The sequence below is a fragment of the Jatropha curcas genome, chromosome 8 (assembly GCF_041381405.1).
Source record: "Jatropha curcas cultivar XTBG-Jc1 chromosome 8, XTBG_Jcur_1.0, whole genome shotgun sequence".
NCBI classification, from domain to species: Eukaryota; Viridiplantae; Streptophyta; class Magnoliopsida; order Malpighiales; family Euphorbiaceae; genus Jatropha; species Jatropha curcas.
This window is the reverse complement of record NC_143158.1, coordinates 9,776,261-9,847,712: the sequence shown is the minus strand read 5'-3', so window position 1 is coordinate 9,847,712 and position 71,452 is coordinate 9,776,261. Positions and strand designations below refer to the sequence as shown.

The following is a 71,452-nucleotide window of genomic DNA, read 5'->3' as shown; positions in this document are numbered from 1 at the left end:
TTCATAATCTTACCTGATGTTCTTTATGTTGTATGAACTCTGCAACTTTGATTAAACTCAGTGAATATCACAATGAATGAAGAAACATATAAGCACATACATATGTAGAACTAAACATTTACTCACATATGGAATGTAAGCACACATATCATGATACTTTCATTTTCCCTTAATGATCTTTCTTGCTGTTTAGTATACTGTATGATTATGCAATTTGTAGTCGATATAACTGTATAGCTCCATAAGGTTATAGTGAAACCTCTGTGATAAGATAAACTGTATGAAACTGGATGAAATTGTATGCTATAGGCCCCGAACCGGATTCGCCTATGCCAATATTGTCCGTTTTGGTGCCCCTAACCGGATTTGCACCGCACGGTTCCAAACTGTATGGGGCGCAGATCTGCTATTCTATGTCGCGACATAGCCTTATCTACATGGTTTCTACCTAACCTCAATGGAGCTTAAGATTAGCATGTCAACAATGTAACACAATAGCACATAAATGGTTTCACAACGTCATAGTTCATCATATTGATTTGATTTCACACCATATAAATGCTTACATGTTGTTTTAATCCATGTTCTTATGTTGTATTTTTGCTTTACAATGATTGGATGCATGCATGATGAGCAAAGGAAGTTAATTGCATAGGAAATGAAGACAAAAAGAATGTCAAAGCATCAGTCGCGAGCGCGACATGCCAAGTCGCGAGCGCGAGTTACACTGAAGAGGTAAGTCGCGAGCGCGCTTTTGAAAGTCGCGAGCGCGAGAATGTCAAATGAGAGTCAGAGAGTTTCTGGCTCAAAGTCGCGACCGCGCAACCTTAGTCGCGAGCGCGAGACCAAGTCGCGAGCGCGCTTATGGAGTTCGCGAGCGCGAAATGCGCAAACTGAGAGTCAGAGAGCTTCTGGCCAAAGTCGCGACCGCGCATGTGGAATTCGCGAGCGCGACACGCTGCCCAGCCTGCGCGGCGCGCGCGACGTGATTCTAGACTGTACAGTCTGTATTCTTTTGGCCATAACTCTCAATATACAACTCCAAATTGAATGATTCAAAAGCCCACGTAAAGATAACACATAGAGGAACAAATAACTCTTTTATGACAATTCCTAGTTCCATCATTAAATGGGGTCAAAATCAAGATGAAGTTGCTGGTAAAATTTCCAGCAAACTCTGGTTCAGCATAAACTCATTCCATCCCCTGTTTTCTCACCATTACCAGTCCTCCCACTCAACATGAAGCAATATTATCTCATTAACAACACACCACACAATTTCTCATGCAAAGATATTGATTAAACTAAAAGAGATAGCACACCTTTACGCCAATAAGCTTAAGCTCTTCTTTTAGCTTCCTTCTACCTTTGGCTCACCTCTCCTATACAAGAGAATTCTTATGAATCATCTAAAAATATCACCAAATGATTCAAGTATGAAATTCAAGAAGGTTTACTTACTTGGATAGAATAGAAGTTGAATTAATGTTTAACTCCCATGAAAATCTTCACCACCATTAAACGTGATGGAGAAAGGAAAGTTTAAGAGGAAAGTAGAGGAAGAAGATGAAGATAAGGATGAAGAAATGAAAATGAAATGGAATCCACGGGTAGTCTCTAGAATGTCATTGATTTTTATATGAAAATTACCAAATGGTACCTCAAATGTCAAAATGGTACAACTTAATACCTCAACTTTATACTTTAGTGAAATCAAGTCCTAATCCTTATACTTTGATCTTTTTGTTTCCTTCAAGTAAGTCCACTTCTTTTCCTTATTTCAATTACATCCCATTCTAGCCCACTCTAGAATCTAATGGATCAAACCGGGTTTTGGATCAGCCCGACTCAACTCTAAGCAACGACCCGATTCAATAGAAAAATGGGACGTTACATGCAAAGCACATGGATTTAAAGTATATATCTGTAAAAGAAGAAGTGCAAAAACATAAGGTGTAACGCCCCAAAATTTTTGAATCTTAAAATGATATTATTTTATCGGGTCATGAATGGTGCTACAGAGAGGGGGATAACTTGCTAAATCCACCAAATTCACCTCATCCAACTTGAGTTAAGTAATTAATCTTTGAGAGTGAAGCTAGAGAAGTGATTTTTGGTGACTAATTTCAAGAAATTTGGAGATTTTCCTACTTGGGTCAAAGGGTGGAGAATCTTCTACCAAAGAGAAGGGCAAGCTAAGGCTTAAAGAGTTTTAGTTAAGCTTGTTAGAGCTTGTTTTTAAGGTTAGTATTCATAAACACACTTACCTTGAATTTTTGATTTTGTGCATATATGCTATCATGTGTATATTTTGGGATTTTGTATGAAATGATTGATTTGTTGAGCTTTGGTTGCAATAACATGCTCTTGGGTGATGTTTGATGAGTATTTAATATGTGGTAGAAACCTCTACCTTGTATCTATGTCTTTCATGTTCTTTTCATGGTTAAAGTAAGCTGAATTTGGGAAAATGTGTTATTAGGTGAGATTTAAGACAATTTTTCGATCCTTTCTATTCTTTATTTGTGTCTAAGTCCTTCATGAAAGTTGTAGGTCTACTTCTTAGCTTTCCAACCCATCCTCTTATGTCCAAGTTGGATATATATAGCTCAACTTATGGCACCAGAGGAATTGTCCGCTTTGGATCAAGCCAAATCCCCCATACAAGATTGGCAAGACCCGCATGGTTTTGTCCCGCAGGTGAAATGGGAAACTTCCCAGGAGGTCACCCATCCTAGGATTTCGGTTAAGCGAGCACGCTTAACCCTGGAGTTCTTCCAACTCTCCAGCCATTCCACCAAAAGACGCCTCTAATGATTAGTTTCCCCCCTTTTCGATATATGATTCGATTCATTCCTGTGTCCCGCATTCCACTACCCTAGCTAGCTTGCCATCCTAGAAGCTAGCCAGGAGCTTCGCTCTACCCTCCCTCTTAGGATTGCTTTGCCGGGTCGGGATGTCACATAAGGTGTCAACTGAGCATATCGGTACTGATCTGATGATAGTGGATCCACTAACTAAAGGCTTACCACCTAGAATCTTCACTGGCCTTGTTGATAGGATGGCAATTATATATAAGTCCTTGTTAGCATGAAGTTCAAACTTATATATATATATATATATATATATATATATACACACACATATGGTTATTTTGCTCATATTATTGTGACACTTGGGAATTCAATTAAAGATGTTTTTTTGCTTATTTATGTGTTATCCATATTATAGATGTATACAATAATGGTTTGAGTGAGATAACAATAAGGTTGATTGTAATAATGTATTGTTTGTTAAATCATTTCTCAATTAAAGTTCTTATGAATTGAGATGGTCTGTGATGTATGGAAGAAATCATGTCGATTAATGACTTGTGACTGCCATAATCTGATCACTTTAATTCTAATTAAGTTGACATGATAAATTCAAGAAATGCACATGGGCCAAGTGGGAGATTGTTAGATTATTTTAATAATCTATGTGGCCCATGTAATTAAAGGGCTGGTTCTAATTAAGGTGGCCCAAAATGATGGTTATTGGGCTTAATGGAATGAGGACCAGTTAGGGTTTTAATACCCTTCTTTTGCCTTATAAAATAGATCAAGGAAATCAACAGCGTAAGTTAAGAGAGAGTGACGGCTGCCTCAAACACATAGCGGTGATAGGTTGTTAGAGAGACTGTGAAAAGATAACTCTCGTTGCTGTTGATAATTCTCTGGCCATTAAGAGACAACTTACGAAAAGAAGGCCAGAGTGAAGAAACACAGATCTACTGTTACGGTGAGAATCAAATTGCTGCAACAAGGTAATCAATAGCTATGGATCAAGGTATGCTTCCGTTTATTGTATAATCTTATTGAACAAGTTCTATGAACAATAAGATCTAAGCTATATTAAAGTACATAACAACTCTCGCTGCGCTCGTCGGAAGAGAAGGAGAGAGAAGACGAATGGTGAAGGGACGAAAGCAAGGAGCTCGGTCGGTGCGACTCGAATGCAAGTGGAGCTCAAATCGAAAAATCTCAGCCCCGATCTTTCTCTCTTACTGCGTTAAAACTGACTGAGAGTGGGGAAGTGAAGTCGCCGAAGCAGTGCAAGTGAGGAGATCGGTCAGGTCGGCGGAGCTTTGAGCTCCGGTGAATGGAAATCGAAAGTGAAGGGGGAAAAGGGGTTGGGGTCGATGGTAACGGGAAGGGGAGAAGGTAGATTAGGACAAAATGGAGATTTAAACATTTTTAGAAATTTCTAATTGGTTGTGGATTAGTTTGGTTCGATTCAGGGCTGGCTCAATTCTTGGGTTTTTACTTGGACTTTATTTTGGTTTGTGGATTTCCAATTAGTTTTATTTAGTTTTTAGGTTTGGTTTCTATAGATAAAATAACATTTGTATTAAATTTTATCAAATAATTTAACAAAGTAAAAATATATTTATTTTTGAAAATGAAAATGCCCTTTTATCCAATTGGTTAAATTTACTATTTAAATTTTAAATGAAAAATTTTTGAAATAAATTTTCCGAGTCATTTCACCTTATTTAATATATAATATAGTTTCTTAGTTTATCCAAAAATTTGGATTTGAATAGGAATTTTTTGGAATAGAAAATCTTAATTGGGAATTTTTTAATGTTGCCCCTAATAATTGATATGTGTTATATTCTTGTTCTTTTAAAAAAAACATATAAATTAAAATAGGAGAGAATTATTATTTTATCCCTCTATTTTGTTAAAATTATCAAATAAAAATTAATTAGGACCATATAAATTTTTTTTACTTTATCAATAACATAATATTAAGAGTTATTTTTCAATGTCATTAAAAGACTTAAATTTAATGGCAAAATTTTTAGTATATTTTAATAGTTAAACAAATAAAATATTATAAATAGTAAAAAGGAAGATGGAAATAGTTTCCGGTTAAGATTTTAATAATATATAATATTAGTGGTAATATTTTTAGGTAACATACTAAATTATATATAACATATTTTAAATTTTTTCATGTTGCACAACTGAAATTTTTTTTTATAAAATTATTTATATATAATATATATTTTTTCTTTTTTTATCTTTGACCTAAATAAAATAATTTAAATTATAATCAAAATAGAATCAAATATTTAATAAATGAAATATAAAAATTTTCAAATATCTCATTATCATTTATATTTATTAAGAAATAAATTTAGAAAAGAAAAAATTTAAAATTTTGAAATGCTTAAATATCTATATGTATTTATTTAAAAATTAATTTTTATAAATATATCCAATCAATTAATAAAATACAATAATGTAATTGGCTACATCTAAAGTTATTTAAGAATATTCTAAATTTAATTAAGGGTGATATAGAAAATTTCATTATTCCCCCTATTCTCACATATATATATATATATATATTCATTGTTCTGAAAATTGAACCAGATCGGACCGATCAATTTGACCAGTTTAGCAGAAATCAAATTATGGTTCATTCCGGATTGTATAAAAAACCGCAGGTCAAAAAAATTGGCCTGACCGATCAAAATCGATTGAAAACCAGCTAAAAACTGGCGAATTGGACCTGTTAAAATTTGGGCCCACAATTTTATAGTTTTTGAACTTATTTATTTTTAAATCTGAAGTCCTAATATATTAATTAAAATAATTAAATTGTGTAACTTTAAAGGCATATGCGAAAAATAATATTATATTTTATTGTCATTAATTATTTTTTTAGGATTAAATTTAGTCACATTTTATTCTTTTTGTTTAAAATTATTTATTTATTTTGTAAAAGCCAAATTTGAAACTATTTTCTAATTGATATCAAGAATGTTTTTTAATCTATATTTTTAATTTTATTAGCACTCAAGAACGTGCGATGCACGTTGTTACTCGTTGAACATTGCCTGTTAGAATGATTATTTAGAATTCATTTTTTTATATATTTTTTATCAATTTTTACAAAGATAATATAAAATTTAATATTTTTAGTTTTAATTATTACATGTATATAAATAAGTGCAAACCACTATCATACATATCTAGTATTTGATGAAAAATTTTAATAATTTTTTACAATAGATTTTTTGACAAAATAAAATAGTTACAAAGTTGAAAATAAATAACTATCTGATACAAGATCTCGCCATATATAAAAATAAATACAAAAATTATTAGTATTCAAATTCAAAATTGTTCTTGTAATAGTATACCAAAATAAAAAAAAATCAAAAGTTAAAATTAGTAACTCAGCCATTAATAATAATAAAGTGAAAAGTTTTCGATATAGTAATAGTAAAGAAACTGTTGATAGAATGATGGTAGAGAGTCTTCAATGAATTATGGATAATAAAAGCAAAAAAATCTTTAATAGTAGCTAAAGAAAATATAGTTATTTGATAAATTAAATTTTTAATTGAGTTTTAATTTACATATTTGTCCTTTATTATCATAATAATAGATGTAATATTAAAACCGAAGTATAGTAAATTTTTAAAATAAAACTATGCAACAACTTAAAAAAAAAAAAAGAAGTGTTAAATGTTAAAAAGTTACAACCATGATTTAAATAAATTTTTTTAAAAAATTAAAAAATTTATATTAATTCAAAATTATTCAAAAAATTTATTTAGCTAATTAAGGATAAAATAATTAATACCTTCAAAAGAATAATAAGACAAAATGTAGCTAACAATATTAATAAAGCAAACAAAAGAAAATATGAGGAAAAGAAAAAAATTTCAATTTATAATTTATAAATTTAATTATTTTTAGATTTTTAATATAAAATAGTTAAATCCTTTTGCAATAAAATTATAAATATAATTAATGTTATATTGGATTCAATCAAAACTTCTGATTTTCCTTAATTAAGATTGGATAGAATTTTTCCGTTACAGTTTCTAATATATATTTGATTTAATATTAATAAAACATATATATACACACACGTAGATTATTTAATTAATTTATTATTATTATGAATCTTATATGTTTGATTATTTTATTACATTTTGTATTAATTTAAATATTATTTAATATTAACTAACATTTTACATGTATGAATTATCAAGATAATATAAATTTAAATTATCTAATACAAACTATATTCACAAAAGTCAATGATGTTTATTCCTTACTTTTTTTTTTTTGAAATAATTTATTTATTTATTTAAAAGTAAAATTATTAAAGTTTTATATTCTTACCATATATGTCTTATATATAATACAATATAACTTATTATTTTATCTAATAAAATTTATATTTAAATAGGAAATTTTATATCCTTAATAATTAATTAGCTTTATTTTTCAACTAATAAAATTAAAATCCTTCAAGTTTTATATTTTTACCATATATATCTTATATAATATATAATGCAATTTTTTATTTTATTGAATAGAATTTATATTTAAATAAAAAATTAAAATCCTTAAAAATTTAATTATCTTTATTTTTCAACCAATAAAATTAAAATCTTTAATAATTTCCTATTCAGAATTAGATTAAACTTCCTATGGTTGCTAGAACATACTTAATAAATATAAAAAAAAATTATTTTATTAATTTGTAAATAAAGAAAGTTAAGATTATACTTACCGCAAGAAGAAGACATGATTGCAAACTCAATAATTTCAAATTAACAAAGTTCGATGTAATAATTCTTGATGGTCAAAACCAACAAATTCATGTTAATCAAGAATAACAAATTTTTTATAGTCAAAAAACAAAATCATTAAAACCAAACGTATATATAGTGATATGATAGGACAAAATCCTAATTAGAATAGTATTAAAGGACAAATTTCTAATTAGAGTGAGATTAAATTTATAATATTAATATAATAAAAATAATAAATTGATATCATAATTGGAATAGGATTAAAATCAAATTCCTAATGAGAATGAGATTAAATTTATAATATTAATAAAAATGAGCTACCAATAAGGGATTAATAAATTTAATATCTTATATTATAATATATTTAAATTATAAGATATTAAATCATAGTATTTTTATAAGTATAGGAATTCCAAAAGTTTTATAATTAGAATAGGACTAAATTATTTTAATGATATTTTTAATTTTTAATTAATCAACTAATAAAATACCAATAAAATTAAGAGTTTTCTAATTAAAATAAGACTAAATTATTCTTCAATCAACCAATTAAATTAAAAATATGCAGGTGCATTTTAGGAACCCAATGTTTCCCTCATTCACACTTATATATATATATATATTGGAATTCCTATACATGCAAAAAATTATGATTTATTATATTATAATTTAAATATTGAAATTTTCATAGCTACCTTACTTCCATTGAAATACTTGAAATTAAAAAAATAAAAAATAAAAAATAAAAAAAAGATATTATCTCGATAAATATTAATCTTACCATCCAAATAAAATTTAAACTTTTATTAATAAAATATAAAATAAAAGGGAGGAAAAAAATAGTAAAGGAAGTGAAAATAGGTTTTGAATTTTGGTTATAACTTTAGATACGGATAAAAAGTCTGTTGCTAACCCGTTTGTAGAACCAACTCTTAGCAACGGAAGAAAAAATAAATTTAGGTTATAACTGAAATGACCCAAAAATTCAATTTCGTAGAATTTTCATTTAAAAACTAAATTTTTATTCCAACCAATGAAATTTAGCGAAAAATATTTTATTATTGCTTAACCAGACCTTTAAACCAGTTTGAATTTTTCGAAAACCAAGTGAAAAAACTATAAACTAAGCAAAAATCGAGTCAAATTATTGAATCGAGCCAAATCGATTCAAATTGAATCGGAAAGCTCTAGAAAACAGCCTTTTCTCTTTCTTTCTTTTCTCTTCTTCCCCTTCCTTCGACTCCAGCTAGCCAGCGTTTTTCCTCCCTTCCCGTTTCCGACCACCGCTCAACGAGAGCGAGGTGGCGATCGACTCCCCTAAAGCCAGTGGTCCCTTTTTCGGCTTCCTAGTGGTACAATTCGAGACTATCTCCATCAACATTTCTTATTCTTCGATCTCCGTCGATACCAGGCGACTTCGGTGACGTGAAGCTTCAAAGTGAGTTTTAATCGACTCAGCTCCTCCACGCGATCATTTTTCCTCAAATGATTCTGGCGATGGGGCATGGAGGACGAAACCATAGGAGCAGCGGCGAGAGGGTGACTGTCAAGCCCGTTCTGGCTAGTTAGGGGACTGATCTCACGCAACTAATGCCAAAAACGGACTCCTGAGTGAAAACTGAGCCAGATGGTGGGAAGAGCGCTAGATTCCGAGCAGCCACGATTTTTTGGCCACCGTAGACGGCGGCGGTCCGACGACCGGCCGACAAGTCTCCGGCGAGACCCCAAGAGGCATAATCATCTCCTCCTCGTGCGGATCGTGACATCGTAGTCCGATTTTTGATTAGTACGCTCTAAGACCCAGTTCCAAATTTTTCACTATAAATTCCAATTTAAAATTTTTAGTTGTTTAATTTGATTTTGAATAAATAGATAATTTAATTTTGAAAATTAAGCATACAAGTCATTTAGAATATTTTAGCCTTTATGTTTGATTAGTTGAATATTTAAGTAGATTTAATTAACTAAAAGGAAATTAGATTATTTGAGTAGCTTTATATATAAATAGAATATTTTAGTCTTTTATAAATAAATTAATTTTGATTAGTTTACGGTATTTATGGTAGCCGGTTGTGATTAATTATTTGGTTTAGGATTTAGAATTATCAAGTGCATATATGTGTCTGTGATGGTTGATAAATGTTGTCTAAGGCGAATGGGTTGATTTTATTGATTGCTCGACGGATGGGCTGTGTGAATTGGGTAAATGTTTAGATGAATTAAAAATGGTTATGGAGGATGGGATTAGTTATTGTGAATTGTCCGATGGATGAGCTTTGAGAATCTATTATCGAATTGTAGTCTTAAGCAGGTGTTTTAATCCAATTTTAGGAGAGGTTCTGCAGAAATTTCGCTAGAATCTATGCTAGATATATTTAATGGTTAAGTTATAGGCTTATTTGGAATAATTATTTAACCTGATATATTTAAGATAGAGTACTTAATTCAATTCAATTCTCTCTTCTACTTCGAATGCCATTTCGTTTAGATCGCTGTAGTTGCTCACTGCTTTAAAGAGTTAGGACCTGAAATTAGGGTTTTTCCCATTTAGCAATGTAAGTAATAATAGGTAGTATATATATCATATGCATCATACATAAACTCATTACTATGCAACGCTTCCTCTTTATTTGTTTATTTATTTATTTACTTGTTTATTTATTTTTCAAGTATTAATTATTTTATTATAGCATTTGCTTATATATATTTATTAGTACCTATATGTGAATGTCTAATTGTGCACTTGCATTATGATATTTAATTGTTTGATGTACTTGCATATAATTGCACTACTTGATTAGATGTGTTGTGATGATGATATGTCGTGTTTGTGTGGAATCGGGATGAAGTGGTTCACCATTGGGTTTGTGAGGGCGGTCTTCGATACCGTCGGCCATGTATGGGGAGATCGGTGCCCCCGTGCGCATATGATGATATGGATTATGAAAAATCACAGGGTAGCCTCTTGTTGGTATGGAAAGAAAAGAGAGTATAAAAAAATGAGAGAGCTGGTCTAATGAGGATTAGACCAGTCGGCCATGTATGGGGGACTGGCTCCCCGGTGCACACGTCATGAGAGGATGGGCCATGTGTGAGGACGGCCCATCGGGGATTCCAGTGACGCCACTGACCAATCTCCACATCTTTGATTACTTGAAGGTGTGATTATTTGTGGGTGCTGATGATGTGCCACATGTATGATTGGATGAGTGCTCATTTTAGTACTTCAGGAAGCATTTTGTGTGAATGCTTGTATTATGCATTGCTTATTATTCATTGTTAAGCTCACATTTCTTTTGTTTAAATTCTTTCAGGAAATAGATTCTTTTGCCTGGTTAGAGCTCTGTCTCCTTCCCCGTAGAGCTAGAAAATTAACTTTTAGAATTAGCAGTTGTGAATACTCAAATTTAGAGGCTCAAAGAGCCTATTTTCCCGGACTGCAAACAGTCCGGCCGGACCGGAGGCCATTCGGAAAGTTCACCGAAAGTATACCAATATGGTACTTGAAACGTCCGGAAAATTACGAGGATCACGAAACTGGTCCCGGAATATTTTTTTGAAGGTACGGAACTCCCGCAAAAGCCGTCGGAACGTAAAACTAGCAAGTGGATAGGATAGGGTGGCAGCGCCCGCCGTCCGCGGCGGCAGCTACCGCCCTCCTCGGCGGCAGCGCCCGCCCTCCAGCCTGTTTTTTCTATAAAATCAGCCCCGATGCGACTTTTTTACTCACTCAGTCTGTGTTGACGGACGCTCTCTTCTCCCCTACGCTCCTTGCGGTTCTTTTACTGCTTTTCTGCATTTAGTGTAGGCTTTTATTACTCTGCTGTTGTGATACTTGGCCACTTAATTGAATTAATTTTAATTAAATATTCTCCAAACGAGGAGCTTAATCTGGAGTTTTCAAGCTGAAGCTAAGAAGCAGCCGCCGATTAACTCAGGTAATAACGAAACCCTGTCCATTTAATTTCAGCATTTTGTGCATATTCTCTTCTACTCCAATTCTGAATTAAACTGCTGCATAAATGCATTCACGTCATCAATTAGGCAAATAAACTGCCTCAATTAAATATGATTAAGCTTAAATGCCCAGTTAATTAATAATCGTGGTGTTAAAGCCTAAATCCGACAATATTGGCTAAAGTATCTGGTCAATTAATGACTATGGTATAATCGCCTTTATTTCAAACAGTCCGGCTTAAGTCCAATTAATCAATAATTGTGGCTAAATAGCCTTAATCAACCACGTTTTTTTGGCAATAAATTGCCTATATTGCAATTCAATTGATCACTTTTGGCAAACAAATGGCCTATAAGTAAGATTAACCATTTTTAGCGACAAATCGCTTAAATCGAAGCTTTGGCAAAATGTCTTGAATTAATCAATCTTTTGGCTAAAAGCCTTAAATCAATCAATTTTGGCGACAATCGCCCAATCAACACTCTTTGGCAAACAAATCGCCTAAATCAATCCATTTTGGCTAAAAGCCTTCAAATAATCACTTTTGGCAAACCAATTGCCTAAATCACATCAACTTTTGGCAAACAAATTGCCTAAATCAATCTTTTGGCTAAAAGCCTTAAATCAACATTTTTGGCAACAAATGCCTAAAACAAAAAATCAGTCAATTCTTTGGCAAAATGCCTAAAAATGCACGAAGCATACACACACTCATGCATTAAGCATACCCATTCAAAGCCCTTTAAAAAAGGCCTATCGAACTACGTCGACTTTGATCTTCCATTCAAACGGAAGTACGTAGGCACATTTGGGATTTAACCCCGAGCAGCAAGTCGAAATCATTTAAACATTTCGTTGGTCCAATTACATCATTTACCTTGCAAAGCATTCATTCATTGGTTAGTCAATCAGCATGACATAGTCTCGGGATCCATCTCGGGTTTGTAGATTGTGCCTTAAACATTGGGATAATTAATCTAGTAAGTAGGTTAATTAAAATTGGAGTCAACTTAGGGTTTTTTTCTAGTTTACCCTAAAATAATTAAACAAGGTGGCGACTCACACATTCACGTGCATTTCTGCCCTTAGTCATATTCATTATATGCCTATATTTTTGGGGGAGGGGTTCACAGCAGTTATTTAATTATATAGCTATATGTACTAAAACTTATTTATACTCATCTGTTAGCGAATTCTGCAGTTGTAGGATTGTAACCGATAAACTCATGAGGAGGTTAGCCATTTATTTATATGAATGCATGAGATTGTTAGCGCACATTAAGGATGTTTTGTATTGTAATTGGGCCTGAACTATGAAATGTTTAAGATGTTAGATTTGGGCCAAAGTATAATATAATTATGAGATTCATTTGGTATGGTTACATTTTAGTGGTTCAGACTTACTACGGGCCTCGGAGGCCTTAAACTTACCTGGGCCCTAGTCCCGGTCCGACGCATAGAAACGGGTCGTGATAACAACTTTAGAAACGAACAAAAATTTTGTAGAAACCTTAGCAATGGAAAAATAATGAAACAAGATTTGTTAATTAATAAAAATAATATGATTAAGAAAACTAATATAATCAATCTACTTAAAATTTATTATATAATTTTAATCGATAAATAATAATGTTATTCAGGAGTGAAAGCATGTAAGCTATTAATTATTCACGATTACTAAATAATTACAGTTAGTCTATAAATCTAAATTATAAGAACTATAAATAAAAATTATTGTATTAATTTCTAAATAGAAAGAGAGTTAAGGTTATACTTACCGCAAGAAGAAGATATGATTGTAAACTCAATAATTTTAAATTAACAAAAACTTGATGTAATAATGAGCAATAAATTTTTGATAGTCAAAAGCAATAAATTATTGATAGCCAAGAGTAATTAAAACTTTATTTAAAAAAAGCAATTAAAACTAAACATATATATATAGTGGTATGATAAGATAAATTCCTAATTAGTATGTTATTAAATTTATAATATTAATATAATAAAAATAATAAATTAATATTATAATTAAAATAATATTAGTAATAATATTTTTGTTAATTCATAAACTTAGCAGGAGCATTTTAAGAATCCAATGTTCACCTCATTCGTACTTTTATATATATATTATCGATTATAAATATAGATTATAAATTTAATAAATATATTTAAAAATATTATATATAAAAATCTAATTGAACGGTATTAAATCGATGGCACTTTCTGATTTAGTATATTTCTGCCTTCACTGATTTATTGATTTGCCTGTTCTCGGAACACAGGTATAATCATAGAGATAGATAAATATAGATAGATAGTAACGGGTACAGACGCATATATTCGAATTTTAAAATTTTTTTCTTCTTAAATTTAAGCCAATCATGGTCAGATTCGGGCCGGTTTTTGCATCGTGTCAGGAGTCAGGATTCTCCAACGAGGTCAGTGGCAAGTATACGAAACACATTGCCTCCTAAATTCTTCACGCATCGAGTGCTCTCTGGATTCTCCTGTTTCAAGAGACAAAGCGGTGCGGTGCGTACATATATCGAATGGATGCCGCCAAAATATTAGAGCTTAAGCAATTTGTTGATCGCTGCAAGTCTGACCCTTCTATTCTTCACGACCCATCTCTTGTCTTTTTCAGAACTTATCTTCACAGGTACTTCATACTCGTTCCCACTTTATTCCCTCATTATTAAGATCCTTTTTAATAAATTCTTATTGGGCTTCTCTTCGTTTTCCGTTTTCTGTTCTCTTTAGTGATTATAATTTTTTTTTTCGAGTTTTTGCAGTTTGGGTGCTCGAATTACACCTCAAACTAAAGAGGTGAGGAACATTTATTTGCAACACTTCTTTTGCTTCTTTAGAAATTCTGGGTTTTCTTTAGCTTGATTGTCAACCTTTTTGTTAGGAAATTGAATCTTCTTGGTTCGTGGAACTTATGTTGTTATCATGTGTTACATAAATGGCTAGTTGGTATAGATTATTGTGATTCTGTGTACTGGTGTTTGAAAAATTTTAGAATGGGCTTCAGGGGATGACATAGAATTTGAAAAGGTTCTAGGTAAGAAGAGGTTTCAAGAAATTAATTTGAGGTGGTTTTTTCAACTCTAGGAAATGATTATGATTGGAAATGTTGATGAATGAAAAGAGAGAAACTCATGCTGAAAACTGGAAGTGTAATGGAACTAGCATTAGATTTTACCTTTGCATTTTGGATTCCAGGAATTTGCATTTGAAATTCAGATAGTGTTAGATGCAAGTCAACATGGAAGGCATTTCGTTTCAAATAACGAATTTTCATGCTTGGATTGATTGCAAAATTCATTTCTAATATGTAACTTTACTGGCTTGTACATAAGAATTTTTAATTTTTTTTAACCTGTATCCTTTTTAGGTGGGAGTTTGTTTGAAATTCTATCAAATTTGGTGTAATAGGACTGAGGTATAAGCAATTATCTCAGAATTAAAAATTAAGGTGCAAAGAGCTCTTGGAGCGTAGGCATAAGGTGTGAAATGACCATGATGAATATACACCTTGAATGATGTATTTTCAGTGTTTTTCTAGCTGAGCGGATCATGTTGAAAGTGCATAAGAAGTGCACACAATTAATATTGACTTATAAAGAGACTTCCCTTTTAGATGCTCAGTTTTTTGTTTCTTATTTACTGTAGTTTCCTTTGGCTCACCCTACCCCTTATACCCTTCCTGCTACTCGAAGGAGTCAATCCCTCGTTCACTTGATATATCTGTTCCGCAACATTGTCTCTGTCAACACCATCACCAACATCGCTTTATCAAAAGCTATTTTAGAAATTTCCTAGGTCTATATCATCAGCAAAAGTACCACCAAGCAATGGCTCTGGCCTCTTATGAATATTATATTTTGGCAACAAATTAACTAACTCTTCATCTTTCTCCTTCCAAAAGGGAGACTTATGAAAATTATAATTTGTCAACAATTAACTAACTCCACATCTTTCTCCTTCCAAAAGGGAGATAATTCACGAGATTCTCTTTATTCCTCAACCATCATAATCCTTGCTTTTGAAACACATGAAGCTAAGTTGTGATCACTCCTTGAGGTTGCTTCTGAGTTCCATTCTTTTTCATATCCACATTGTCATCTACAAACTTAAAATTTCAGCAAAGGTTTTAAGCCTACTTTCCTTTAACCATACTTGCTTCAAATAAATCAAAACTTACATCCATGCCAAAAATCAAAACCAACCCATCTTGCAAAATGGCAGATTTGATGGGTGGTGCTTTTGTTGATAGAGAATGCTGCAGAATAGATTTTTCAGGTGGAAAGGGCAACTAGGGTAAATAAGAAACACAAAATTGATGATGAAAAAGGGAAGTCTGTTATTAAGTCTACATTAATTGCGCGCACTCTTTCTGGGCTTTCAACTTGGTTTACTTAGCTAGAAGTACACACTCGACATGCATCATTCAGGCTATATACAAATTTCGGACATAGTAATTAAAAATGCAAGGCACACTAAGGTGTAAAGGGCACTTGAAGTAAACATCTTTCTCAAATTGGCCCTATGCTTGTGCATGCATTCAGGATTGAGAAAAATTGCCACAAATCTAGCAACAGTGAGGCTAATTAGCTCTCTGTCTCGTGAACAACCTTAGCATATTTATCACCCTGGGCTAGATATAGATGTAAGATTTTGGACGTGACCTTTTTCAATGTATTCTTCAAACAAGACATTTTAGCGATATCTTCAACATCAAATCAATACCATGGCAGCACATGGAGTCTAATATGATTTCCTCTTTGCTTACAATAATTTCTCTACTAAAGGAAATTCAACCATTAAGTTCCACATATAGAATGAGCAACAATTTCTAAACATTCAACTAACTATTAGCTAGTAGCTCTAAACTATAAGAAACTAACTGAAATGAGAATTTTTACTTGTAAGTATATTCTACATACTATCAGCCATAACTTGCACCACATTTGACTCCCTAATATGCTTCACCATCTTATCGAGTAACTCAAATATCTTTTCTCATCGTTGAATACTCGGTAGTGTCATTTAATAAATACTATTCCCTTTGTGCATTCGCCAAAAATTGATCAAAGTTGTATTTTTTTTTTTTTTTCCATTAGCCCAACCATTTGCAATCATTGAACACCCATACCTTGTTCATTCCCCCTCATAAGACTTAAACATAACATCATTAACTTCTTTATTTAGCAAAGGAATAAAGCTCAATTTGCCCCGTGAACTTGGGAGCAATATACAATTTGCCCAAAAATCAACTTTTTGTACAATTTACTCTTGAACTTGAATTGAAAGAACAAAAACCCAATTTTTTTTAAAGAAGTAATTTTTTTAATGTTTTTAACTAATAAAAATTATTTAAGAAATTTCAAATTAGGAAATAAAAAATTATTTAAAAATAGAACAATAATCATAATTTATAGTGTCTCGTCTTCAATTTAAAAAATAATTAAACAAAATATTTGATTTAAAAAATTATAGAATTAGAAAAATATTTGATTATATTGGATATTTGGTTTGGAAAATGTTTATTATTTTTAATTATATTTGATTTAAATCAAATGTTGATTATTTTAATTATATTTGAGTCAAAATCAAATATTTATTTTTAGAAAATTGGGTTTTTGGTTCTTTTGGTATAAGTTTAGAAGGTAAACTATACAAAAAGTTGATTTTTTTGGTCAAATTGTACATTGCTCCGAAGTTCAGGGAGCAAATTGATCCTTATTCCTTCGGCAAATGAACTTGGACCTCGTGAAAACTAAGTGGTTTCAACCCAACACCAAGTTGTGCAATGGATTCAATCATCCAACAAAACTAGTGTAATTCATAGCATTAAAAGGTTTTGCCTTGTCTTACATCGAACTAGTTTTGTACCTACAAGCTTTTTCAGGCAACTCTTTCTTACGCATTCCATTCATATTGGTGTTTTTCAACTTTGCCTCCCTCCATTCCATCACTTTCTCTACACTATGAGTGAAATATAAGTCCATTGGACTCTTTTGTCTTTGCTTTTTTCTCATTTGGTCCACCATGGTTGTAAAGCTTCCTGAAGACATCTCCTTCCTCATCTTTAACAAAAGCATCCATGTCATTCAAATTTTCAATTCTACCTTTGGTTTGTATTTAATTAATTTTTCTGAGTTGCGAAGCACTTCTGCCCCAAATGCAGTCCATTTTACTCGTTTGTTTTGCAATTAGTATAAGCTGATGACAACGGTTTTGTTGCAGGGGGGAAGTGACAACATGTACAACTCTAAGGAATACTTTCATGACCAAAGACCAAGTGAAGATGGTGATGACATAATTGAGTCTGATATTGAATTAGATGACAGTGATGTTGTGGAACCTGACAATGATCCACCTGAAAAGGTGGAAACAGGATGACCCTGCATTTGAATTTTTTAGTTACAAGGCCTCAGACATATTGTATTTTAATGTTGTACTTGTTTTTTTTTCTCTTTTGCAGATGGGAGACCCTGCACTTGAAGTTACAGAAGAAAAGCAGGACGCTGCACAAGCAGAAAAAATAAAAGCTATGGATGCAATCTCTGAAGGTTTGTAATTGCGTTATGCCATTAAAATCAATATATCTTCTAATGGTTTTCCCAACATGTTCTTGTTTTCCAGGTAAATTGGAAGAAGCCATAGATCATCTAACAGAAGCTATCATGTTAAATCCAACTTCAGCAATATTATATGCAACTAGAGGTAATTTATCTAATGTTTTCTTTATGTCAGTGAACTATTTTTGTTATTTTGTCAAATGTTTGATCATAACTTACTATTTTTCCTTTGTCTTGAATTCTAATGTCGTTGTTCAGCTAGTGTCTTTGTTAAACTGAAGAAACCAAATGCAGCAATACGTGATACTTATGCTGCTCTAAAGGTTAGTCATGGAATGCTAGCCCCTCTCTATTCCTCAGCATGTACCTGCTGCAAAAGAAATTACAGATTCATTAACTAACTGTGATGTATGAGTTTTCGTTTTTGATATTTGACATACATGATGAGCTAATTACGTATGTTCTAGATCAATCCGGACTTCGCCAAAGGATATAAAATACGAGGAATGGCAAGGGCCATGCTGGGCCAGTGGGAAGAAGCAGCAAGTGATCTGCATGTAGCGTCAAAGTTGGATTATGATGAGGAGATTGGCTTGGTGTTGAAAAAGGTAACTTGCCCTTGTTCATTAGGATGAGTAGCAGCAATCTTTTTCCTCCCTTATTATATATTTTTATCAACAGGTTGAACCGAATGCACACAAAATACAAGAACATCGTAGGAAATATGAACGCTTGAGAAAAGAAAGGGAGCTAAAGAAGGCTGAATGGGAGAGACAAAAGCAAGCTGAAGAAAAAGTAAGTAGCTATTGTAATTACATTAATCTTCACTGCCCGCACTAGAGGGAGCCAGAGGGAGGAGGGGTAAGAGCAATTTTTGACTGCAAGTTATGATTGCTGGTTGTTAAAGTTTTTGGTGCATTCATTTATAAAGCTCTATTCTGTGTGACTCTGATGTAGGGCAATACAAGTGCACATGCACAAATACTTCAGTGCTTTAAGAATAAACATCACAGATTAAGGCTATTGTATGTAAGAATAAGCATATTGGATTATTTAGGGGCTAAAAAAGCATAACAGAATCCCATAGCTTTTTGTGCGTTTTCAATTTGAGTCAATTGGTTAATTTTATTAATTAATAGGTCTTCCTTTTACATTTGCTTCAATTTTAGTAATTAGGTCATGGGGCAATGGGATGTGGTTCTATAGTGTGGCAAGTTGAATAAGATTCATTTTTCTAATTTTTATTCTAGGGTCCTACTGATTGATTTAGAAAATAAAACATGGAATGGGATAAAATAACATATAGCTTGGTTAGATTTTGAACTTGAGTGAGTCAGTGGAGTTTACTTGAAAAATTGATTAATTCAGTTTTAAGCAATCATGAAAAGGTAAAAAATTTACAGTTGATTTATTAATTCTTCCAAGAGAGGGAGATCTCCAAAACTTGTCAAAATTTGCCATATTTTTACAGACAATGAATAAGGCAAATCGGAACAAAAATCCTAATAATCTGATTGAATTGGCATACTTGTTGAGAGGACTCAAATCCATATCAACGCACCAAAGGACGCAATCCTCAGAAGTAGTCCTATGAGGAATGTACGAGTCACTAAATTTCTTGAAGGTGGGAGATACCCCCGGTTGGATCTCAAGATATTGCCACATGAGTCTTGAGCTTGATCTGGATTATTTACTGGGGAGCTCCCGATCAATGCCCCTGTCAAGCTTCCTGGGCAAGGTCTGTAGGACATTGTGGCAGGTTAGGACCACAAGAAAAAGGCTAGTTAGAGGCAGTAAGGTACTTGCCAGAGTAAGACTTAAAGGTGAAATAGGGTGTCAGATCCAAGGACAGACTAAAAATTTTGCATTATTGAAGGATTAATTTCAGTCTTGGGCAGTTGACTCCTTTTTTCCTTGGCATGGAGCTACTTCTTGTGGTTTTTATGGATAGGTTTTCTTTCTGGCGGTTGGCATCACCTTGCTGTTGTAGGACCCAATGCTTGGTGGTTCTGCAGAAATACTTCTTATGGTGGCTATGGAAATTGGAAAATCATCACCTTGCATTATGGAAGAACTCATGCTTTACCAAATTTGGTGAGAATTGGTCTATGGAAGGAAAAGGAAGACAAGAAATTTAGAACCTGTTTTACAAATAATCTTATTACATTTCAGTTTATGAATATGTGAATCAATTGTGGTGTCCATAAATAAAAAAATAATAATAAATAATTATGATCAAGATGTGATGGATTGGGTTGTCTATGGGTGCCTGCCCACTTTGCTTGGCAGTTTGATTAATTTTTTTCACATCAAGGCACTCTCACTGCAACTTAACTCTCGCACAATGTTGTTTATGGGCATCAGATTTGCTTACGTTATGCACACGTCTGATCATTCAAATGATTCATTCATACTGTTAACTGCTGCTGCTGCTACTACAATCCTCTAACTGCTTTTGCTGCTACCTGCATAATGGTGATATTGTTGTCATTATCTTCTTCCTCTTTTGACATCCTTCTCAATAATATTTATGCTTTATGCAATTGTACTTGGTATTGGACAGATCACCATATTCTAAGTACTCTTATTATTTTGTGCAGGAACAAGAAGCTTTGTCTGCTTTGAAGGAGGGTATAACATCTGCTTTCTTTCTTTGTTTTACTTCTTTTTTTCTACTATTTTTTTTATTCACAATCATTTGCTTACTCAAATACTCCATACACATATCATCTTTTTCTTCAAAGACATCATGGACGAACATGGATGAACTGAATAAATTCAATTCTTGAAAATGGCGAGCTTGATTTTTCAAGCTGTCAATTAATCTCCATAACTCTTACAAGTATGCTAGGTTATGATGGTTATCTTATTATTCTTTGATTGTGTGATTGTTGAAATATTAACGATTTTTAATATGAGATTTGATTGTGGCCTGAATTTGAGATAATGGCAAAGTTGTAAAAGCATAGCAAGGCAATCAATACTTTGAGGAAAAAATTTGTCTAGCTTGATACCTAATCATGTCTCATTTGTATTATTGTCTCGAAGGCTGATAATTTTGTGAGATTTCTTGTTGGTATGGTTGCATGATGACTTTATAGGTTTTTAGTGGACTTTGTTGGGGAAATGATTTTGATGTGATGAAAATGAGAGGGAGATTCTTCATCGGTCAGTGATAGAGATAATCAATGGGGTAAAGAGTAGGATCAAAGGATGAACAATTAGAAGTTCCTACAGCATCGTCAAAAATTTAAATTCTGAAGTGGCTTCCTGTTGACTTATATGATTCTTAGGGATTTTTTCCTTGATTTATTTCCTTTATTATAAATTTCCTATATAGTTATACGTTTATGTGTATATATAGACCTTGATGTAAATCACAAATATATAAGAAAAAGGGAATCAATTTCTCTCAAAAACTAATCTCTAATAATTCAATATGGTATCAGAGCCAGGTTACAATCCTGGGACCTGTAATTTTAGAGCAGACTGTTAGTACTTCTACGAAGAATTGGCCAATTAAATTAGATGATGCTCTTTGGGTACATAGATGGCTTATAACACACCTATTGTTATGTCACCTTTTAGGTTGATTTTTGGCAAAGCATGTCATTTGCTTGTTGAACTAGAGCATAAGGCATATTGGGCTATTAAATTTTTAAATTTTGATATGAATAGCACAAGGACTCATTTGTTGCAGGTTAATGAGTTGGAAGAATTTCGTTATTGGGCATATGAGAGCGCTAGTCTTTACAAACAAAAGACCAAAGAGTGGCATGACAAATACATTGCATGGAATTAGACAAGAAATAATAAATAAAAATAAAATAAATAATAATCTGACTAATTTTTCACAACTGTGGGGATATTCACTAGTGAGCTGTGAAAATTTCTCTCTTTTGTGTAATTCCAGAGTACATTTCACAACTGTGGAAATTTTGCCAATATGTTTATGAACTCAGGTCTGATGATGATTATCAGAAATTTTTCATAACTGTGGAATTATTCACGACCCGCTTGTGAAAATTTCTGTTTCTTTTACTCAATGCTATCCAAAATTCCAATTTATTTCCACAATTGTTAAAATTTTCACAATGTGCTTGTGAAAATTTTTGTAACTCTGCCCTTTTTTCTTTCCATCCCAAACTTTAAAGCTCAACATCTGGCAAGAAAAATTAGAAGGAAGACTTAAAAACAATAAATCAAAATCTCCCTAAACTAATGATAATATGTACAAGTAGTTCTAGTTTATAGTACTAGCTCGACTTTTCCACTTCCTTAGTCTACCAATTTCAACATTGCGACTTTCGGATTAAACCGGCTCGCAGAGTAAGGCTTTAAACTGTGGCCATTCACTTTGAATTTCTCCCTCGTCTTCAAATGTTTGATTTCACTAGCCCCAAAATTTGAAACTTCTATTACTTTCATATAGGCCTTGCTATCTCAACTGCAACTTACCAGGGAATAACCTTAGCCTATTATTGTACAAGAGCACATGTTGAACTGGCACGAATGCCTTCCTTGCAATGTATTTGTCCTGCCACTCCTTGGTCTTTTGCCTGTAAAGACTAGCACTCTCATATGTGCAATGACAAAATTCTTCCAACTCATCAACTTGCAACAAACGAGTCCTTCTGTGCTATTCATATCAAAATTTAAAAATTTAGTTGCCCAATATGCCTTATGCTCTAGTTCAACAGGTAAATGACATGCTTTACCAAAAGGTGTTTTATAAGCTCTCCTATATGCCAAAGAGCATTATCTAAATTAATTGCTCAATCCTTCTTAGAAGTACTAATCGTCTTCCCGAAAATTCTTTTGAGTTCCCTATTAAATACATCTACTTGTCCACGTGTTTGAGCATGATAAGGTGTAGCAACCTTATGTCTAACTCCATATTTCTTGAGAAGAGAATCAAATTGGTGGTTACAAAAAAACGCTTACCACCATCACTTATTAGCTCTAGGGGTACTATATCTAGTAAATACGTTCTTTCTAAGGAATTGAAGAGGGTGCTATTCGATAATGTCTATCTAGCAGATCCCCTGCTAACCCGAGTGAGCATTCAAATATCTGTCCTACATTCATTCATGAAGGTACTCCTAATGGGTTGAAGACCATATCAACAGGTCTTCCATCTTGCAAATAAGGCATATCCTGTCTAGGCAAAATTTTTGAAATGATGCCTTTACTTCCATGTCTTCCAGCTATTTTATCACCCACTTTGATTTCACGTTTCTATAAAATATAGACACAAATCGTTTCCGGATTATAACTGGAACCCGAAAGAACCGGACATGAAAATTTTTCATCATCCGGCTCGAGCAAGAACTATTTTTGAGTCATTTGTCCTAGTAGCAATTGCTTCGACCCATTTTCACACATAATCTACAGCTAATAAGATATACTCATTCCCATAAGATGATGGGAATGGCCCCATGAAATTGATGCCTCACACATCAAAAATTTCTCAAACAAGGATATTATTAAGACGCATCTCATCCCTTTTAGAGATGTTACCTGTACGGTGACATCGATCACATGTGATCCATATATTTTACCTTGATGTCATGTTCCTTTGTGCTATAGGATTGCAATAGCAATCAGTCTCCACTATGCCTAAAAAAAACTGATGTTCATATTTGTTGATCCCCATGCATTTTCAACTTTTTGCCCCTAACGGTTGTAAAGCTATGTATGTCATGTAGATTAACACTTGTAATGCTATTTATAAGGTAATCCATATGTAGGTATCTTATTGTGCTTTTGACATAGGACAAATTCATGTAGAGGAATCTTATTAAGCTTTGGCATTCACAGGGCAAGTAATAGGCATCCATTCTGTTAGTGAGCTGGAAACCAAATTGAATGCTGCTTCAAGAACATCTCGCCTTGCAGTCTTGTACTTTACAGCAACATGGTGTGGGCCTTGTCGTTTCATTTCTCCTCTTTTTACAAATTTAGCTGCAAAGTACCTCAAAACTGTTTTTTTGAAAGTTGATATCGATGAGGCAAGGGATGTTGCTGCAAGATGGAATATTAGCAGTGTTCCTACCTTTTTCTTCATAAAGAATGGAGAGGAGATTGACAAGGTAGTGGGGGCTGATAAAACTGGACTTGAAAGGAAAATTGAACAATATGCAAGCTAGTCTGGAATTAATCTTTTGTAAGAACCTCAAAACTGTTTGTTTCTTTTGTCTGGTAGCTTTCTTCGATCAAACTCATCACTAGTATTGGGTATGGGATAAACTTGTAAAAGGATTGTACTGGCTAATAAAATGATTCAGCTTGAGTTATGTGGCCCATTTTTTTTTTTTTGAGAAGTAATATATATTTGGGCAGCTTAAGGATGTGTGGCATATTTAACTGAGACTATCCTTTGCCAGCCCTTTTATTTATTTTTTTTTTTTTTGTCATATATGGTACTTGTAAACTTCTGGCTGGGTCATAGTATAATATTGGCAATTTGTCATGGAAGGTTAGCTTGGTTCTTTTTGATTGTAATGGTACAAAATCCAAGAGGTCTGGAAAGAACATGGACTCGATGCACATGCGATATTTTGTGGCTCGTGGCTATGGTCTTGGTTAGAATCTTAAATTTGTGTAGTTTTCTTCCTGTACTTCATTAGAATAAGGAGCAGCTTTGAATATGTTTGCTGCTCCTCAACGCTTGGCAATGGATTTTTAGGCTGTTTTCAGTTTCAACATCATTTATTTGAATTGTGAATGTGAACATATCTTATAGTTTGGATGAAATGATGCTGTATATTAGAGATTTTGCTCAGCAATTTGTTGGAAACTAATTCGTACCAATGTGCTTCTCTATTTTAGCTTCTTAAGTAGAAGCTGTTATTTTTTCCCCCCACACTTCATTTAATATATCAAGTATACAGACCTCGGACATGGATTTCTTATATTTCTCTTTGAACTTCCTCAGATTTGTAGGCATGGATGACAAAACATTGCCATGCTTGTATATGTTTTGTTATTTATATCTGGAGTTCTTTTGTGTAACTCAAGGACCTGCACGGTTGAGTTCATCTTATAGATTGCCTTACTGAATTCCTGGTTTCTGTCTATAGTTACGTAATTTAGTCTCTCTCAACAATCTTTCATTATTCAGGGTACGTCAGTATGTGAGTTTTTGCTCACTTATATAATTAACTGCCTAGTGATTGGAACCAATTCCAGGTTATGAGGCTATATAATTGAGGCAACCTATTCGTAATTCCTTCAACTTCAAGGCTATAGTCTGTGTTCTCTACAAGTTCCTTTCTTCTGTTATATTTTTATCATAAACAGTAAATATTTTTTTCGTTGTACTATTTTGATTCTAATAGTTGTGCAAATCCATGCTCTAGTATTTTGAGAATTTTTAATTCTTCTGATTTTCATTTTCTTCTAAGCTCACTACAACTATAGAATTCTTTGATGTGATAATTTCTTCTCCTTCTTGTAGGCATGCAATAGTATGATAACTGAACTATACAATATGCACAAAACAGCAATGGATAGTGATATTCATGCAAGAGGAGAGGTCAGTCTTTTATAGCTGAGATAATTTTGTCCACTTTGCTTCCCGTGTTCTGTGTCCTCTTTTGAGTTCTTTTCTCTAGCGGTACATTGGCCAACCCATAATAAAATATAATGTAATAAAGACTATTTGTTTTGATGTAGGGTTTTGAAACTGAGGCTACATAACTTATGTTATATGTTGTAGTTTTACTCTGATATCAGAATCTTTTTTTTTTTTTTTTTTTTTTTTAAATTAAAGGGACATACTATTGATGTGGTATGGTAAAAATTTAAAATGTTATTTGAAAATTTTAATTTTCAACTGGGAATCAGAACCGAAACTGAAACCGAAAATTTGAAACCAAACAGGAATCAATCTAAACTTTCGGTTCCAATGCAAATTCGTATCAAGAACGAACTTGCAAAGCCCTATTGTGAGCTTTGCGAGTTAGGTTTATGCTCTACCAATTCTTGACAGTACAACAGTCTGCATTTTGGTTCAGTATTGATTTTGGATGTTAGAATTAGCATTTGGAAATATAACAATTTGCATAAGGGAGTCAAACATAGGGGTGTGCACTATTCCATCTTCACAGGGGACCAAATTAATTTTGGTGGTTAGATTTTTTACTTATGATTTTGTTTCTAATTTTTAGGTGATCGAACCAAATTGTAAATCACATATTATATATTTATAATGTTTTTTGTGTTATTTATCTAATTATCTTCTTATCTTAAATAAAATTCTTAAAATAAGATATTATATTATTTTTATGTCACATATATTCTCCTTTCTGCTATTGTGTCTTACATAGTATTGGGTCTTAGAACGGATTCTCTTTTATTAGCTAGTCGAAGATGGTTCGTCTGAACTTGCATCCTATGAAGTCCTTAATGAAGGAAGCCAAACATTGAATGAATTATTCAGAGAAGCATGCCTGGCGCTTTCTAGCAGAGTTGTGTTAGATACCGAATCAACTGTCTTAGACTTGGCTAGGGAGATTGAACTCTCTAGATTGGATCTAAACTTTCTTGAAAGCTTGCTAAAAATGATTCACTCGAGAGAGCTTCTTTTCTCTTTCAATTCAATTGAAATTCATTTCTATGATCTGTCTCCAGTAGGAAGTCAGTTGTGATCTAAGCCAGTATGAATTCCTGTCTTTCTTTCCGGGCAAAGAAGTTTAATCGGGAAATCAACAAATTGGTTAGTTCCTTATGTCTGAACCAAGTAGTTCTTTCCCTATTTGAAAGGAGATGAGAAGGGTTTAAGAGCTAGTGTACTTTCCTGTTCCTAAAGCCTGAAATGCCTGGTAAGGAAAAAACTTGCCCCAAAAAAGCATACTACCTCCTCCTCCTCGTCCAATTCCAGTGCCTGTTAAAGATCTGGTTTACCAAGTAGTTGATTTTGAAAAGTAAACCAATTTCACTGGATTTGTTGAAATAAAGAGTGTTATTCAGGAAGAGAATACAGTGAACTCGGATTGTGGTGAATCCTATTCCTTATACTATTGATGCAACCTTTTAAACCTACCGGCTATTCCCAAGGAGGCGGACTCTACTCCCATCTCTTCACGAATTCAGGAGGACAGAAAATCCCATAGATGTCGATGTGATCTTGAATCTAGTCCTACCAGGCAGGGGTGGCCATATTGCGGTTTCGGGAACCGAACCGTCGGTTCGAACCGGTCCTGAACCGTAATCAGAATCGGTGAGAATCGGAACCAGTCCGAATCGGAACTAGAGATTTTTGGTTCAATTCAGATTCCAGATTTGTGGAACCGCAAACCGGCAGTTCTACAAAACAGATCGGAACCGGATTGGAACCGCCGGTTCTCTAGCCGGTTAGAACCGGCGGTTCTAGCTGTTAGAAACTGTCAGTTTTTTTTTTTTTTTTTTTTTTTTTTTTTGTGAAATCTCTTAACCTAGGAACCAAAAATTAAAGAGTCCATAATTCAATTTTCAATAATTTAGTGAATAACCTCAAATCTCAGTTAGTTGTTGAAATAACTTGAAATGAAATTGAACCTGAAAGCGGTGCTTTTTGCAGGTTTCATAGTCTAAAAAGTGAAACTAACCTTAATGCTTTAGTCTGCTGAAAGGGTGCAAACTCGCTGCAATCCACTGCTCCCATGGTAAGCATCATTTCTAGCTTCATCTCTCCCTAACAAAGCTAAATCGTAGACCCATGGTCACAAATTGACTCATTATTATTCTTTCGGAAAAGAAGAGAAAGAAGAAGGAGATGAGATTGTTAGACAAAAAAGAGAGAAAAATAAAGTAAAAGAGAGACAGAAGGACACTGTTTGTTTATTGCACTTATCATTCAGCTAAGGACACGTTAATCATTCAACCAAGCAAATTTGCATGATTTACACCTGGGTATCATGCAAAATAGTAAGAAAATTAAAATAACACATGTTTAGAATCGGATCCTGATCCATCAGATGTACAACTAACGTGCTAACCAACCAATCCACTATACACTTTAGCCTCGAATGCAACAACACTGCTATATAATTTCTCAAGCTGGAGTGGTGAGGGAGTGAACAGTGCAACTCCCCTCGTTTAGTATATATATAAATTAAGATTGAACAAAACTTTCTTTATTAGAATTTATTATCCATATGAAAATTAGTGTTATAGTTTTCAAAGGCGTGTAAAAGTAAACTAATGAATTAAATGGTTAATATTTTTATTAGAGTTTTAATTACGTTTAATATATTTTTAAATTTAAAAAAAAAAAGTTCAAGCCCTTTTTTTTTTTAAATTATGCTCAAACTTTTTTAAATAAAAAATAAATTCAGTTGAAAAATTTTTTTTAAAAAAATAATTAAGTTCAAGTCTTTAAAAAAATAAATTTAATTGAACCATTTTTTAATTTTTTAGGTGTATTTTTTTACAAATAACTTTCACAAATTTATTAAATTTTGAAAACCGGTTTTCAAAATTTATTAAATTTTGAAAACCGGTTTTCAAAATTTAAAATTTAAAATTATGCGATTTGTCGGAAAATCGGTTGGAAAACCGATCGAATCCATCGGTTTTGATACCGTACCGGAACCGGAACCGGAAATTCTCGGTTCGGTTTCAGTTCCAATTTTTTTGGAACCGGAACCTCCGGTTCCACCCCTACTACCAGGCAAGAGTCCTCACTCCTCAAGCCTGGGTCAAGAAACTCTCTTTCAAGTCCTGTGGGCACACCACACTTAAACTAGTATATTCCCCGCAGCGAGCAATAAAATATAGTCGCCATTATATCTCAATAAATGTTGGAATATTTTTTAGTGTACATCTCAAATCTCAAATATTTGTTTCTTATTATAGGTTGAAAAATTCATATATATATATATATATATATATTTTTTTTAAATCTTAATGGATGCTTAGGTTATGATTTGTGATATGAATTCTTCAATTATTTGAGTAATAAAAATAACTTCAAACATCTTAAAATCATGTTAAAAGACCAAACCAAAACGTAATTAATATTTTGGTTTGGTTTTTTTACTTTAAATGGTCTGATTTGGTTGGGGAAGAAATGCTACTGAAATTTTCGATTTGGCTTGAAAAATATTATAAAACTGAGTTCCAAAAATTTAATTGTAGCTGTGATTTTGGGACTTTTTTTTTTTAAACATTCTAACCAAATAGATATTAGAAAAGGCTGTTTAAACTCCCATTTCTATTTCATGCATTGGATGATTATGGAAAACCCAGGGGCTTTCTAGTAACTTATCCTCTATTATAAATAGAAAATACTTATTTACACTGGATGTATTTTCATAACCCATTTGTTTGAAAATGACTTACCTACATTTGGTGTATAGTCTCACCTATATACCAACCTAATCCTATAAAGTTATTTGGTGTGGACGAGGGTGGTATTTCCTTTTCACTATGGGAAAAAAAACATGATAAACTATTAAAATATAATGACAAACTTTTCTAAATAGTAATTCACTAATGGCTTGGTGTATGGATGGTCGTGTACCTTTGGTGTAAGCATAGTTAATTGTCATTTAAAAAATTATACCTCTTATTATTGCTTTGCTTTTGTTTTTTTTTTTTTTTTCTCCCAATGAAAAACACACACTCTTATTTACACCAATTCAATTGTCGTAATACCTGTTTAGGCAATTTGTTCACATTATAAACAGACAAAAGGCTTTCCTTCTTTGTAAATCCCATCAGAACTTTGTATATTTTACAAAAAACAAAAAATGACAAGATCTTGAACATTCATTACATGCTTCTACATGGAAATTATCTAAAGTCATAATCTTTACTTGGAAGGAAGACAAACTTGGATTTGACACAGAATCAAATGCAAAAAGGAAAACAAAGAAAGCCTTGTCTTCATTTCCTTTCATTCTTGGAATAAAATCTAAGAACAACATAGAAGAATAGCCGATAAAGAACTCCCCAAGCAAGTAAAATGGCAACATCATACCACAGGTTGTCCATCTTAATATCCATTGAGGATAAAATATCTTCTCCGATCAACTGACAGTAAGGTTTGTTTATAAAATCAGCATGCTGTTTGCTAGGTTTGATCTCACCTAGAGGACCTGGGGAAAGATCTGCATCAGCTCCATTATAGCATCTTGTTCCTTTGAACTCATTTGATAACATTGCTTCAAATGGATATTTTATTGCAGATATGTAATGTAGCCACCTCCAGTAGACTGGTATCTGTGTACGCTTCAAGAAGAACCCACAAGTTAGGAAGAAGAGAGCAGTTGTGGCAATCACAACTGCATATCCTGTGATATAACTTGGGACTAGTGCACTAACAAGCATCACATAAGCATTTGTAGTTATGAGAGAGGCATAAAGAATTATCCAAAATTTGAATAGGCTGCTTTTCAAATGCACCATGAATTTGGTTATGGCAGCAAATGTGAAACCTTGGATGGCAAAAAATGGGAGATAGACTATAAGAGAGGCGATAACATAAGAAGAAGCACGGTAAGCATTGTGGGAAGTTTCTCTAATGAAGATATATCGTTCTTGGATGAATGTTGGGACAGCATCATTAGAGGAAAAGAAAATCAGGCAAACTGCAAAAATGTAGAAATTCAAAAGCCTGCTGATGGTTTTGAATGTATCTTCGCTCAGGTTCTTGAAAAGTGAGGAAAGAATTAATGCCATGACAGTTAATACGACCTCTCTTGAGAGAAAGAGTTCTGGAGTGCGAACAACATTAAGTGCTGTTCGCCATGAGAGGACTACAATTTCACGGAGCCATGGATTAGCAAATTTAGGACCATGTGCAGGTTCATCAAGCATTTCTTCATCCTCCATGTCAAATTCTTCATAAGATGTAGCATATGAATCAACTGAGGAGCTGAAGACTACAGGAGTTTTTGGGCGAGAAGGGACTTGTTGAGGTGTTCGGTATCTGTTTGAGACTTGACTTCTTACAGCAGAGATTGGTGTTTTTGCTGGAGTTCTTGCAGGAGTCCATGTCGGTGCATGGCGAGGAGTTCCTTTAACACCATGGTAGAGCCAGACTGAAAAATCTTTGTAAAACTGTGAAGCTAAACGTGGATAAACACCACTTTGCATGTGCATTGATGTCGGCACAGTTTTACGTTCAAGGGAGTTATCAAAGTTATCATCATCATCAAAATCAAAATCAAATCGTTCCGAGTCTGTTCGAGGTGTCATATTTCCATTAATTGAGAATGCTTGGCTACGAAGGCTAATGGCATGCTTGGATCCAGGGGTACTCATATATGGAGTCCTTGGCGTTTTTGGGGTCTTTGGAGTCTTGGGGATAGGTGTCCTAGCTAGTTGATCTGGTTTGATTCCCTCTCTTTGGTAAAGAACAAGGGGCTCAAGTCCTACAGTGGACTCATCATACTCCTTGATTACATCAAGAAGATACTCCAAGCTGTTTTCTCCATCAGGAACTGGTCTTCCAAATCCAGAGAGATGGGCAGGAAGAGCACCTGGGCTTCCCATATATATTAGTCTGCCCCTGTTTGGATTTTGATATAATCAAACTTCAGCTATGTGAATAGAGACAATTTTACTCTTATGGATCTAAAAATTTAAAGTTCTATCATACCTAGCAAGAACTGTAATGCGGTCTAAAAGCATTTGAATCCTGTAAGAAGGCTGGTGAATGGTCATCAAGACAATACTACCACCCCGTGCTATGTCCTTCACTTTCTCCACCACACTGTGAGCACTTGTAGAATCAAGACCTGAAGTTGGTTCGTCAAGGAACAACAATGATGGTTTATGGATTATATCAATTCCTATAGATACCCGTCGGCGTTCCCCTCCTGATACTCCTCTACTTCCTTCATCACCAATATATGTATGTGCTGCACTCTGCATTCAATTTTAATCATATTATTCAGTATCTACATTAAAATTTTGATACATAAAACTTGAAGGATAACAAGAGTGCTACAATTTTGATCTTATAACCTATTTCATTAGGAAAAAGCTAAATATCATGCCTCAAAATCTACTCTGTTTAATACCTAGTGCAAATTTTAAAAAATTATCCCAATTTACTTGGGCTTGATAGATATTTTAAAAGGGGAAAATCACTACTTTGATGTTTTTGTTACTCCATAAGTGGGTATGTGCTATTTTAGTATGAGACACTAGAGTTGCCATGTCAGGCGGGACAATAGTGGTAACATATGGTGGGTAACAAAGTAGGTAATTGATTGCCTACTTTTCCTTGTTATATATGTTCATTGGTCAACAATATAGTATATTTAATTATATGAGAAAGTGAAAGGGTGATCAGGAATTAGGGTTGGCGAGGTATTCTTGTTAATCACTAAATTGCAGTTGTGGGTCAGGGGTTCAGTTCCATTTCCCAGCCTGAAGAACCAAGAAAGAGAGGAGATTGCAGTACCGTTAAACCTAGTTGGTCAAGGAGATCATGGACTCTTTTTTTCTTCTCACTTCTTGAAATGGAAGGAGGAAGCCTAACTTCAGCTGCAAACATGAATGTCTCAAAAACAGTCAACATGGAGAATAGTTGATCATCTTGCATCACATAAGATGAAACCATCTTCATGTAGCTTGTAGTTACCTACACAACCATAAGTTTACACATTATATGCATATGTATATATATATATATATTTTATTAGTGCATAAGGCTTCCTGCTTTGTTATGTACTAACCGGTTTTCCATCTATCCTAACAGATCCCTCAAGACTGCCCTGTGCAATCCGACCAGCTAAGGCATCAAGGAAAGTGGATTTTCCGGCACCACTAGGTCCCATGATGGCCATAATTTCACCTCTCACAGCCTGACCAGATATATCATTCAGAAGATAAGCTTCCTTGGTGATCCAAGCACCATCTTTCTTAAGTTTCTTCTTCACACTATACGATACATTTTTGAACTCAAGTCCATGGCCTGGAGTTATGTTCCGAGCCTCCGGCGGGACAGCATTTTTCTTCACCACCGCTGTCTTGTCCATGTCCATTAGAGTCTCAAGGCTTTTGTTTCTGTTTACCTTAGCCATTGAGAAGAACTGAGCAAAGCAAAGCACCCCTTAGCCTTATTTTATGGGTTATGAGATGGGGTTTTTAAGAAATGAAGTTTGAGTTGTGAAATGGTATTAAAAGGGGAAAGAAATATAGGCGTGAGATGTAGACAAAAATGTGGATGGATTAAACTCAATGAAATGGAGTTGGCATTTTGTGAGAATATAACCCTTAGCCTTATTTTATGGGTTATGAGATGGGGTTTTTAAGAAATGAAGTTTGAATTGTGAAATGGTATTAAAAGGGGAAAGAAATATAGGCGTGAGATGTAGACAAAAATGTGGATGGGTTAAACTCAATGAAATGGAGTTGGCATTTTGTGAGAATATAAGGAGACGGCAAGTGACAGGTCCCACCGCTTCTCACATAGTTTTTCTCTAATTTGCTTTGATTTTGCCGAAGCTTTTGTTATTTTATACAATACATACAACTATCACACTCTTAACTTTGAAGCATTTTAGGTGACAAAATAAGATATGCCCTTTACTTGGTAATTATTACGATTTTCATAGGAAAAATAAAGTTTTTTTCAGTTTTTATTATATAAAGTCGGAAAAAACTAAAAATATTCAAAATCAAATTGAGTTGATTCAAAAATAAAGTCATTTTAAAAAAAAATTGAATCAAACCAAATTAGTTCAGTCTAATTTGATCTTATAAATAGTTCGGTTGTACTTGGTCTTTTTCTAAAAAATTCGGTTTATTATGTTATGATATTGCTTTAATTCAAATGAAGCTGGCTGAAAGCTCATTCCGAGTTCCATCAATTTTATTATATATGATTATTACAGATTTGATCACTAATATCATGATATATAGATTGCATAGATACATCTATTCATTCTCTCCAATTTTCTTTTTCTTGAAAATAGGAAAAATGAAACTAGTTTCTAAAATGGTCTTTTGCATTATATTCTTTTAGTCATGTAGTCTACATAATTCAGTCACAAATAATTATTATATACAAATTAATATTTGCAAATTATATGATTAAAGCATACCAAAATGTAATTTAGTTGTAAGTGCATATATAACTTGTCAATAGATCCAGATTCGATTCCCCTACTCCAATACTCAAAAAACAGAAAATTATATGATTAAACATGATATTGATACAAATTAGTGATAAGAATCATGTTAGTTTCTTGTATTATGGATTTAATGAATATAAAAGATCCTATATGTGAAATTCGAATAATGAACTTTTTATGTACTTTTACATTAGAAGGAAATATTAATTATAACCTGCAATTATTTCTTAAAAAGTATAACATATAATTATAATATGTTTCTCTATATACTTAATTTTGTATACGTAAGTGTTACATTAGATTTTTCTGTTGTTTTTTTTAAAGGAAAATAATTAACTCGTTTCTGAGATTTGACCAAACTAAGTCATTCATGCAGTTTAGTAATATTAATTAACAGTTCCCGAGATTTATCTCCGTCAAACTACTTGGTCCTTCCATCTATTTTCTTCAGATTCTTTCGTTAAAACCGTTAAAATACCTTAACACATAAGAATTAAAAATAATTAATTCATATTTGAAGTTTGACCAAACTAATTAAGTCATCTCTGCAGTTTAGCAATATTAATTAATAATCCCTGAGATTTACTTTCCTCAAACTATTTGGTCATTCTGTTTATTTTCTCCTGATTTTTCTATTAAAACTTAAAAAAAAGACTAAAAGATCATTACACTTAAGAAGAAAAAGACTAAACTAACCTAGGTTATTCGCTTTATAATAGAATGAAAGTTAAGCCTTATTAAGTTTACAACTGGAATTCTGCAAACGGTGAATTTTTTTTATTTTCTAAAATATTCTTACTATTCCTATGACCCCACCTTCATTTCATCAGTTGTAGTTTGTAATGGAGTATATAAAATAACTTGTTCTCTTGAATATTGATACCTAAAATTAAAAGGCTATTATTTTTATTGAAATTAACTCGATATATATATATATATATTTTTCATCTTTTTGTTGATGGCTCAAGATACTAAAGTGATAAGTTATGTTGATCAAAAAATTATTTTTTGGGTGAATCAAATAATCAATGTATATTCTGACTCTTCGTTTTCCTTCTATGACAAATGGAAATTCTAACCTATGTTAGTTTAGTTTTTTTTTTTTTTCCTTAAATGTCAGGATATTTTAGTCTTTTTTTTAAGGTTTTAATAGAAAAATTTGGAGAAAATGGACGGAATGACCAAATGATTTAATAGAGGTAAATCTCAAAGATTATTAATTAATATTGTTAAACCGCAGAAATGACTTAGTTAGTTTGGTCCAATGTCAGGAACGAATTAATTATTTACCCTTCTTAAGTGGTAGGGTATTTTAGTTTTTTTTTAAAGATATTTATGGAAAAATCTAGAGAAAATGGACGGAAGGATCAAATGATTTAATTAAGATAAAACTCAAGACTCATTAATTAATATTGCCAAACTATTGGTGACTTAATTGGTTTGGTCAAATCTCATGGACGAATTAATTATTTTCTCATTTTTTAATAGAGATATTTGTTTCCTTGAGCAAAGGCCTAGTCAAACATGTGAATTAAGTTTGACATAAATTCATCTTCGAAACTATAATTATATAAAGATAAAAAGGTCTAATTCCGAATTATATTTTTTTTTTTTGAAAAGAATTCCGAATTATATTTACTAAAGTGAAATGCATAAATTTACCATAAAAGTTTACGCATTTAACTTCGTGGAACTCTTTAAATTCACGGGAACCTATCATATGCCTATGCAGTTGTATTTTCTAATATCAAAGTCGCACCTTGCCACATTGGCAATGCACGCATGAATGTCACGCCCTCGAGGGAGAGTGACGGCCTTGAAATGTTGCCAACATATGGACTCCTTCCTCTTTATCTCTAACATCAAACAAAACAAAATATCTCTTTTTGGCATTTTATCAAACACAAGATGAGCAAATGTAAAATCAAGATCAAAAGACAAAATTTTGCTCAAAAACTAAATACAAAAATTCTGTAACATGAGTTTGTTCTATTCATATCCGTTACTACTGCTATTGTTGCCAAGGCACTTCATTCAAGCCTAAATCACTATTGATGCTGCTCATGTTCCCAGTTTTCTGATGGGTTATAACTTATAACCCTAACCTTTTAATACCTTATGGGTTGGATTTTCGAACTAGATTTGTAGAGTTTTATTTTTTATATGGTAAATCAGTAAATCAACAAGATCTTAAAAATGTAATTGAGCGTGCACTGGCATCTAAGAAAGGAAATTAGTTGTTACTGAAGAAATGACAAGTATTGAAGAAAGCATCATTATCAAATGATGAGGATGATTATTTTAGTGACATAAATTTTTCTTCATTATCATCGGTGAATGAAGATAATTCCCAGCAAAAAAAAAAAAAAAAAAAAAAAAAATTGAAAAAAGAGAGAAAGAGATGGTCGAGATGAGGAAGAAGAAAAGAGAAAAAGAAGGCATATGAGATTGGTTTTAAAAATAAATAAAAAGAAGAGATTAAAAAATTTAAAGAAATAAAAGAAATTAGAGTCGGAAGCTAACTTGTACCATGTGTCATAAGTGGTTTACCATAGAGTTGCATTTGAAGTCCACACAAATTTATTAGATTGGCTATTGCAATTTTGATATTAGAAAGTATAATTTTAGGTAGGTAACTGCAAACTTAAAGTGTCATAAAATTAAATGCATAAATTTTAAACGTAAATTTATGCATTCAATCTATTTACTATTATGATTACATTGTAATAAATTACTCAGTTAGTGCATTTGCCTTTTGAAGGTAACATTGAGTTAAAATTATATGTTTCTTAATGAAATGGGAAATGGTTAAATGATTGTCCGAAAAATATATCTGATAATATTGCAATTATATCTTATTTTCAAAATTTTAAAACTTATTGACAAAATTTAGAGAAAAATTTTTCATTTTCTTAATATATAAAAGTGTTAATTAAAGTAATTTTACTGGAACGAGATTACTACATGGAAGATCTCCTACCAAAAAGGAAAATAGAAAACTACCAAATAAGAAAACTACTAGGTAGAAAGACTATGAAATAGTATATCTACTATCAAAAATAAAATAGGAAACTACTAAATAGAACTTCCAAATAATGGAACTTGTTTAAATTACAAAACTACAAATATCATAATTGCATCTCTATCAACTATTATTTGAATATAAAGTCATTTTCAGTTAAAAGAAAGAGCGTAACCACTTATTTCAACATGAAGATAGGAAACTCTTTCTAAAAATTGAGCCCCTGTATTAATTTGTCTTCTAATCCAAGAAACACTAATATCATTATAAGTTTAACTTCTTATGTGCCAAAACAATAAAAGTTCGCTCCTCACCTTAAAAAATTTTTACAAACTCCTTTGTCACAAATACGACGGCGTCTTGTGGATTTTATTATTATTGTAGAATTGAAAAACTTATATATCCATTTTGTTTTTTTTTTAATTTAAAATTATGTGATATTATATATATATAATAATATATATCTTTTTTTTTTTCTAAAGATATATATCCATCTAGTCATTTTTTAATAATGCATTTCGAATGTTAATATATATAAGCAAGTATTATCTTTAAAGATAATTCTTTCAAAAACAAAAATCTTATCTACAAACAGAGGAAAGAGAAGGTGAGAGCTAGGGTTTTATAATTTTATCTTTATAAATAATTTTACTTTTTTTAAATAATTATTATTATTTAAAAAAACTTATAGATAACATTTAATTTTTTTGTTTCCATGAAATTAAGCAAGTAATTTAAATGGTGACAAATTTTTTAAATATCAGCTAAACATTAACTTGTTAAATGGGTGAGCGAACACACTAAGTGAAAGCCAGTAATTTCCTATGGTTTAGCCATACTCGAAAGGCAGCTGTGAGTGATGGTACAAGCTTGAATAGGTAAAAAAAAGTACAATTTTTCTTTTTTTTCTTTTTTTTTTTTTTTTACTTTTACCCTCTACTTTAAGAGAGAATCCTTCACAAAATATTATTATTAATTAAAAAGATTTTCCAATAACAAATATTTCGTTATATAAGAAAGTATGAATAAGTATTAGCTACCTAAATAAGCGCAAAAGATTTGAATTAGCAGGTGTTTAGTCAATCTTAAATATAGCATAATCAAAACAACTTTAATTCTTATCTTCTAAATTTTAGAATTTTGAATATTTATTATTTTTTTACTATAAATACATCCTCGTAAAGAACCAACAATTAATTAATATCACTTACTTATTTTCTCTCTTCACAATTACAGCAATCCTTCAGTGCTTACTATAAATTTTGAGATCTGAGATTAATTAGCAATTATGGATTGCAAGTGTTATTTTAATTTTTTAATTTTAATTATTACATTTTCTTCACTTGTGCTTGTTGGGTTTTCTCATGCTCAAAACAGTGAGGAAATATCAAGATTATATGGAAGAGGGATTTACAGAGGCATTAATGTGTATTCTGAAGAAGGTGAAACAAAGAAAAAACAAGATACGGCATGTGTGACCAAATTATTGCCTTGCGAGAAGTACCTGAGCGACCCAACGGGGGTTCCCGGAACTTGCTGCCAGCCGCTGAAAAATTTGGTGATAAATGAGGCAGAGTGCCTTTGTGGTGTGATCACTAATCCTGGGATCATGAAGACTTTCAATTTTACTGAGGAGCAGGCTGTCAATCTTGCCGTTACTTGTGGTGCAAAGCCTAATCTTGCTCTTTGCAAGAATGGTATTTTCTATATGCTTTTACGTTTGCTTTTTTATTATTTAATAAAAATCAATTTGGAATGATTGTTGTGTTGGATTTATTGCTTAATTATCTAATTCTACTTGTTTTCAGCAACTTCACCAATCAGTGCTCCATCACCATCACCTCCATCGCCTCCATCACCTCCATCAAATTCTGCTAATAATGGTGAGTTCCTTTTTTTTCTTTTTTTTTCTGGTCTACGAATTGTCGTTTTCATGTATTAACGTTTTAGTGTATTGGTTAACAGGCACTTCCAAAACGGCACATCCTCCAAGCGAGTCAGAGAAGACGACCGGTGCGGCCCAAATCCAGAAATCCAGTGGTTTTATTGCTCTCTTTGTAGCTTTCCTTTCCTTGGCATTATCAGCCTAGATTTTTCATTTTCAGTGTAGAAGAAGACTGCTTCCAATAAATTAGTTTTTACTTTCAGACATTTCAGCTTTATTTCTTGTTCCTCTTGTTAATAATTTAGTATAAATGTATGGTCGCTTTTTTTTTTTTTTTTTTTTTTTGTTATTATAGTATGATCCCTTTGTGTCCAAAAAATATTTTTCTGAAATATAATGTTTTTTTTAATTTATTTTTTGAATTATAATGTTTTAAAAAATTGGAAAAAAAATTAATCCCTTTTATAAGAACATTTTTTCTTTCCTATTAGTTTTTAACATTCTTAATGTTTTTACAATCATATAAATTAAGACTTCATATCTTTAATCAGCATGTAAATATTCAATACTACAATCATATGAATAATATTCAATATTCATATCTTTAATTCTTCTGATTTTCATTTTCTTCTAAGCTCACTACAACTATAGAACCTCTCTTTCAAGTTCCGTGGGCACACCACACTTAAACTAGGATATTCCCCACAGCGAGCAATAAAATATAGTCGCCATTACATCTCAATAAATGTTGGAATATTTTTTATTGTACATCTCAAATCTCAAATATTTGTTTCTTATTATAGGTTGAAAAATTCATGTATATATATTTTTTAAATCTTAATGGATGCTTAGGTTATGATTTGTGATATGAATTCTTCAATTATTTGAGTAATAAAAATAACTTCAAACATCTTAAAATCATGTTAAAAGACCAAACCAAAACGTAATTAATATTTTGGTTTGGTTTTTTTACTTTAAATGGTCTGATTTGGTTGGGGAAGAAATGCTACTGAAATTTTCGATTTGGCTTGAAAAATATTATAAAACTGAGTTCCAAAAATTTAATTGTAGCTGTGATTTTGGGACCTTTTTTTTTTAAACATTCTAACCTAATAGATATTAGAAAAGGCTGTTTAAACTCCCATTTCCATTTCATGCATTGGATGATTATGGAAAAACCCAGGGGCTTTCTAGTAACTTATCCTGTATTATAAATAGAAAATACTTATTTACACTAGATGTATTTTCATAACTCATTTGTTTGAAAATGACTTACCTACATTTGGTGTATAGTCTCACCTATATACCAACCTAATCCTATAAAGTTATTTGGTGTGGACGAGGGTGGTATTTCCTTTTCACTATGGGAAAAAAAACATGATAAACTATTAAAATATAATGACAAACTTTTCTAAATAGTAATTCACTAATGGCTTGGTGTATGGATGGTCGTGTACCTTTGGTGTAAGCATAGTTAATTGTCATTTAAAAAATTATACCTCTTATTATTGCTTTGCTTTTGTTTTTTTTTTTTTTTTTTTTCTCCCAATGAAAAACACACACTCTTATTTACACCAATTCAATTGTCGTAATACCTGTTTAGGCAATTTGTTCACATTATAAACAGACAAAAGGCTTTCCTTCTTTGTAAATCCCATCAGAACTTTGTATATTTTACAAATAAACAAAAAATGACAAGATCTTGAACATTCATTACATGCTTCTACATGGAAATTATCTAAAGTCATAATCTTTACTTGGAAGGAAGACAAACTTGGATTTGACACAGAATCAAAAAGGAAAACAAAGAAAGCCTTGTCTTCATTTCCTTTCATTCTTGGAATAAAATCTAAGAACAACATAGAAGAATAGCCGATAAAGAACTCCCCAAGCAAGTAAAATGGCAACATCATACCACAGGTTGTCCATCTTAATATCCATTGAGGATAAAATATCTTCTCCGATCAACTGACAGTTGTTTATAAAATCAGCATGCTGTTTGCTAAGTTTGATCTCACCTAGAGGACCTGGGGAAAGATCTGCATCAGCTCCATTATAGCATCTTGTTCCTTTGAACTCATTTGATAACATTGCTTCAAATGGATATTTTATTGCAGATATGTAATGTAGCCACCTCCAGTAGACTGGTATCTGTGTACGCTTCAAGAAGAACCCACAAGTTAGGAAGAAGAGAGCAGTTGTGGCAATCACAACTGCATATCCTGTGATATAACTTGGGACTAGTGCACTAACAAGCATCACATAAGCATTTGTAGTTATGAGAGAGGCATAAAGAATTATCCAAAATTTGAATAGGCTGCTTTTCAAATGCACCATGAATTTGGTTATGGCAGCAAATGTGAAACCTTGGATGGCAAAAAATGGGAGATAGACTATAAGAGAGGCGATAACATAAGAAGAAGCGCGGTAAGCATTGTGGGAAGTTTCTCTAATGAAGATATATCGTTCTTGGATGAATGTTGGGACAGCATCATTAGAGGAAAAGAAAATCAGGCAAACTGCAAAAATGTAGAAATTCAAAAGCCTGCTGATGGTTTTGAATGTATCTTCGCTCAGGTTCTTGAAAAGTGAGGAAAGAATTAATGCCATGAGAGTTAATACGACCTCTCTTGAGAGAAAGAGTTCTGGAGTGCGAACAACATTAAGTGCTGTTCGCCATGAGAGGACTACAATTTCACGGAGCCATGGATTAGCAAATTTAGGACCATGTGTAGGTTCATCAAGCATTTCTTCATCCTCCATGTCAAATTCTTCATAAGATGTAGCATATGAATCAACTGAGGAGCTGAAGACTACAGGAGTTTTTGGGCGAGAAGGGACTTGTTGAGGTGTTCGGTATCTGTTTGAGAGTTGACTTCTTACAGCAGAGATTGGTGTTTTTGCTGGAGTTCTTGCAGGAGTCCATGTCGGTGCATGGCGAGGAGTTCCTTTAACACCATGGTAGAGCCAGACTGAAAAATCTTTGTAAAACTGTGAAGCTAAACGTGGATAAACACCACTTTGCATGTGCATTGATGTCGGCACAGTTTTACGTTCAAGGGAGTTATCAAAGTTATCATCATCATCAAAATCAAAATCAAATCGTTCCGAGTCTGTTCGAGGTGTCATATTTCCATTAATTGAGAATGCTTGGCTACGAAGGCTAATGGCATGCTTGGATCCAGGGGTACTCATATATGGAGTCCTTGGCGTTTTTGGGGTCTTTGGAGTCTTGGGGATAGGTGTCCTAGCTAGTTGATCTGGTTTGATTCCCTCTCTTTGGTAAAGAACAAGGGGCTCAAGTCCTACAGTGGACTCATCATACTCCTTGATTACATCAAGAAGATACTCCAAGCTGTTTTCTCCATCAGGAACTGGTCTTCCAAATCCAGAGAGATGGGCAGGAAGAGCACCTGGGCTTCCCATATATATTAGTCTGCCCCTGTTTGGATTTTGATATAATCAAACTTCAGCTATGTGAATAGAGACAATTTTACTCTTATGGATCTAAAAATTTAAAGTTCTATCATACCTAGCAAGAACTGTAATGCGGTCTAAAAGCATTTGAATCCTGTAAGAAGGCTGGTGAATGGTCATCAAGACAATACTACCACCCCGTGCTATGTCCTTCACTTTCTCCACCACACTGTGAGCACTTGTAGAATCAAGACCTGAAGTTGGTTCGTCAAGGAACAACAATGATGGTTTATGGATTATATCAATTCCTATAGATACCCGTCGGCGTTCCCCTCCTGATACTCCTCTACTTCCTTCATCACCAATATATGTATGTGCTGCACTCTGCATTCAATTTTAATCATATTATTCAGTATCTACATTAAAATTTTGATACATAAAACTTGAAGGATAACAAGAGTGCTACAATTTTGATCTTATAACCTATTTCATTAGGAAAAAGCTAAATATCATGCCTCAAAATCTACTCTGTTTAATACCTAGTGCAAATTTTAAAAAATTATCCCAATTTACTTGGGCTTGATAGATATTTTAAAAGGGGAAAATCACTACTTTGATGTTTTTGTTACTCCATAAGTGGGTATGTGCTATTTTAGTATGAGACACTAGAGTTGCCATGTCAGGCGGGACAATAGTGGTAACATATGGTGGGTAACAAAGTAGGTAATTGATTGCCTACTTTTCCTTGTTATATATGTTCATTGGTCAACAATATAGTATATTTAATTATATGAGAAAGTGAAAGGGTGATCAAGAATTAGGGTTGGCGAGGTATTCTTGTTAATCACTAAATTGCAGTTGTGGGTCAGGGGTTCAGTTCCATTTCCCAGCCTGAAGAACCAAGAAAGAGAGGAGATTGCAGTACCGTTAAACCTAGTTGGTCAAGGAGATCATGGACTCTTTTTTTCTTCTCACTTCTTGAAATGGAAGGAGGAAGCCTAACTTCAGCTGCAAACATGAATGTCTCAAAAACAGTCAACATGGAGAATAGTTGATCATCTTGCATCACATAAGATGAAACCATCTTCATGTAGCTTGTAGTTACCTACACAACCATAAGTTTACACATTATATGCATATGTATATATATATATATATATATATATTATTAGTGCATAAGGCTTCCTGCTTTGTTATGTACTAACCGGTTTTCCATCTATCCTAACAGATCCCTCAAGACTGCCCTGTGCAATCCGACCAGCTAAGGCATCAAGGAAAGTGGATTTTCCGGCACCACTAGGTCCCATGATGGCCATAATTTCACCTCTCACAACCTGACCAGATATATCATTCAGAAGATAAGCTTCCTTGGTGATCCAAGCACCATCTTTCTTAAGTTTCTTCTTCACACTATACGATACATTTTTGAACTCAAGTCCATGGCCTGGAGTTATGTTCCGAGCCTCCGGCGGGACAGCATTTTTCTTCACCACCGCTGTCTTGTCCATGTCCATTAGAGTCTCAAGGCTTTTGTTTCTGTTTACCTTAGCCATTGAGAAGAACTGAGCAAAGCAAAGCACCCCTTAGCCTTATTTTATGGGTTATGAGATGGGGTTTTTAAGAAATGAAGTTTGAGTTGTGAAATGGTATTAAAAGGGGAAAGAAATATAGGCGTGAGATGTAGACAAAAATGTGGATGGATTAAACTCAATGAAATGGAGTTGGCATTTTGTGAGAATATAACCCTTAGCCTTATTTTATGGGTTATGAGATGGGGTTTTTAAGAAATGAAGTTTGAATTGTGAAATGGTATTAAAAGGGGAAAGAAATATAGGCGTGAGATGTAGACAAAAATGTGGATGGGTTAAACTCAATGAAATGGAGTTGGCATTTTGTGAGAATATAAGGAGACGGCAAGTGACAGGTCCCACCGCTTCTCACATAGTTTTTCTCTAATTTGCTTTGATTTTGCCGAAGCTTTTGTTATTTTATACAATACATACAACTATCACACTCTTAACTTTGAAGCATTTTAGGTGACAAAATAAGATATGCCCTTTACTTGGTAATTATTACGATTTTCATAGGAAAAATAAAGTTTTTTTCAGTTTTTATTATATAAAGTCGGAAAAAACTAAAAATATTCAAAATCAAATTGAGTTGATTCAAAAATAAAGTCATTTAAAAAAAAAATTGAATCAAACCAAATTAGTTCAGTCTAATTTGATCTTATAAATAGTTCGGTTGTATTTGGTCTTTTTCTAAAAAATTCGGTTTATTCTGTTATAATATTGCTTTAATTCAAATGAAGCTGGCTGAATTATCTAATTCTACTTGTTTTCAGCAACTTCACCAATCAGTGCTCCATCACCATCACCTCTGTCGCCTCCATCACCTCCATCAAATTCTGCTAATAATGGTGAGTTCCTTTTTTTTTTTTTTTTCTGGTCTACGAGTTGTCGTTTTCATGTACTAACGTTTTAGTATATTGGTTAACAGGCACTTCCAAAACGGCACCTCCTCCAAGCGAGTCAGAGAAGACGACCGGTGCGGCCCAAATTCAGAAATGCAGTGGTTTTATTGCTCTCTTTGTAGCTTTCCTTTCCTTGGCATTATCAGCCTAGATTTTTCATTTTCAGTGTAGAAGAAGACTGCTTCCAATAAATTAGTTTTTACTTTCAGACATTTCAGCTTTATTTCTTGTTCCTCTTGTTAATAATTTAGTATAAATGTATGGTCGCATTTTTTTTTTTTTTTGTTATTATAGTATGATCCCTTTGTGTCCAAAAAATATTTTTCTGTAATATATTTCTTGAATTTTATATGTTTTCCGAAAATTATTTTTTGAATTATAATGTTTTAAAAAATTGAAAAAAAAATTAATCCCTTTTATAAAAAATATTTTTTTCTTTCCTATTAGTTTTTAAGATTCTTAATGTTTTTTCAATCATATAAATTAAGACTTTATATCTTTAATCAGCATTTAAATATTCAATACTATAACCCTAATGCAACTAGGGGTGCAAATGAGCCAAGCTGACTCATTTTTCTTAATATATAAACGTGTTATGTAATGACCGTTGAAGGGATTGCATTACCACCTGCGTTTGTGTCCTTGACACAATATGCATAAATTGCAAAACTATTATTATGATCACAGGATCTCGTCACAGGCCTGTTAACAATAAAATTTGATGAATTTTATCACGGCCATGTTAACAATAAAATCTGATTCAAAAGCTAAATCTTTTATTTTACCACAATTCTTTTCTCGACCTATTATTGTTGAAAATTGCGAGCTCGTTAAAAATGAGTTCTAGTCTCAGACTTTAAAAGAGAGTCTAGATTTCAATTTAGATGAATATAATTCTGCTTGTTTTATATCATGCTTAAGGTGTCCAATTTATAGAGGAATGCAAGTATTAATTAAAGTAATTCTACTTGAATGAGATCTACCATAAATAAAATAGGGAAATCACTAAATAGTAGCTCGCGAACTGTTCGAGCTCGGCTCGAAAAAACTTGAATTGAATCGAGCTTGAGTTTAAGTCTGCTCATTTAGCAAACAAGTCGAGCTTGAGCGCCCACGAGTCTTATCAAGCTTTTATATATACATATATAAATTATTATTTTAAATTACTCAAGTCTTGAGCTGCACTCTAGCTTAAAATTTTATGAGTTTAACTCGAGCCTTAAGTTGAATTCGAATTGAGTCTAGTTAAATTCTATCGAATCGAGCTTTGAGCGTAGTAGATTCGAGCTCGGTTCGGCTTATTTAAACCCAAAATGCAACAAAAGATAATTATTGAAATTTCTATTTAATTTTCCTTAGAAAAGGTTTCAAAAAATAAATTTATTTTCATAAACAAGTGAATGGGTTCACCTTGGGCAGAGGGCAACATGAAATAAATTTTGGACTATGTTCACGAGTCAAATTCTAAATAAACATTTTAGTGATATTTAAAAAGAAGAATAGATACAAGGAGAGAGCTAGACAAAATTTTAAAGGTACAACAATATAAATTCACCCAAAGGATATGAACTAATTTAAATTCAATTAAAATTAGTAAAATTTTCAAATCAATTCTATAAAATTAAATCACCGAATTGATATCATTAAACTACTTCCATCCTTATTATCCCCCCCCCAAAAAAAAAAGTTCAAAAAAATAATACACCAATATTTAAAAATAATAAAATGTGATATTTTAAAATAATGAAATGCAATAAAAAATATTATATTTAAAAGATCCTATTTTCTACTAAAATATTAATTTGTAATCTATTTATTAATTTATTTAATAAATAATGTCATCTACATAAAATAAGTTTTAAAAGAATAAGAAAAATTTGCACTATATTATTTGTATTTTTTTTTTCCTTCATAATCATCATTTTTTTAAAATATGTAATTTTTAATGCAATTTATAATTTCTATTATTGAATTGAGATAAAATTAAAATTAAGTGATTAAAAAATAATAAATTGAAACTTATATTACATTAATCAATCTAAGTACCAAATTAGGCAATGTTTATTAATTCTTTTTTCAGAGCTGTTATTTTATGCCTAGTAACCATCATCAACACGCTAAATCATGGGTCTCCTTTCAATTGAACAAATCCAACTAATGGCCATCGAAAGTCGTTTCCTTTTATTTTTTTGGTTGCTTTTCTTGAATCGGGTCATTGCAATTTTTGTGTCGTTTTGACGTTTTTATTACTTTTCATGTTTTGACGTTTTGCGTGAGTTGATAAAATATGGGCTTTTTGCCTCTTGTATTTTAAGTTGGCATTTTCCTTCCAACAAATTAGCTTTCAATTTCACATATTCCAGTTCTAATTTCACAATATTAGTTGCCAATTTTTTCCTCAAATTACTTTTCCGAAATACATTATTTGACTTTTGTAAATCTAATCCATTTTAAACTCCGTCGAAAGGGCCAAAAAATAAAGTTCAAATCCAATTCCAATAAAACAAAAATTTGTTTAAAAGATAGTGATATATAAATTTACAAATTATCATTATAAAACATATATTTTATATTAACTAAACAAATAACGAAAGAATAAAAAAAAATTTAAAAAGAAAAGAAAAATTTACGAGCATGTGAATGCAATAGGCCTTATAGAAAGAAAGCAGATCGCAAGCATAGACAGCTCTTAAAATATCGGCAACTAAAAGGACTGATTTCGCTATCGGAATTAGCGAATCAGCGACGTTTTGCCTTTCTCTTCTCCTTTTAATTTCATTCTCTTCAAAACGAAAGTAAAAAGAACATACGAAAAGAAAAACAACAGGTTGATAATTGTTATTCGTACCTCTGCTGATTCGAAATCGCTCAAAGCTGCAGCGATGATTCACGCCTTCAAAAGTGGATTGGGGCCTTATATAGAGAGAGAGAGGAAGAAGAGAAACAAAACCCTAATTTTCAAAACTTGGGCCTTCTATATTAAACCCGAACTTTTCAGCTCCAGCCCAAATCAATTAACTTAAAGCCCAAATTAGGTTGATTCTCAACCCTATGAACTTGGACATGTCAATTTTATCTCACTCTAAACTACAAGTGGGTTGGATTTGATAGTATTAAAAATTTTATAAAAATTAAATAAATCAATATAATATATTTAAATAAAATGTTTAAAACTAAATAATAAATCAAATCAAATCCATTTTTAATTCAATTTTTTATATATATTTTATTGGCAATATTAATTTTTTATTTGATTTGATTAAATGGTCCTCAATAATTTTGGTTGTTGTGGAACAACGTCGATACAAAATATTATAGGTTCTATAAGTGGATATGTCCACGTTATTCCATGGTAAATTATATTCATTTTAAAAATACAATTTATTAGAAAAAATATTTTATTTATTTATTTATTTATTTCAAATTAAAATTTTATTATATGCAGCTAGATAATGATAAATTTCAAAATTTTCAATATTAATCTACTATGGATACTATCAAATCCAATTTGAATTCTATAATTTTCTATTTATTTAACTTTAATTTTTTTTAAGAATATTAACAATGTTCATCATTTTGACATAATAAAAGAAATCTTGTATATTTCTGTATAAAATATTATACGTATCTTGTGTGGGGTGAGGGGGAGATTGAGGCGGATGATTTTAATTTAGCAACTAAACCAACTAATATTATACATATATTAAAACTCAACCATATTTCACTATTCATGGGAATAGTGTTTTTCCGTTTAAAGTTTTTATTTTTGTTATATTCTGATTTTACTGCTTTCAGAAGTTTTTTAACCAACTTTAAAGAGATAAGAGTCCATAAAACTCTTTCTCTTTTATATTTCTTTTCTGCATTCGTTCTCTCTTTTCCATTGCTTTCAGTTGGAAGAAAGTTTGATATTTGTTCATTCACATAGTCTAAATCTCAATACCTGGATCAGGTAATTTTTTATTATTAATCTATTTCTTATGAGTTCATTGCATCTTTTGTTTGCTAATTTGTGTCTAGACTTACTTTTGGCTTATTCTTCATATATTTGTGAAAGGACTAACACCAACTAGCTTTAAATCTCAACCATATTTCACTGTTCATTGGAGCAATATTTTTCTATTTAAACTTTTTTATTTTTATTATATTTCGATTTTACCCATTTCAAAAGTTCTTTAATCGACTTTAAAGAGATAAAAGTCTAGAAAACTCTTTCTCTTTCATAGTTCTTTTATGTGTTCTTTCTCTCTTTTTGTTGCTTTTTTTCCGCTCTTTCATCTCTCTTTCTATTGGGAGGAAGTTTGATCTTTGATTCATTCACATAGTCTAAATCAGAAATTATATTGGTGACATCGTGACAGATTAAAATCACTCAAAAATATCATCATTCAAGACCTCATGTATAAATATCATATTATTCTACACTTAATTACAAACTTTATACAATTCATGTCCAAAAATATAAATTGCTTGTAAATATATATTTTTTTCTTAAATGCAAAGAAAAAAATGTGAATCACATTATGGGGCGATATTGCAAGAGAATTCTATAAAGATAAGTTTAAATTTACCTCCCACCTGTTATTATTTTTGGTGGAATGGTAGCTAGACGATACCAAAATAAATTTTTCCATTTATCTTTAAAAGTAGTAAAGAGTTATTCTAATAGTCACAAAATATATGTTTATACTATTTGTTTATATATTACACGAGAACCATATCTTAAAAGCTCATCATTCACAATATACTTCATAAATCTAAACATTCCAAAAGTCAACAAATATAAAATTAGGTCAAATTACATATCTATCATTTAATACTATTATGATTAGCTGTTGTATTTAGCTGTAATTAGCTGTAATTAGTTGTAATTAGCTCCTGAGATTAGGAGCTATAATTAGCAGATCATTAGCAGATTATTTGGGATCCTTGATTAGTTACCTATATTGTACATATGTAGTACTATTTATATCCCCAATTCTTGAGGGAATAATCAAGTCAATATTTCCTCTCATTCTTCTTCTTCACATGGTATCAGAGTCAACAAAGGGCCTGAATATATTCTTCTTTTCTCTTTCTCTCTTCTAAGGGATTTCCAATTACCCTATTATTCTCTCTCTTCTATAGTCACAGCCACTATCCCAGGCCTACCCAGTGACCGACGACCTTAGACACCAAGTCGCGTCACCGGAATCCTCACCGTCGTCAGCCACACACCGTCGACAGATTCTGCCACCTTCCTCACGCGCCGGCGTGTGCGTCTCACCCCGGCGGTACCACCACCTGAAACCTTCTCCGGCCAAGCTCGCCCCTCTCCGACGACCTTCCTCTTCGCTGTTCTGCTACTGAATATGGCTGAATCAGGTCTAATCAAGTCTCTTATTCCTAATTCTACCGGTATTACTACTGTAAAACTTCAAGGCAATAACAATTACATTTCTTGGTTCAATTCTATTGAGCTATGGTTCTTAGGTTAAGGATATGATGATCATCTTATTAAGAATGCTACTGATATCATTGCAACCGATAGGACAGCATGGATTCAAATTGATGCTCAATTGTGTAGCCTATTGTGGCATACTCTTGATCCCAAATTACTTCCTCTTTTTTAGTCCTGTAAAACCTGTTGTAAGGTCTTAATAAAAGCCGAAACATTATATACCAATGATATACAATGAATTTACAATGTTGTCTCTAATATTGTACATTTGCAGCAAAATCAAATGGATATGGCTAGTTACATTGGGCAAGTTGAGACATTGAAAGATGAGTTTGTTTCCATTATGTCTTTCACAGAGAATATTGCTGAACAAGAAAAACAAAGAGACAAGTTTTTTATGGTCTTGGCTCTAATCGGCCTTCGACCCGATCTTTGCTCTGTTCGAGATCAAATTTTGACCGGTTCCATTATTCCTACCTTAGAAGATATCTCTGCTCGACTTCTTCATATTTCCACCACTCTAGCTGCACCTCCTAACATTGAAGCCTCTTCTTTTGCCGTCTAGAATAATAAGCAAAAATGGAAAGGTAATAGGTATAAGGTTCACTGCACTTATTGTGATAAACCAGGACATACTCGTGAAACTTGTTGGAAATTACATGGTAATCGTCTCAGAATCAATCTGCTAGTACTGGACGACCTGCAGCTCATATGGTTCGGAGTAATGGAGCTGGAATTCTTCCTTTGCGTGGTACATCAAGCAACTGCATCACCCTGACAGGATCAGAATATGAAGAATATGCCCAATTCCAGGTAGCCAAACAACAAGCTCAATAACAATCACCTAGTCTACAGCACTCTAGCACTTCAGTTGCTGGTGCTCCTTGGATACTTAATTCTGCCGCTTCCGATCACATTTCTGGTAATGAAACATTGTTCTCTACTCTCATTCCTACTCTAGACTCATCCACAGTCACCTTAGTTAATGGTTCAGAAACTAAAGTTAAAGGCATTGGGACAGTTCAACTTATTCCATCAATAACTTTACAATCTGTCTTATACACCCCTGGCTGTCCTTATAATTTAATTTCCTTTAGCAAAATCACCGAACAGCTTGATTGTATTGTCTTTTTCATAACTAACTATGGTGTTGTGCAGGATCGGTGTACGAGGAAGACAATTGGAATAGGATATAAGTCATATGGCTTGTATTACATATCCCCTCTGAAAGCCATTATTACATTAGCTTCTATTGCTTCCGCTGAGCTTCTACACAATCATTTTGGTCATCCTAGTCTTCTTAAACTTAAACATTTAGTTCCTAGCTTATCTTCATTAAGTGTTTTGGAATGTGAATCTTGTCAACTTGGAAAAAAATCTTGTGTTTCATTTCCTAAGATTGTCAATAATAAAGCTTTGGCTATGTTTGATATTGTTCATTCAGACATTTGGGGTCCTAGTCGTGTTAGTACAATTTTGGGATTTAATTATTTTGTTACTTTTATTGATGACTATTCTCATTGTACATGGGTGTTTCTAATGAAAAGTCGTTCTGAACTATTCTCTATCTTTCAAAAATTTTGTGCTGAAATTCGAACTCAATTTGGTGTTTCCATAAAAACATTACGCAGTGATAATGCTCGGCAATATTTTTCTCAGCAATTTAATGAGTTTATGTCTTCTCAAGGTATTCTCCATCAATCTTCTTGTGCTTATACACCCCAACAGAATGGAATTGTCGAAAGAAAGAATCGTCATCTTATTGAAACAGCACGAACATTACTTCTTCATAATCAAGTCCCACTTCATTTCTGGGGGATGCAGTACTTACTACTTGTTTTCTTACTAACAGGATGCCTTTTTCTGTTTTACAGAATCAAAGTCCTTATTCTGTTTTGTTTCCCAAACAGGACCCCTTTCATCTACCACTTCGTGTTTTTGGGAGTACTTGTTTTGTTCATGATCATACCCCTGGCAGGGACAAGCTTCTACCAAAGTCCATTAAGTGCATTTTCTTAGGATATCCTCATCTTCAGAAAGGGTACAAGTGTTATGATCCAATCTCTTCCAAGTTCTTTATCTCCGCTGATGTTACTTTCTTTGAAACTACCCCTTATTTTTCTAAATAGCCAGAGCTTGAACAATCTGTTTCCAATGTTCTCCCCTTTCCTATTCTTCCTCCTCCAGCTACATCTCGTCCTCTTCAGGTCTATTCTCGCCGTCCTACTACTAACCCTGTTTTGAATGCAGATATACAGCCTAGTGACTCATTTCCTATTCCGATCTCATCTCCTGCATCAGTCATGCCAAACACAGAGGCAGAAAATGCTCCCATTGCCCTTCGCAAAGGTATTCGCTCCACTCATAATTCTCATCCTATTTACAATTTTTTGAGCTATCACCGTTTATCTCCTTCATATTATGCCTTTGTCTCCACATTGTCTACCGTTTCTATCCCTAAGAGTGTCAGTGAAGCACTTAACCATCCTGGTTGGTCTGCTGCTATGACTGAGGAGATGATTGCTTTGCATAATAATGGTACATGGGAACTTGTTTCTTTGCCTCCTGGGAAGAGCACTGTTGGCTGTCGATGGGTTTACATGGTTAAAATTGGACTAGATGCTAAAATTGATAGGTTGAAAGCTGGGCTTGTGGCAAAGGGGTACACACAGGTTTATGGCCTTGATTATAGTGATACTTTTTCCCCTGTGGCCAAAATAGCCTTTGTTCGTCTTCTTCTTTCTTTGGCAGCTATCTATCAATGGCCTCTTCATCAACTGGACATCAAAAATGCTTTCTTGCATGGGGCATTGACCGAGAAAGTATATATGGAGCAACCTCTTGGTTTTGTTGCTCAGGGGGAGTCTGGTTTAGTATGTCGACTACGTCGATCTCTCTATGGCTTGAAACAATCTCCACGTGCATGGTTTAGAAGATTTAGTGCTGTTGTCTAGAAATTTGGCATGCGTCGAAGTGACGTTGATCATTCAGTCTTCTATCGGCATGGAAATCATGGGAAATGTACTTATCTAGTTGTTTATGTTGATGATATCGTCATAACTGGCAATGATCATGAAGGGATTTTCAGCAACTTTCAAACTAAAGATTTGGGAAAGCTAAAATATTTTCTTGGGATTGAGGTAGCACAATACAAGATTGGAGTTGCAATCTCACAAAGAAAGTATGCTCTTGATATACTAGAAGAAACATGTATGATGGATTGTAAACTTGTGGATACTCCTATGGATCCCAATGTAAAACTTATTCCAAGACAGGGGGAGCCATTTAAAGATCCTGGCAAATATCAGAGGCTTGTTGGAAAATTAAACTATCTTACTATTACATGACCGGATATTTCTTTTGCCGTGAGTGTGGTTAGTCAATTTCTTCAGTCTCCATGTGATAGTCATTGGGATGCTATTGTTCGCATTCTGAGATATATCAAAGGAACTCCTGGGCAAGGTCTGTTATATTAGAACAAGGGTCATTCACAAGTGGTTGGCTATTCAAATGCAGATTGGGCAGGTTCTCCCTCTGACAGACGGTCCACTTTTGGTTATCATATCATGATTGGAGGAAATTTGATATCATGGAAAAGTAAAAAGCAGGATGTTGTGGCTAGGTCAAGCGCAGAAGCAGAGAATCGAGCAATGGCATTAGCCACTTGTGAACTTGTTTGGCTCAAGCAACTTCTTCAAGAGTTGAAGTGTGGAGAAATAAAATAGATGACACTGATATGTGACAATCAAGCAGCACTCCATATTGCCTCAAAATCCAATGTTTTGTGAAAGAACGAAACATATTGAGATCGATTGTCATTTCATCAGACAAAAGATTGAGTCAGGATGCATATCTACTTCTTTTGTCAGTTCGAACGATCAATTGGCAGATATACTGACCAAATCTTTACGAGGACCTCGAATTGAATACATTTGTGGCAAGCTAGGAACATACAACATGTATGCTCTAGCTTGAGGGGGAGTGTTATGATTAGCTGTTGTATTTAGCTATAATTAGCTGTAATTAGTTGTAATTAGCTGCGCTATAATTAACAGATCATTAGCAGATTATTTAGGATCCTTGATTAGTTACCTATATTGTACATATGTAGTACTATTTATATCCCCAATTCTTGAGGGAATAATCAAGTCAATATTTCCTCTCATTCTTCTTCTTCACAAATACTATCAAATTATATTATTCATCATTTAATACTATCTTTTTCATAATAAACAATATTACAATCTCTTGCTTTTTATATATAATTTATATCATATACAGATAGAAAAAATTATCGAGTTATTGTCGGCATCAAACAAAACATCTGTGCACCCAAATCAACAAAAAAAAAAAAAAAAAAAAAAAAAATTCTAAACAGGAACAAAAAAAATTTTGACTATGAATCCCCATTAACATCAAGTAAGTACTCAAAAGTTAATTTTTAATTTTAATAGTTATAGTAGAAAATTATTGTTATTACAAAAATAACTTTTCACATGCAAAGGAACCATCATTCACATTGATTCAAGTCTTGGATAGTGGTAGAATGCATGTCCTACATATTATTCTCAAGCAAGAGAATATGAAAATGTCAGTTTTTTTACAATAAATTTTGTATGTAAAAAATTATCAAAAACTTCAATTTTTGGGACTAGTTTGGATGTGGAAAGCTTTTTGGAAAATACTTTGAAGATATACTATTTTGGATGTAAATACTAATTTTGATAGTGACTTTCCAGATACATTTTGTTGTGTATAAAAGAATAACACATGTAAAGTATACTTTACATCCATAAAAAAAAAATTCATCTTTAAACTTAATATTTAAATCTAAATTCTAATACTTATTTTATTATATTCGCTATTGTGAAACGGGCTAGAAGAAGACCAAATCATTTTGTATATAAATAGCATTTTTTATGCAACTTTCTAATAGGTAAATCTTATTCATATATATGAAAAACAATCTTTCTTTTTAATGTTTCAATGTAAACAACTTTTTGAAATATATTAGATGATGAACATTAAATGAATATAAGTTTGACCATGGTTGAACTGCTAACAGCAGTACATGATGATTTGGTAGAGTGTTTAACACTGTAATTTTACTCTATATAATAATAATAAAAAGAAGAAGAATTGATCATTATGGATATAACTAGCCTTTTTAACAATGACTTCTTAAATATACTAAAAATGACTAATATTTGAGTTGAAGTCACTTCAGCAAAATATCAAGTTTTGTTTGTTACTATATGTCAGGCCACGAAACTTTTAAATGTTATTTAATTTATTGAGTAAATATATTTAACTTATTACACTAATTTTAAATTTTATATTTGTGAATAATAAATCTTTGCAATTAATTATATCTAGTAGACATATTATCTAATGATACCATAATTAAACTTAATACTCTGTTTAATATTATTATTATTATTAGAGTATAATAATTATAATATTGAAATATAATTAAATGTTCTCTTATTTTATTTATTATCCTCGTATATATTATTATAATTATACCTAGATGTCTAGTGTAAAAAAAAAAAAAAGGAATTGCAACAATTGTAAATAATTATAACCTAACAAGCATATTCTCTAATACAAAAGCACTAAGCTTAATATTTTATCTAGTAATATTATTATTATAATACTATAATATTGAATTATAATTACAGCCTTTTAATTAATAGCTCGTATTATCCTATATGATAACAATAAAGATTACTCTATATAATAATAATAAAAATTATTTTACTATCAAAACTACGTAGTTTTGATGTAGGAAGTCTAAATTAACGCGTAAGCAAAACCACGTCGTAAAAAAGAGCTTTTCCCTATTTGCAACTTGTTGCGCCGCCCTTTTCTCCTTCTACCCCAAGTCTTGTTCTTTCTATACCTTCACGTTGCTTTTGTGCCCGTCGACTCGGCAGCTCTTCAACCGTAGTGCCACTGCCAGGTTCCTCCATTTCCATTCTCGATTTTTTTTTGTTTTATTCTCTTTTTCGCCATAGGTTGTCTTTGTTTCTTTTCCTTTTTTTTTCCCCTAATTTTATGTATAAACAGACAAAGAAGAGGAATTGTTGATTATGTTGTTGAATTCATTTTTAGGTTTAGCCGAAGAGACAAAGATAGGTGTTATTATTTTGTTTTTTCTTTTATTGGTTTTGTGCAGGTTTTATTTGTTATTTTCCATCTAAAATGGGTTACTTTGTTATTCAAAGTTTCCTGTTAAGCTGAATGAAGGTAATTAATTTCTTGAAAATGTTTATATATTAAAAGAGAAAAAGAGAAGGGAAATTAGATATTTTGTGTGAGAAACAAGTCAATTTGGAACTCATATAATAACTGTAATACCAACAGATGGATATTTTTAGAAAATGACATGAAAAGTAGCTCTGTATAATGCAACTAAGATAGCTAAGGCTGTCAAAAACCTGTTGGGTTATATAACAACTAACTAAATATTATTGTATTTATTTTGATTTAATGAAGATTATTGCAGGAGAAATGAATTCCAAGTTTCTACTACTGATTACTGAATTGAAAATATGCAGAGGATGCAAATGCATAGTTTTTTTTTTGCATTATTTATTGGTTTGATTGTGTGTATCATTTATTTAGGTTGAATTTTAATTTTTTTGATCTATTTAATATTATTATATATTGCCCTTTTATAATTTCATGTTGAAATTGTTTTATTATTTTCAAGTTGAATTTTTAATTTGAATCTTTTTTATATTTTCTGTTGCATTTTCAGGTTTGGATACGGGTTTCAAAGGGATTTGTATTTCAATAGATTGAATGAATTTATGATTAAAAACGGGTATTTAAACAGATTTGAGTAGTGTGCGGGTAATGTCTAAACGGATTCGGGTATTATTGGTTTATTCCTTAACGGATTTGGGTACTTGAATTGACAATCGTGTTCGGGTAGTTGTTTTTTAGTGGTTACCTGCCCTGTTGCCATCCTTACCCATGATGTGATGAACATAAACCCTCGCTCTAGATTCAAAAAAGGAGGAGAAGAAGAGCTTTTTCTCCATCAAAAGGACAAAGAAAAAAAAAAAATCAAATGTAAAGAATGGCAGCAATGGCTTCCATTTCCAAAAGCCTAACAAGGGTCTATGCTGGTACTGGAAAGCGTTGGGCCATCGCTTCCTCTTCCTTTTTTTGTAGCTCAGCTGCTGCCATCTCTGAAACTCCTTCTACTTCCTCTCCTCAACCATCAAAGGGTCTGTATATATGTATATTCATTTCTTCGTCTATGTGTATATTCATTTTTTTCTGTGTTGATCTTGAGTTTTGAAATTTTATTTTATTGCTTTTATTTTATGCTGTTATAGGAGGTAATCTACAAGAAGAAGGTAGAGGAAGATGGTCAAAATGGTTTCTATTTGTACCTGGAGGTATCACTTTTGGCCTTGGAACTTGGCAGATTTTTAGAAGACAAGACAAGGTATTATTTCTCCCTTCTATTACGTTCTCCGAATAACAATAATTAGCTTCTTCAATAAATAATTAAATTTCGACTCTGTTTATGTATGTTTAATCATTTTTATTGTTGTTATTGTTGTTTTAATTAGGTGATTTAGGAGGAATGGGATTGGAATAAATTTTTGTTCCCCATTTATTTTAATTTTGACTCCTAAACACATGATTCATTGAAATTATCAGATTTTGACTAAATAACCATGTTTTGGTTATAAAACACTTCATCTTCTGCCATATTTTATGATATGAAGCTTATCAACTATGTCTACCCATGAAACTTTGTCAGTGTAGAATAAAGTAATAGGCATAAAGTTTTAACTTGACGCAAATGTGTCGATGGTTATTTTGGTTTATCCAGAAAGTTTTAATGTGCGAGTTGTCTAGTTATTTCTAATAAACTTAGTCTCACTCTAGGACAAAGACAGATATTGAAGTAGCAATGAGTGTGAGAAGATTGGGCTAGAAGTTAATTTTTGTTACTCCACTTTATCTCATATGGTAAAAAAGTTTGAGAAAGGTTAAAGTATAAACAATTGTAGTTATGCCTACAAAGTTTAATCTGTAAAAAGTTTTTTTGAACTAGGACCAAAATTGATAGCCAAGAGATAGCAAAACTGATGAATCTGTTACGAGAACTTAAGAACAAGTTGTGTGGAAATTTCTTTTGGTCAGTTTTTTCATTTGAATGACTCTTAATTTAATGATCTCTTTGTCTAACGAAATTCGGCTGAATAGATTTAGGAATTCTACAACTAAAGAAATGCCATCACTTAAATTTTAATTCGAAGATCTGCTATTTTCTTCCCTCTTTTAGTTAATACATGTGGTTTCTAACTCTTCATCGCATCATAATGCACATAGTTATTAAAGGCGCGCCTTACTTAAGGTTCAAGGGCTTTTGTGCCAACAGTCCTGAGGCGGGCGACTTCACTCAAGCTATCACCTTTGGGTAGACGCGTGTGCCTTTTGCACCTTTTTTGTGCCTAAGGCTTGAGAAAGGCGCGCCTTTCTATTTTTTTTTTCCAGAATAAGTCACCTAGGGTTTTTTTTCAATATAAAGCTATCTAGCCAACATTAGCTTACACAAAATAAATAAATAAATATAAAAGAAATAAAATGCAACACAAAAACCAGTGATGTGCTTTGTGATCCAACCTCCACTCCTTCATCTAGCACTCACCTCTTGCAATCTAGTCTTTAGCGCCATTCCATCCAATATAACTCTTTCAAATTTTCTTCCTATGTTTGCTTTCTATTTCTTATCTTTTTTTCATTTTTTTTTATTGTACTCTTTTTTGCCTTAACTTTAATATCTTAAAATGTAACTTGTCATGTTGCCATTTTTTTTCTGATTTATGCGTGTTTCTTTCCATGTTTTTTTTTTTTTTATTGATATCTTAAAATATATTTTTCAGATTTATGTATATTTTTCTTTTCTTTTTTTTTTTTTTTTTTTTTTTTTTTGTGCCTCACTTCACTCAGGCGCTCCCCTTCGCCTGGAGGCTAGCGCCTAGGCTCTAGCAGCCCTTTGCACCTTAGTGCGCCTTTAATTACTATGATAATACATCATAGGTGTGTAAAAAACATACTGATTGAGGCTAACACCCAGTTTTACGAGGAAGAAAAAATTCTCTTACTTTTTTCTTTCTAAAACTCTACCATCTGTCCTGGAATGCTAAGTGTGACTGTCTCACTCATAACAACAGGTTCATATCTTATACCATGAAATTAAAGCTGCATCCACAATCTGCTTCTGTCTGATGGGTTGTAAAGTACAAGCACCTACTTCCAGTTTTAATTGACTTGCTGATACAATTGAAATTGTTTTTCCTCTGCAGATCAAAATGCTTGAATATAGACAGAAGAGATTGGAAATGGTACCAATGAAGTTTAATGACGTAACCCCATCAAGTGAACAATTGGATACTTTGGAGTTCAGGAGGGTGGCATGCAAAGGTGTTTTTGATGAGAAGAGGTCAATCTATGTTGGTCCACGTTCTAGAAGCATATCTGGGGTGACTGAAAATGGCTACTATGTAATTACACCTCTATTGCCGATCGCCAATGACCCCGAGAGGTAAGCATGCTGGGATTTTTGTGGTTGTAGGCTAAGTTAGATCAATAGTTCAACAGTGACTTAAGCAACTTGCTATAGATAATTAGGGAGTTTTCTGATTTGTTGCGTAGTCATAAGTAATCATGATTCTTATTCTGCATTCTTCAAGAAATTCTAAAATTATCAAATTTCCAATATGCATATGCATTGACATCTATTTCTATTGAGTTTCTGTAAAAACTAGTATTGTCAAATTTGCAAATATGGATCTTTCCAAAGCATGAAGAGCTCAAACTTCTCACTCAAGACAATTACAGATTAGTGCAGCAAATTATCAATTCATGAAGCCAACATTTTTTCCCACTTTTTTCCTATTCAAAATTGATTTTTTTTTTCCCACAAAAGCCCATGTTGTGCAAAGGCTGCAATTAACATGAAATATCATAAATGAAGAGAGTTCTATTTACTAACTGATCTTCAATCTAACTAGTTAAGTCATTTCCCTTTTTTGTTTGATGATGCCTTGTATAATTCCAAGTTTCAATATCTTATGAACTACCATATCTTCTGAGTTTGGTTATTTCTTACAACTACATTTAGTATTTCTGTACTCATAGCCTTTGTTTGGATGAGAGAAAATAAGAGAGGAAAAAAATGTAAATGGAGAAAAAATTAAGGTGGAATTTGATTTGCCTTTGTTTAGGAAGTGGGAGGAAAACAGTGCAGCAGAGAAGATAAGTTTTATTTTCCTTTAATATTTATTCTCCTCAATTTGAAGAGAAAATAAAGAAGAAATGGATGATAAAGGAAAATAAGTTCTTCTCCCTCCTATTGAAACAAAAGGAAGGAAAATAAATTGTTTTTAGAGTTTCTTTCCCTCCTTATTTGCTTTCTTCTATTTTCTTTCCATTCTCTTTTGTTATCTAAACAGAGTATTAATATTTCGAAGGCAGAGTGTCCTACTGTTTCAATTGGATATTTTGTAGTTAAAACTTCTGTTTATTTATGCAACTGATAATTAAATTTGACAACATAAATTCAAACAATCTGGTGATAAATTTTGCAACTTTTCAAAATTACAGCTAAAAGAGACCAAGATGATTATGATTATGATATCTCTATTTACACATTTACCTCTCATTTTTCATAAATGAATTCCACAGAATTTTGTGGAATTGAATTAATTAAAAGTCCAATTTTTGATGATTTATATGTCAGAAAAAAAAATCATTTCAATTTTGTAGAGTTGAACATAACCAATTCAATCTCCATAGGAAATGATGGAATTTCAAATGAATTCCAAAAAATATATACAACTGAAGTTTTCGATCAAAATACCCATTCTGTATCTCGCTTCTCTTCTCTCTTTCTTACTCTCTCATTCTCTCACATCCTCCTCTTCCTCTCTCCTCATTTTGTTCTCTCTCCTGATCCCTCTCTCTTTCTCTTTTCTATCTCTCTCTCTTTCTCTTATCTCTCTCTCTATCCCTCTCCCTTTCTCTCTATCTCTCTCCCTTTCTCTCTATGTATATCTATCTTCCCCTCTCTCTGTGTCTTTTTTAACGGTATTTTAGATAATTATAACTAATTGAATTCTAGATTTATTCCTACATAAATATGTGGAGTTAAATTGGATTTCACCTTTCAAGTTTATCATGAAAAACATAGAAATTCATTTGCAAATGAACTAGGATTCATTTATAGTATAGATTTATTTATACCATGTACAGAGGCTTAAATTCAATAATGAGAGTATTGTGCTTCATCTGCAGTTAATAAATATTAGATAGTCTTCTTTCAGTGTGCGTTCACCAATTTTGGTAAACAGAGGATGGGTCCCTCGTATTTGGAAGGAAAGATCCTTAGAAATTTCACAAGATGTTGAACAACCTTCACGTATTACATCCTCATCTGTACAAGAGGGTGAACGAATTTCATGGTGGAAATTTTGGTCCAAGAAGCAAAAGGTTACTGAGGTATCTGTTCTATTTAATTCATTCATGGTTATTTCATGTGCATTAACTTGGAAGATACATTGTTTAATTCTTGCAACTTTGCAGGATCAGGTCCCATCTGTCACTCCTGTAGAAGTTGTTGGAGTGGTTCGAGGGAGTGAAAAGCCTAGCATTTTTGTTCCACAAAATGATCCTAGCTCTCATCAGTGGTTTTATGTTGATGTTCCTGCAATTGCCCGCGCTTGTGAGCTTCCTGAGAATACTGTCTATATAGAAGACATCAATGAAAATGTCAATTCAGCATGCCCATATCCTGTTCCCAAGGATGTCAATACCTTGATTCGCAGTTCAGTTATGCCTCAAGACCATCTAAATTATACATTGACATGGTATGTTGGTTCAGTTTCTTGATATTGGTATTTGCGTATCTGCAGTTCCTTTGTTGGTAGCTGCTTTGTACTATCGCTTCAGGGAAATTCTTGCCTACACCAAGTGTAAACTCAATCAATGGATATATCCTATTTAATTTTTTTTTTTATTCAAATGACTCTTTTGTCCATTTTTCCATTGAAAAGACACTTGTACCCTTTTTCTCCACGTGTTATTCACATTAGTTTGGTGTATGCTACCAGTGTAGGCAAGTCTTTTCCATTCTAATTCACCTTTTGCATATGTATTCTTTGATCTGTAAACCTTATGTTGCATGAGACTCAAAAAAAATCAACCTGTTCCTAAATTGTATTAACTGGATTTTTCACCTTTAGTGAAGCAGCATGCTTTAACCTTTATTCAGTGGCTAATCTGTGATGCTTTGCTTTAAAAGTTTCCTAGGATGATAATTCCGTGTACCTCGTAGTGAATCCTTGAGTGTAAACGTACACATTGGAATGCTGTAGTTGCTGATAAGTATTTTGAACTTTTTAACTCTCTAAATATAGGACAACTTTTTTGTATGCCATAGGCAAACATGAGGAATAAACTTCACTCAAAAGATTCAGGTGTTTTTGGAAGTTACTTCAGTTCCTTCTGATGATAATTATTGTGTTTTGAGCAGGTATTCTCTATCTGCTGCTGTTACATTTATGGCTTTCAAAAGACTAAGGCCAAAAAGAAGCCGGAGATAGCAGGTTGGTGGTGTAAGAGATGTACATTTGTGTGAACTTTCCTATCCTGAATTTTTCGCCAGAATCCGTTTGAAGAAATTTTTGCCAGGTTGCTGCTCAATACAATCATTTTTTCAACTAACTGAAATATCTTTTATTGGGTAATGTGTCGCAGCAATTTACAATACTGCTGGTATGTGATTATCAGAGAATTAAATCCCTGAAAATTTTTTGGTGAAAGCTGCTTTCAGCTGGGTTTTTCCTTGTCTTTTTAAATCTATATGAGAATGAATAATGTACTTTTTGACATGACTGAGGATATGAACCCAGAGGGTACAAGAGAATTTGAATGCTAGCCTTTCCAGTTGAAATTTCTATGATCTATATTTGATGTTGAGAAGACAATTTGATTTCAAGGAACACTGCTGTTACAGCTGAAGATGGTTTTAAAAGTATCTTTATCAAAGAAAAAAAGTGAAAGTAGTTGATGGAAATAAAAGAAAAATGTAATAAAAATGAATTATTTGATTAATTAAAAGGGTTTAAAAAATGTAGAACTCGATTTAAATTTGGAAAAAAAATAAAATTGTCCTAAATTATAGTTAAATTAATACGAGGAACTCTATTTTCAAGAATTATTTAGGAGATTTCTAAATTTTGATTCGGTTAATATTTTAGTCTTTTCATCCAAAATATAGAGATTATCAAAAAAAAAAAAAAAAAAAAAAAAAAAAAAAAATCGAAATTATAAATTAGGGACTCTGTAATTAGTTTGATTATAATTTAGAGATTTTATTTCCAACTTAAAAGCCTTTTCAATATAAGGTGAATTTTATGTGTCAGTCAATTTTAATAGTAAATGGAAAATTAAAGTGTTAATAAAATTATAATTCAAGAATCTTATAATAGTGTTTGAGAACATGTATTAATTTAATTATTATAATTTTGGAATTAATTTATTCTTTTTCTTTTAAAATTTACTGTCTAAACAAAACTAGTACTAAATAATTTTATTATATAAGAGTTCAGGATTTAGCAACTAGTAAGGATTACATCGTTAATTTGATAGCCTCAACAAAATTTATTGTCTCTTAACTCTTACAATACATGTCCATAAAACAAAACAAAGTATAAATAATTAGGTAGACAAAGTAAAAGCAAAATAAAAAATATTTGAAAATATAAACCTCATTACTTGACTCTACAAAAGTTATATGAAAGATGGGAAGATTGATAAAGCACAAAGGATTGCGTCTTCAAAATTACCTGTGTCTATTTACATAAATGTCTTCACTTCAATAAAGTAAAAGGCTTTCTCTATTGAAGGAAGCTCATTTTCATCTTCTTTTATCTTTTTCAGATACTTCAATATTAATCTCTTACAAAGTTTTCTTGTACTCTTCAATCGAATTTTGAAGGGCAAGAACAAACCTTCTGAAGGTATGTTTAGCAATTTTTCTGGTTCTTTTAATAATTCATCTGAGGTTAGATCCTTGACATTGGTCCTTTCAACCTGTGAGTAATGTCTTCAAGGCAAAATGACTAGGCCACCCTTTGTAAGACAAGGAGATAGAGTTCAACAGGTTTCAGAAGTAAGATACAGTGATATATGTATTCCATTTAAAGCAATGGCTAGAGGTGAATATATCTACTTCATTAGTTTTATTGACGATTTCTCTAGAAATGGTTATTCTTGTCTTGTAAAGAATAACATGAAATAGTGAAGTAGAAAATCATTTAGGAAAGAAGATTAAAACCCAACAATGTGATTGTGGTGGTGAATACCTTACTCTTAAATTCAATCTTTTTCTTAAAGAATGTGCCATTATTTCTCAAATGTGCCATTATTTCTTAACTCACACCTCCAAAGTTATGTTAATTAAATGGAGTGTTTGAAAGGAGGAATTGCACCCTATCTCTTTTTGGGGATTCACAATTGATATTGCCTCCTAAATAAGGTTCACTCCAAATCTATCTTTACTACTCCTTATGAGATATGGATTGGTAAAGCACAAAGTCTTAATCATGTTAAGATTTTGAGATGTCCAACTTATACCAATAAGCTGAAATTTGATATATTATAGGTTTGTTGAATACCTTCAAAAAAAGTTCAAGATATTACTTTTATCTTTCAGCATAAAAAATGGTTGTTGTTAGCACCGATGTCATATTTATTTAAAAAGAGATTATTCAAAAAAGTAGCTAAGGTAGTAAGATAGAATTAAATGAGGTGTCATTTGAGGATATCCAAAAAGATGACCAAATGGAATTTGAACAACCTCGTGAAGAGCCTAAACTTATTAGTAATGTCTTCACATCCGCACCTCGAAGGTCTAATAAATATCTTATCCATCAGAGAGATATGGATTTGTTCTTAACGAACATGAGGTGTCATGATTTGTTCTTAAGCTATATCAGATATAAATTCCTCAAAATGGCTGGAAGCTATGAAATTTTTAAAATGGATTACATATACGCAAACTAGGTTTAGGAACTTATTAATACACTCGAAGGTATATCACCTATAGGGAATAAATGGATTTTCAAGAAAAAACTTAGAGCAGATGGAAATGTCAAAATCTACAAAGCGAGGCTTGTAACTAAAGGTTATAGCCAAAGGCAAGGGGTTGATTATGAGAAAACATTTTCGCCTACCCATGCTTAAATCTATGAAGATTATGTTAGCTGTAGCTTCACAATATGATATGTTTATGTTAAAATTGCTTTCCTTAATGGTTTCATTGAGCAAAACATATTCATGGAATGATCTAAAGACTTTGAATCCAAAGTTAGTATCAAAATGAGTAAACGTAAAAGATCTATTATGGTTTTAGAGCTTCAAAGAGCTGGAATCATTGTTTTGATGAAGTTGTAAGTGTTGGATTTAATTTTCTATTGTGGGCTTAATATGTAAAATTAAATATGTACAGCAGTCCAATTGTAAAGTCAATTTCAAATGTGGTCTTGATTGTGAATAATTGACTATTGAGGTATCAACTAATTATAGATATTAAGTGTAGAGACCATTATATAATTCCTATTTCGTTAAAGGACCGAAATAGGAATTGTACTAACCCTACAGGTATATAAAGGTCGTGGTCCCCAGAGGAGTTGAATACGATTCAGTTTTACGTTCCTTTCGTATTGCTTCCGCTAAATCGATTCTTCAATTCTCTGGAAGGCTGCAAACCTAATTCTATACATCAAGATCGACGAACAACGATGTCAGGTACGCAACCTTTTCTTATTCAATCTATTTTGTTGAATCTAGTGGTTTGCACGATCTAGGTTATTATTGAATTATTTGAGATTAATTCATAACAAGTGGTATCAGAGCCTTGTGCATAATTGCTAGATTTTAGATTGGTTTTTCGTATTTTTTTTTTATTTATTTGTTTACCCTACTGTTTATAGATTGAGGGTTTTGTTTAATAAAAAAAAAAAAATGTATATATATATTTTTGTTCTCACTGTTCTTCGGATTCCCAAGAACAGGTAAGAGGTTTTGAACTAACGCCATTAACGATTAATTGTTCGTTTGGTATATATTTTTTTTTTTCTCTTTTCTTTGCTGGCTGGATCTTGTTAAAAAAAAAAAAAAAAAAAACCTCCATTGTTGGCGGCGGAAAGGGGCTGGAACCTGTTATTTTCCGTCCCTTATCGTTTTGTTTTTTAGGTTAGGGATGGAAAATAACAGTTAGGTCCCTGGAAAATTTCATATTAGATCTCTAATTTTATGTTTTTTTCGTATTAGGCCTTTAATTTTCTGTAACTTCAGATTAGGTCCCTAAATTTTCTGTAACTTCAGATTAGGTCCCTAAATTTTCTGTAATTTCAGATTAGGCCCTAAATTTTCTGTAATTTCAGATTAGGCCCTAAATTTTCTGTAACTCCAGATTAGGCTTTAATTTTCTGTTTTCTTTCGATTAGACCCTGAACTTTATTTATTCAAATATATTTAGTCCTATTTTATAATTTAGTCTCAAATTTAGTGACTTAAAGACTAGATTATAATTTTTTTTTGGACTAAATAATTTTAGATTATTAAATATTTAGACAATCAATTCATTTAATTGCAATTGTTTTGTTTTAATTACAATTAAATGATTTAATTTGTCGACTTGAGATTAAATTTTGGAGTGATTAAGTCCCTATTGTGTTTGATATTTGTTAAAATAAATTGATTTGATCAATAAGTCACCAAAGTGACCTCTATTGCTTGAATTGATTTATTTTAGAATATTAGACAGGTGTATTAGAATTCGTTGCGGATAGTTAATCGGCCCAAAGGAAAGTTGCTATCTGGCTGAGTTTTGAATACATGTTTGGCAATAAGTATGTGATAATTGTTTGATTATTTTCATGACAATGATATATCGGCCCAAAGGAAGATTTATTATTTGTCAGGACTATATTATCAATATTTGATTGCTGCGTTGAGATACTAATTACAAGTTAATGTTTTACATCCAAAGATGAGAATATTAATGTTGTGTCTGTATCTTATTTCCATTTTTTAATCTCTACTTATGTGAATTGTTTCATTTGTGGATTGTGAGCTTATACTTATCTATTTGTTTATTTTCTCTGATGTCAGCTAACATGTCATTTAATCCTGATTGTGTCCCTAAACTTGAGGGATCAAATTTTGAGTCTTGGAAATCAGATATTATGATCTTTCTGGGCTGTATGGATTTGGATCTTGCATTCAGGATGGACGAACCTGCTCCTCTTACTGATACGAGCACTGATGTTCAAAGGGTTCAGTATGAGAAGTGGGAGCGTTCTAATCGCTTAGGTCTAATGATCATGCAGAAAGGAGTCCCAGAACATGTTCGAGACTCTGTCTCAGCTGAAAAGAACAATGCTCAAAACTATCTTGCTGAGCTGGAGAGGGCTTATGTCAAGAATGACAAAGCCAAAGTGGGAACACTTTTAGGAAAATTAACCTCCATGAAGTTTGCTGGCAATGGTGGTGTTCGGGAGCATATTCTTAGCATGTCTCAGATTGCAAAGAGACTGAAGGCGCTCGGTATGGCTTTACCAGATGACCTTTTAGTCCATTTGGTTATGAATTCTCTTCCTTCTCAGTATGGACAAATTAGGACTTCCTATAATTGTCTGCCGAATAAATGGACTCTTAACGAGCTCATTTCTCATTGTGTTGATGAGGAGGAAAAGATGAATTCTAACAAAAGAGAGAGTGCTCATTTTGTTTCTTCAGCTGGGAAGGGCAAGAACAAGAAAAGAAAAAGGCCTTCTGCAAAGCCTGTTGAAAAGGCTATTGAGAAACCTGCTGCTGCTACTGCTGTAGATCCAGTACAAAAGAAGCCTTATGTGCCAAAATGCTTCTTTTGTGGAAAGACGGATCACTTGAGAAAGGACTGTCCTAAATTTGCTATTTGGCTTGCAAAGAAGGGTATGTACCTTGTTTTAGTCTGTTGTGAAGTTAATTTAACTTCAGCTCCTAAAAACACTTATTGGATGGATTCTGGTGCTACCGCTCATATAAGTGTTTCATTGCAGGGCTGCCTCAACTACAGAAAGCCAACTGACGGTGAAAGATACGTCTATGTGGGAAATGGCGATCTGGTTGAAGTAGAGGCAATTGGACATTTTAGATTATGTTTAAGTACTGGCTATTTTTTGGATCTTATAGATACTTTTGTTATTCCCTCTTTTAGAAGGAATTTGATTTCTGTTTCCTTTTTTGGACAAATCTGGTTTTCATTGTTCTTTTGGAGACAGTATATTCACTTTATCTATGAATTCAAAAGTTTTGGGTACTGGTTGCTTGAATGAATGTGATAATCTATATATGTTAGACATTGATACTAGTTATCATGAATCCCTGCATGTTACTACAAGAGGTACCAAAAGAAAGTTGAATATTGATAACTCAGCTGTACTTTGGCATAGACGTTTGGGTCATTTATCCAAATCGAGAATTGAGCGTCTTGTTTCTGATGGTATCTTAGATACACTTGATTACACAGGTTTGGATTCTTGTATTGAGTGTATTAAAGGAAAACAGACTAAACAAAAGAGACTAGGTGCCATTCGGTCATCCAATGTTTTAGAACTGATTCATACAGATATTTGCGGTCCATTCCATATTGCAACTAGAAATGGCCAAAGATATTTTATATCATTCATTGATGACTATTCTCGTTATGGTTACTTATATCTCATTCATGAAAAATCTGAGTCTTTGGACGTGTTTAAATCTTATAAAGCCGAAGTTGAAAATCAACTAGGAAAGAAGATTAAATCTGTTCGATCTGACCGTGGTAGTGAATATTATGGTAAATATGACGGTTCAGGCGAACAACGTCCAGGACCTTTTGCGCTTTTCCTACAGGAATGTGGAATTGTCCCTCAATATACAATGCCTGGTACTCCCAGCATGAATGGTGTATCTGAGAGACGTAATAGGACTCTTATGGATATGGTAAGGAGTATGATTAGTCATTCTACTTTACCAGAGTCTCTGTGGGGTGAAGCGTTAAAGACAGCAGCTTATCTTCTCAATAGGATTCCATCTAAAGCAGTTGCTAAAACACCTTATGAACTTTGGACTGGACGTAAGCCTAGTCTAAAGCATCTTCATGTTTGGGGATGTCCAGCTGAAGCAAGGCCTTACAAGCCGAATGAAACAAAACTGGACTCCAAAACTATCAGCAGCTACTTTGTTGGATATTCTGAGCGGTCTAGGGGTTACAAGTTTTATAATCCTACTTCCAGAACTTTTTTTGAAACGAGAATTGCAACATTTTTTGAGGATGTTGATTTTGGAGGGAGAAATAAAGAAAGAAACATTGTCTTTGAAGAGGAACCAAGTAAGGATGATTCGGTTCTCATTCCTTTTGTTGTTTCTGATAGCGTACAGACTCCAGTTGCTCCTGTCACTATTCAAGATCCAATTCAAGACAATGCTATTCTTCCTCAAGAACAAATTCAACAACCTCAAGAATTAGAGTCTGTTCAAATGCCTTTGAGGAGATCTACTAGGGAGAGAAGAAGTGCTATTCCAGATGATTATATAGTGTTTCTTCAGGAACATGAGGATACTGTAGACATGATAGATGATGATCCAGTTAGTTTCTATCATGCCATGCAGAGTTCTGACTCTCATAAGTGGATTGAGGCAATGAACGAAGAGTATAAGTCTATGCAAGACAATCAAGTTTGGGATCTTGTTCAATTACCTGAAGGAAAGAAACCCATTGGTTGCAAATGGATATTTAAAACCAAAAGGGATTCTCAAGGTAATGTGGAGAGATATAAAGCACGTCTTGTAGCAAAAGGCTTTACTCAAAAGGAAGGGATTGACTATAAAGAAACCTTCTCTCCAGTTTCTTCGAAGGATTCTTTTAGGACAATCATGGCCTTAGTTGCAAATCTTGATCTTGAGCTTCATCAAATGGATGTTAAGACTGCGTTTCTCAATGGCGACATTGATGAAACAATATATATGGTGCAACCAGAAAGTTTTATAATTGGAGATCCAAAACATCTGGTATGCAAATTAAAGAAATCCATTTATGGACTCAAGCAAGCTTCTCGTTAATGGTACTTTAAATTCAACCAAGTAATTGTCTCGTTTGGCTTTGAGGCAAATACTGTTGAAAATTGTGTGTACCATAAGTTCAGTGGGAGTAGGTTTATCTTTTTGGTCTTATATGTGGATGACATACTTCTTGCTACTAATTGTAAAGTCTTGCTACATGAAACCAAAGTTTTTCTTTCAAAGCATTTTGAGATGAAAGATTTAGGTGAAGCTTCTTTTGTTTTAGGGATTCAGATACATCGAGACCGTTCTCGAGGTATTCTTGGATTATCACAAAAGAGCTATATTGATAAAGTGCTCAAGAGATTTGGTATGCAGAATTCTAGACCATTGGATACCCCTATTGCAAAAGGTGATAAATTTAGTAATCAACAATGTCCAAAGAGTGAACTTGAAATTCAGGAAATGCAAAAGGTTCCTTATGCGTCAGCTGTAGGAAGTCTTATGTATGTTCAAGTTTGTACTCGTCCAGACATTTCTTTTATAGTTGGCATGTTAGGTAGATATCTCAGCAATCCAGGAATGGATCATTGGAAAGCAGCCAAAAGAGTCATGAGATATCTTCAGAGGACTAAGGGACATATGCTCACATATAGGAGATCAGATAAGCTTGAGATCATTGGGTATACTGATTCTGATTTCGCTGGATGCCAAGATAGTAGAAAATCCACATCTGGCTACGTTTTTCTATTGGCTGGCGGTGCTATTTCTTGGAAGAGTGTGAAACAAACTCTAGTGGCAACCTCCACCATGGAAGCTGAATTTGTAGCATCTTATGAGGCATCCAATCAAGCTATTTGGCTGAGAAAC

General features: G+C 32.7%; 5 protein-coding genes and 3 long non-coding RNA genes across 9 annotated transcripts; 5 read left to right on the top strand and 3 right to left on the bottom strand.

The window, feature by feature from the left end:
• The first annotated feature begins 13,853 nt into the window (after positions 1-13,853).
• Positions 13,854-24,447, top strand: TDX (tetraticopeptide domain-containing thioredoxin). Its single transcript, XM_089724809.1, has 10 exons — positions 13,854-14,223; positions 14,357-14,390; positions 17,817-17,957; positions 18,055-18,142; positions 18,216-18,296; positions 18,410-18,474; positions 18,619-18,759; positions 18,833-18,946; positions 20,752-20,782; positions 23,972-24,447. Exons 1-10 carry the CDS (start codon positions 14,114-14,116, stop codon positions 24,298-24,300), a joined length of 1,134 nt encoding a protein of 377 aa, XP_089580935.1. The 5' UTR covers positions 13,854-14,113; the 3' UTR covers positions 24,301-24,447.
• LOC149494173 (uncharacterized) lies at positions 19,539-28,136 on the bottom strand. Its single transcript, XR_016322063.1, has 2 exons — positions 27,742-28,136; positions 19,539-20,616 (listed from the first exon to the last, which is right to left on the bottom strand). It is a non-coding gene; the product is annotated as an uncharacterized LOC149494173 (long non-coding RNA).
• Positions 25,603-25,884, top strand: LOC149494174 (uncharacterized). The gene is made up of 2 exons (XR_016322064.1): positions 25,603-25,688; positions 25,829-25,884. It is a non-coding gene; the product is annotated as an uncharacterized LOC149494174 (long non-coding RNA).
• Positions 28,137-30,022: 1,886 nt separating the features above from the next.
• LOC105650595 (ABC transporter G family member STR) lies at positions 30,023-33,432 on the bottom strand. The gene is made up of 4 exons (XM_089725287.1): positions 32,824-33,432; positions 32,550-32,729; positions 31,740-32,008; positions 30,023-31,649 (listed from the first exon to the last, which is right to left on the bottom strand). Exons 1-4 carry the CDS (start codon positions 33,169-33,171, stop codon positions 30,023-30,025), a joined length of 2,424 nt encoding a protein of 807 aa, XP_089581413.1. The 5' UTR covers positions 33,172-33,432.
• A 5,012-nt stretch (positions 33,433-38,444) lies between these two features.
• LOC105627972 (non-specific lipid transfer protein GPI-anchored 9) lies at positions 38,445-39,397 on the top strand. The gene is made up of 3 exons (XM_012209253.4): positions 38,445-38,943; positions 39,055-39,129; positions 39,212-39,397. The coding sequence occupies exons 1-3, from the start codon at positions 38,535-38,537 to the stop codon at positions 39,334-39,336; spliced, it is 609 nt and encodes a 202-aa protein (XP_012064643.1). The 5' UTR covers positions 38,445-38,534; the 3' UTR covers positions 39,337-39,397.
• A 1,555-nt stretch (positions 39,398-40,952) lies between these two features.
• Positions 40,953-44,362, bottom strand: LOC149494172 (ABC transporter G family member STR-like). The gene is made up of 4 exons (XM_089725292.1): positions 43,754-44,362; positions 43,474-43,653; positions 42,664-42,932; positions 40,953-42,573 (listed from the first exon to the last, which is right to left on the bottom strand). Exons 1-4 carry the CDS (start codon positions 44,099-44,101, stop codon positions 40,953-40,955), a joined length of 2,418 nt encoding a protein of 805 aa, XP_089581418.1. The 5' UTR covers positions 44,102-44,362.
• Positions 44,363-44,888: 526 nt separating this feature from the next.
• Positions 44,889-45,231, top strand: LOC149494171 (uncharacterized). The gene is made up of 2 exons (XR_016322264.1): positions 44,889-44,967; positions 45,048-45,231. It is a non-coding gene; the product is annotated as an uncharacterized LOC149494171 (long non-coding RNA).
• An 11,042-nt stretch (positions 45,232-56,273) lies between these two features.
• Positions 56,274-63,447, top strand: SURF1 (Surfeit locus 1 cytochrome c oxidase biogenesis protein). 2 transcript variants are annotated; one of them, XM_020676832.3, is made up of 8 exons: positions 56,334-56,423; positions 56,640-56,710; positions 57,225-57,699; positions 57,811-57,923; positions 59,797-60,035; positions 61,816-61,990; positions 62,075-62,358; positions 63,024-63,447. In XM_020676832.3, exons 3-8 carry the CDS (start codon positions 57,549-57,551, stop codon positions 63,091-63,093), a joined length of 1,032 nt encoding a protein of 343 aa, XP_020532491.1. In that variant the 5' UTR covers positions 56,334-56,423; positions 56,640-56,710; positions 57,225-57,548; the 3' UTR covers positions 63,094-63,447. The 2 variants fall into 2 exon arrangements, with proteins under 2 accessions (XP_012064639.1, XP_020532491.1); XM_012209249.4 differs by lacking the exon at positions 56,640-56,710 and having other exon boundaries at positions 56,274-56,423.
• The last annotated feature ends 8,005 nt before the right edge of the window (positions 63,448-71,452 follow it).

What these genes read in the sequence shown, in the direction of transcription:
- TDX (XM_089724809.1), top strand. Translation starts at nt 14,114, where the DNA reads ATGGATGCCGCCAAAATATTAGAGCTTAAGCAATTTGTTGATCGCTGC. An exon ending in TTGGCTTGGTGTTGAAAAAG is followed by an intron (nt 18,760 to 18,832) that starts GTAACTTGCCCT and finishes TTTTATCAACAG; the next exon opens with GTTGAACCGAATGCACACAA. An exon ending in TTTGTCTGCTTTGAAGGAGG is followed by an intron (nt 20,783 to 23,971) that starts GTATAACATCTG and finishes TGGCATTCACAG; the next exon opens with GGCAAGTAATAGGCATCCAT.
- LOC105650595 (XM_089725287.1), bottom strand. Translation starts at nt 33,171, where the DNA reads ATGGCTAAGGTAAACAGAAACAAAAGCCTTGAGACTCTAATGGACATG. An exon ending in TTGACCAACTAGGTTTAACG is followed by an intron (nt 32,009 to 32,549) that starts GTACTGCAATCT and finishes AATTGAATGCAG; the next exon opens with AGTGCAGCACATACATATAT. An exon ending in CGCATTACAGTTCTTGCTAG is followed by an intron (nt 31,650 to 31,739) that starts GTATGATAGAAC and finishes AAATCCAAACAG; the next exon opens with GGGCAGACTAATATATATGG.
- SURF1 (XM_012209249.4), top strand. Translation starts at nt 57,549, where the DNA reads ATGGCAGCAATGGCTTCCATTTCCAAAAGCCTAACAAGGGTCTATGCT. An exon ending in TTTTTAGAAGACAAGACAAG is followed by an intron (nt 57,924 to 59,796) that starts GTATTATTTCTC and finishes TTTCCTCTGCAG; the next exon opens with ATCAAAATGCTTGAATATAG. An exon ending in AGAAGCAAAAGGTTACTGAG is followed by an intron (nt 61,991 to 62,074) that starts GTATCTGTTCTA and finishes GCAACTTTGCAG; the next exon opens with GATCAGGTCCCATCTGTCAC.
- LOC149494172 (XM_089725292.1), bottom strand. Translation starts at nt 44,101, where the DNA reads ATGGCTAAGGTAAACAGAAACAAAAGCCTTGAGACTCTAATGGACATG. An exon ending in TTGACCAACTAGGTTTAACG is followed by an intron (nt 42,933 to 43,473) that starts GTACTGCAATCT and finishes AATTGAATGCAG; the next exon opens with AGTGCAGCACATACATATAT. An exon ending in CGCATTACAGTTCTTGCTAG is followed by an intron (nt 42,574 to 42,663) that starts GTATGATAGAAC and finishes AAATCCAAACAG; the next exon opens with GGGCAGACTAATATATATGG.
- LOC105627972 (XM_012209253.4), top strand. Translation starts at nt 38,535, where the DNA reads ATGGATTGCAAGTGTTATTTTAATTTTTTAATTTTAATTATTACATTT. An exon ending in TCTTGCTCTTTGCAAGAATG is followed by an intron (nt 38,944 to 39,054) that starts GTATTTTCTATA and finishes ACTTGTTTTCAG; the next exon opens with CAACTTCACCAATCAGTGCT. An exon ending in ATCAAATTCTGCTAATAATG is followed by an intron (nt 39,130 to 39,211) that starts GTGAGTTCCTTT and finishes ATTGGTTAACAG; the next exon opens with GCACTTCCAAAACGGCACAT.